At 34.0% G+C, this 72,089-nt stretch overlaps 1 protein-coding gene, 1 long non-coding RNA gene and 1 pseudogene across 2 annotated transcripts; 2 read left to right on the top strand and 1 right to left on the bottom strand.

The window, feature by feature from the left end:
- The first annotated feature begins 33,882 nt into the window (after window positions 1-33,882).
- Window positions 33,883-35,472, top strand: LOC127857933 (uncharacterized). The gene is made up of 3 exons (XR_008038686.1): window positions 33,883-33,968; window positions 34,457-34,564; window positions 34,846-35,472. It is a non-coding gene; the product is annotated as an uncharacterized LOC127857933 (long non-coding RNA).
- Window positions 35,473-35,794: 322 nt separating this feature from the next.
- On the bottom strand, window positions 35,795-39,375 carry LOC127857930 (uncharacterized). Its single transcript, XM_052394701.1, has 5 exons — window positions 39,218-39,375; window positions 38,513-38,680; window positions 37,918-38,059; window positions 37,524-37,595; window positions 35,795-37,012 (listed from the first exon to the last, which is right to left on the bottom strand). The coding sequence occupies exons 1-5, from the start codon at window positions 39,351-39,353 to the stop codon at window positions 36,895-36,897; spliced, it is 636 nt and encodes a 211-aa protein (XP_052250661.1). The 5' UTR covers window positions 39,354-39,375; the 3' UTR covers window positions 35,795-36,894.
- A 3,020-nt stretch (window positions 39,376-42,395) lies between these two features.
- LOC127857493 (5'-nucleotidase-like) lies at window positions 42,396-71,230 on the top strand (annotated as a pseudogene).
- The last annotated feature ends 859 nt before the right edge of the window (window positions 71,231-72,089 follow it).

Below are 72,089 nucleotides of genomic sequence, written 5' to 3'. Positions count from 1 at the left end.
ATTATATCTACCATGATGTTCAGATAATTAACATACAACTCTCTCAATCTGACAGAAATTAAAAGATTCATTTAAATATATCAATTGTCATATAAAGTTGTTTTATGCACACCTGCGTGACTTTCCCACTGATGGACATGTTTCTTGGCAGGTGAAGTCAACGCTGTCTTTATATGGACAAACTCAGCCAGCGGGTGGATTGAGGGGCCTCTTACCATCCTGTCCATGTTGTGGAGGAACCTGTAGGGGTGCCGACATGAGCACCTTTGACGCGCTAGTCAATATGAGGACTCTTCCCTCATTCTTGGTTATGCGAATAGTGTTGCGCAGAATCAAAGTGTTACCACCTATTTATGGTGTAAAAGTGATATTTTAATCAACAAACGGTGCATTTTGATGCAAGTTAATAATGACCCATTAAAAGTTAACATCAGTATTCATTATGCAGCTGGTCTTAAAAACTTTAAGTTCAATACCATGAAATTTTTAATTGAAACAATCCAAAAGTCCAAAACATAAAACTTAGGTTACAACATTGTTTTTATTTTGAACACAACAAAGATTGTTAAACATAAGATTTTCACTACAACTTACATGCACGTTGCAAAACTTTGCTGCGTCATAGCAGATCCCTATCGCAGAGGTGTTGCCATCACTCATGGAGAAGTGCATCACCCTTTTTTTCTCCCCATTCTTCCAGTATATTTCTGCTGGCTTCACTGGTACAATATTCACCTTTTATACCAGACTGTATGGCCCAGTGCTACGTTCAGCGTATGCCGCATCGATACAAGTCATCTATAATGATAAAACATAAATGATATTAAAAGCAATATTACATTTCAAATAATTTAACATGAGATTTCAATAAATGAAAATTACTGCATTTTTTACGCAAGAAAGATACAATTGATATGGTTGTCCCTTGCATATTGTCTTCCTTGAGTTATTTTGACGCATTTAAATCCTGGGTCCGTATCCACAAAGCCCCTTAGGTATTTTCTTATGTATTTACTTAAGTTCGATAAATCACCTAAGGCAAGATTTTTCCTAAAATTTTTATCCTCTAAATTCCTTAGGAAAAAGATTAGGTAAGTTTTTGTCTCGTGTTTATTTGTTCCTCATTGAAAAATAAATCACTTAAGGAGTGACTTAAGTCTGTTGTCAGGGAGATCCCCGGTTTCCCTGACATTAAAATAGCATCACGATGACGTCATATTACATACCACGAGATGTCATGGCACACAAAAATTGGCGGTTGTCGCTGTCTAAAAAAAAATCGGTCGAATTATTTTAAGCATTTTAACTTCCGTAGCGTGTCATACGGATGTTTTTATGGAAAACATAAAGGGTGTAACGTTTATTACATGCATGCAATGCTTGTGAATTTAAGCAGCATTAAATGTCATGTTTCATTTGTCATTCCCACTGTCGGCGTTTGTGTTTTTGGTGGGTCTTTAAACAGCACTGAAGCGAAACCGGATTTTTATAGCAGACGGCAACTGTCACAACTGCCAAAATGGAAGAAAAAAGGATACTTAATCCGAATGGCTCAATACCAGATTCCTTGTTATTGACGGAAATAATGGGGAAGACACATCCCGATTTCAAAGACATGGACATGTTTTTCTATAAAGTGGATAAAGCGAGATTCAGCAATCGTACATATCAAAATAGTGTTATCAAGCTTTAGACACCAACCAGATAATCAGCTTCGACATTAGCTTTGAAAAGTTACATGCCAGGCTGGCCAGCTACTGAATAATTAATTACATGCCTTTTAATATTGTTACATGTCCAATTTTTTAACAACAAAAAAGAAAACATTTTATTTTTACAAATATTCCTACAACACTTAGTTAAGCTCTTGCTTTGTTGGAAAGTCAGTGTTTCAACACAGTATTAGTTATCAATAATAATCTTTGCAATTAAGAAGGATCAGTTACCGATTGAACAAATTGTATGAAATATATTATGGGCCCAACAGTTTTGTACATGCCACGGGCATTTGGATGTTAATTTTGAAGACTGTGAATTGTCAGAGAGCAGAATGGTAACAATATGCGAATTGAGACATTGCATTATGTCACAAACTTGAAATGAACAATGAAATAAACAAAATGTTTGAAAATACGTGCATATTTTGTAATGTTGTTCAATTTAACATGTGTTGCTTAATGCTACACCGAATAATATGAATATAACGATCGTTAATAAATATATTTCACAAACTTTAGTAACTTGAGCATTATTCAGTGTATCCAAGTAAAAAAAATAATATATGTATGATACCAGGAATCAACAAAGTAACCAAGAAGGCACTAGAGATGCAGATTAAATTTTATGAGCGACAAGTTAAATTGTAAAATGACCCATTATTTAGTGTTTCTTCGTTAGTTTTTCAATTACCTTTATACAACATTTTTTTATCACATGCTATACCTTGTTTCCCATGTAATATAACCATGAGAAATATTTTTATATTACACAGGTAATAACTTTCGGGATTTATCACTCGTAATTTCATAACTTAATTTATTAAAAACGTCCAGGAATTTCGTTAGTTACACAAATTCTGAACTCGTTCACTAAAAGATGGTATGAAATGACACCTCGTGCCATGTCCTATACAACTAGCATACACGAGTATGACTGTTTGGAGTAAATAGTCGCCCTGGTTGCGTGTAATATATTCATTGTTATCATAGCTTGTGTGTGTTTTAAATACAAATAACGTTTAAAACGTGTGTACGCAATGTTAATGACCGTCTTCTATAAGTAACAAAAAAACATACTATAACTCATTCTTAGGCGAAATATAAAAAAGGTTTCCACTAACATCGACAAATTTGGAGGGTATGTCATCAAAGAATTGGAAGGTATGTTGGCTTATTTTTTCATTTAAATTTGTAGTCTACAATCTAAAATACTGTTCACATATAATGTCACGGAAGCGAAGTCCATCTTCTGGATCAATATGAATTCCGTCATTGCAAACAGGATCTTCCGGCATATCATCAACATCCGGTACACAATCAACCTTGCAGATGTTGTGCAAAACTGCACATGCAATGAACACCCTGTCAATAGACATTGTTTGTTTTGCAATATATACCACTTTCACAGTAAAAATATTTTTTTTATTGATATTGTTTACACATAAAATCCTACTTACACACGTACGTTTATTACAGCTTAGATTTCCTGGAACCGCAGTTCATAAACGGTTATGTTTATCAATAATCATCAACGTACATAACAATACCTGTTCAATCTGTTATGAACGTTCTCTTGTTCACACATCGTTCGATGATCTATTACGCATGGTTAGTTCACTCAAGCTCCAACATGTTGTATCTATGATAAGCTTGAGGTATTTCTGCTTGCCTAACATTTTTTCTGTCGATCTGAAAGTTGAAAGGAAAACCAAGGGAATCAGTCGAATTTACTATATGCGATATCAGTGTTATTGAACAATCTATAGTTACTTAATTACACAACCACGCGTTACAGAATAAAAATATTCAAACCTTACTTTAAAACTGCTTTGTAGAAGAAAAACCTAACCTTGTTACTTAAATTCATTCTGATAGATGAACTTGTTTTTAATTATGTAGTTTTTGTCTATTCTATGCAGTGCGAGCATGCATTATTCCTTTACAAAAACTTTTAAATGTAAGGCATACAATGATATTGTAATGGTTAAATGAATTTTAAGAGGAAATGTGTAAAGATTTTGACAAAGCTAGAAAACCAAATCACAGAAATCACCTCCGATGCTATCATAATTCACGATGCTTTCTAAATAAAATAAAACATGAGAGACTTTTGACATTTTTCAATAGTTTTAGAAATGCTTACAATGTTGGGAAGATCATTGCATAACTTGGATGAGACATCTTTCTTCATACTTGTCCACATTATTTACCGGCTTTTAGAGTCGGACCAATTTCTATGATCTCAATGACCGTGTCGGATCTTTAACTGTTAACATGTAGTGATTCAAAATTATGTACAATAACGCACGGGTATCCGTTGTAGCCCTTCAATTATAGGTGTGATATGTTCATAGTTACATGTTCGAGTGATATTAAGCGATGTCGTTTTCTGTACAATTTGCAATTTCCCTAAAGTAACGTAAGCTCTATATAACAGCAATGGTGCATGCGCACTTTAGTGTGGTTTTCTATAGATGCTTCACAAACGATTCAATTTCTTCCCAAACAATGCGTGCATGATCGGTGACATCATTTACTCTTGTCGTAATGACGCACATACTCGAAATCAACGAATATTTCGCAAAATGTTTTGTAAAATAATGTAAACCCTATAATTAGTGTTCCTTAGAGCAAAAGCCAAAATTTAAACGCTAGATGTGGTATGATAATATAGATTTAACGAGAAACAAAATGCTCATTTTTATTTTGTGAGTCACAATAAATTCCACGTGAATTTCCCACGACAATATCCGAACATTCACGAACAAACGCTATATTGGCTACGGACAGCGTCGGAAGCACGACGTAGTTCTCTTGAGCTGAACACTGATTTTGTATGGGTTAATTTTATTTTACGAAATATTTTTCGAAATACTATTTGATTTTAAGGATTTATGTGGCTTTACACAAACGGATACACTAACAGCAAAGAAATCGGAAAACGAATTATAGTGCTTAATGCAAGATTGGACTGTTAAATACGTGTCTTTGATAATGGATAGAAATTAACCACCATAACCCATATTAAAAAATTTCAACCATCAAGCCTTTCGGTAACCGGAATCCAAATCATTCTTTAGGTCTATTAATGCGCAATATAGGGGTGATTTTTGATAGTATGCATTCAAATAAAGAGTGTGGTGTAAAAATGGCGTCGACAGTGCTATCAATGCGCAGAAAAAAAGCTGTACATAAGTATTGGTTTTAATTTGCTCGATCCAATTTTCGACAAGCTTTGTAAGAACGCTAGAAAATATGCTAAGATTTATAGACCTGTGATTGTTATTTTTATTTATGTCCACTGACTAATGTTATCAGGTGATCACGGTGCCTATACCACGTGACTTTTTAAGATATGTGTTGGGAGAATAAAGCGCGACCCAGATAACATTTGTAAAATGTCGTTTTAAATATTTCACCATTTTTAATGGGTTGAAGTGGAGAGCCCGCTCATTCGTGAGAGTTTTCTATAGGTATCATGATCTTTTTAAACAAATAAATATTCTTTCAGTAAAGTGCAACCGCGCGTTTATAACATGAAGTCCCCACACTGATCCGACATTTTACTAACCGTTCAAACGCGCGGTTGCACTTTACTGAAAAAATACTTACTAGTATTTGTTTTAAAAGATCAAAATACCTATAGAAAACTCTTACGAATGAGCGGGCTCTCCACTTCATCCCATTAAAAATGGTGAAATATTTAAAAAGAGATCCTAAAAATGTTAACTGGGTCGCGCGTTATTCTCCCAACACAGATCCGAAAAAGTCACGTGGTATAGACACCGTGATGATATAACCATATAATCAATCTTTCGGAAATGACCGGTAACTTGTAAGTGTTCAAGGCAGCCAAATCATACGATATCCGGAAAGTGCCATCTTTTACCTCGCCCTTCTTTCATCAAGGGCGACATACGACACACGAAGCGATACACGATATTATGCGCGACACACACGAAGCGCCGCGCGAGAATGTACCACGAAATATCGACCTTGTGTAGGTAGCCCGAAAGGCGATATATCGTGGTAATTATCGCTTGTCGCTTTGTGTTTCGCGCAAAATATCGTGTTTAGCTTCGTGTAACATTGTATCGCTCAAAATATCGTGTGTCGCTTTGAGTATCGCGCAAAATATCGTGTCTCGCGTTCAAATGGAAACACACGAAACACGAAGCGACACACGATATTTTGCGCGACACAAGAAGCGAAACACGATATGTTTTTATATTATCTGAATCTGGTGTATTGTGGTATAATTTCAGACAGCGACACACGACACACGAAGCGATACTCGATATTTTGCGCGATACGCGAAGCGACACGCGATATTTGTACTGTTCAAATATCGCTGTAATTACATCGCCTGTCGACTCTCGCGTTTTTTAAACGGTGTTACAGTTATCTTTTTACCATGTATTATCAATATGCTTGATGCACATGCTTGACGACGTAAAAATATCCCCTTTTTTTTCTCCTCTGATTTTTTTTTGAAAACGCGAGAGTCGACAGGTGATATTATTGGGCTACCTATACAAGGGCGATATTTCGTAGTACATTCTCGCGCGTCGCTTCGTGTATCGCGCAAAATATCGTGTGTCGCTTATTGTGTCGCGCAAAATATCCTGTAACGCTTTGTGGGTCGTGTGTCGCCCTTGATGAAAAAAGGGCGAGATTATAGATGGCACTATGCGGATTCCTTAATATCATGATTATTTTGTATTCGCGCATTCACAATCAAACAAGTTTTCGTTATTCTATAAAGAACCGTTGAACTCAAGAAACTGCGAGATTATAATCCATCTAAAACTAATCCATTACTGATAAAACGTTCGAAGAATTGTGTGCGTGTAGCGATTTTAATTATTTCAAAATATACCTGTAAGCGTTCATGTTAAATGGTAAAAACGTTGAATTTGTTTACAAGTGAAAATTGATTGTCGCTATAAATTAAGTAGTTTTTACCACATGTTTGTTTAATAAAATATGTAAACGAACAGGTATCGCCGATAAAGGCCGTTAGCGATGCGAGATGTGTTGCATTGAATTTTACAATGAACAACACACGTTTCTGAAAACATGGTTTTCATCTGGACGTAGTGTTTATCGTTTGATCTTCGCCGGCGTTGCAAGTAAATTGCTCAAGGGAATTTGGACGGACATTGAAACCTGCAATTGCATGAGTGGTACTTTCAGTAGCATCCTATAAATTTACTTCTGAATTAAACGAACGGTGTACTGACGGATTTGAGTGCTTGTTTTAAGATTGGACTGAGTCTGTGTTATTAAGAGGTAATATACATTATTGAACGCTGAAAAACATTAATTTTAAGTCTAGTTTACTGTTAATTCTCTCATAGTTAAGCCATGTGTCACCCATGCTGATCTTAACCCATTTATGCATAGCGTCTAGAAAAAAAGGCCTTGGCAAACAGCGTAGACCCAGATGAGACGCCGCATGATGCAGCGTCTCATCAGGGTCTGCACTGTTTGCTGAAAAGGAATTTGTGTAAGAAATATTCTTAATATAGAAATAAATACACTATACATTCCTAATTTTGGAAATAACTTGATTCTATTTAGAAGAATAGGAGAGTACACTAGGCATAAATGGGATGATACGTAAACAAATGTATAGTGCCATCTATAATCTCGCCCTTTTTTCATCAAGGGCGACACACGACCCACAAAGCGTTACACGATATTTTGCGCAACACAAGAAGCGACACACGATATTTTGCGCGATACACGAAAATCTCACGTATCGACGATATGATTCACGGTCAAAAGTAATATAAATCATGAAAAGGAGCCCTTATCTCAATGCGCATGCATGAACAATACCTTGCGCGTGCCACATGCGTTATCAAATGTCAATTGAGTCGTAAAATAAAGTTAATAAAGTTGCGTTATGTCGACTTCAACGTTTCCAAATTAAATTGTACACTTTAACTAAAGTCCCAATATACATGCTTTACATTAAAAAAATATCAACATCGACACTTAAGAGCTCCAACATTTTAGCAAGACTTAAATTCAAGAAAATAACAAAAACAACGTTTACGCTCACATGGGCTCCAATATTTGCATTACGAAACTATCGCAGTTACCACTTCTTAAATAAACGATCCAAATTTTGAAAAAACAACAACACAAAAACAACAGAGACACTCTAAATCATCAAGTCGTTTGGCTTTTGTAACGGTTTATACTTTTATAAATGTCATATGATGCTTACTCATGAACGAACGTGTTCAGTACGAATCGATATCAATCGCGTTATTTCGTTACCTAATGCATTGTGACAAAAAGTACGAAAGTTATCATTTTGATAATCTGTGGACAAGAACATTAAAGGATTTGAAAAGCTACTTAACACAGTTGAAGAATTGAAATATTAATATGTAATTCTTTTCTAAATTGGATTGAATTGTTTCGTTGTTATTTCATATAATTAATGAAATCAAATTTATAAATTACATTAATGGAAGAAGTATTTAACATGTTTATATCATCAACGTTATAACACTGTTAAGCTCATGAATATTTATATAACGCAGTAATTTAGCCAATACTATAGTCCCTTTAAAAATGAAATGATACAACAAAGCCTAAGTTTTTTTTTAAACATCCTAGGTTTTTAGGATGACTTATTTTGTTTTTGCATGTTGTAACTCTAGGATTGGGAATATTTTTAGCAAATTTGCCAAAAAAACCCTGATATCTTGTATTGTGTTTGGCCCGATGTTCTCACCAGCAGGAAATGACTAAAAATGTATATATATGTATATTTTAATTAAATTAAGCATGAAGTAAAATCTTAAATGTATACCTTTGTGTCTATCCACTTCTTTTTAACTTCACCATCAGTACGCTGGCACATCGATATGCTGTTAATCCTATTAAAACAGCAAACAAACAAAATAAAAACACAGGAATTACACATTTTATAATTTTTCATAAAATTTAAGTGACAAAATTCATCAAACATTATAAAAATGTCGGTATCTCACAAAAAGTAAAAAATTTAAATTAGTAAAACCTACCACATTATTCAGTGATTTTTTATTAATCAACATCTATATTCACAGATACAAATCATGGAAGCTTCTTTACAATTCATTCATCATGTACAATTACAGTAAATTATCTAACCTGATATAGCATTTTGGCAGAGAAAGGAGGAAACTAATAACTAGACAGATCTAATATTAAATGTTTACCATTTGATCAGAATTAGTATTCCTTATAATTCTAACAAAATATGAATAAAGCCAGTAACATAAGGCTAGCAAGTAACATGTACATGTAATGTTAACAATTTATGGTCCCTTTATAAATGGCAATCAGACTATGAACGAGAAAACCACTATCAAAAGAAGATTTTTTTAAATTGTAATAGCAATTATGTGATTAAGAAAGGAATTGGAGTGTTCATTATAGTATTAAATCGTATTGTCATTTCTATTGTTACGATACCTTTCGGCTGTCTTTGCCAAAAAATGGCCTTATCTTTGGCCGATATTTTTGTACTGAATTTTTGGTTCATCTTCCGACCAGTCTCGCCGGTGCACTCTTTTATTAGAATTTCTCGTTCTTCTTCGGTCCATTTAATTTTCTTTTTCTTGTCTGCCATTCTTGTCTACTTTGCTCGTCTGCTTGTTATGACAGTTATTTGCATTATACCTTCATCGTGAAGAGTTTAACGATGATTCATTGCGCATGCGTGATTTCTTGACGATTCGTAACTTGTCAAGTTCGTACGATGTGTTTGATAATACAGTCGTACGGGAAATCTTCAGATGGTCGTACGCTCTTTTTTTTCACTGCGATTTTAAAAATCGTACGATCGTTGATAAGGCGGCCTCAGATGCATAGTGTTTGTTTACTTTGAAACTGTGACAAAAAGCTGAAAAATTACCATTTCAATAATCTTTGAGCAAGAACAAGGATTTGAAACGCTACTGAACGCAGTTGAAAAATTGAAATATTAATATGTACTTTTTTCTAAATTGGATTGAATTTTTCCGTTGTTATTTCATATAATTAATGAAATTATATTTATAAATTGCATTAATGGAAGAAATATCTGAATGGGACTTTTCACCGATTTTGGCATGTTTTGAAGTTTCTCATAAAATGCTTTATATTGATAAATGTAAACATTAGATATAAAAAGCTCCAGTAAAAAAAGAAGAATAAAATTAAAAACAGAAAAAAAGGTAACCCTCAGCAGGGCTCGAACCACTGAGTCCTGGAGTCCTAGGGTAAAAGTAGTAACCACTTAGACCACTCGACCATCCTTCCGGATAAACTGTTAGATGTATTTTATACTTAAGATAAGCAATCCTCGTAGTTTCACAGAATATAACGACAACAACAGAACTCTCCACATTATTAATTCGTTTCGCGTTGCAACGCTTTATAATTTTCGGGTTTTTAAATCGTCAAAAGATGCATAAAATGGTTATTTTAGTGCATGGTAAATGTTCAGTATTACTGTTTCCTCGCAAATATCATAACTAAAACGAAAATTTGCGAATGTAAAACAACTTTTTTTCAATTTTGTCAATTTACCCAAACTTGAAAAGGCCCCTTTAACATGATTGTATTAACAACGTTATAACACTTCTAAGCTCATGAATATTAATATAACGTAGTAATTTAGCTAATAATTACAATGTTCCATTAACACGCCGGTTTTGCGGATACTTTGATAACAGATGGCACTTCGATACCAGATAACAACGAAAGCCACGCGCGAGAGTTGAGTTCTTCAGCTTTTTTGCATTCATGTTCTGTTCATTTGGTTTTGAGACACGTAACATTGTTTGGTCGATTAATGGAATAGTACTTCGTATTGCGGAGCAAGAAATTCGTGAAAAAAGTGGATTATAAAAAAGAGATAAAATTTTATCGATAATCATCATGAATCCGATGATCATTACATATTTCAACAAAATAAATATACTTGGAAATAAATCAAAATGTGCCAACTAATCGAAATAAAAGATCAATATGTCCATTAATGTTACAACATGTTAAATTTTAGTTAACTAACGTATTTGAGGAAATGTTTTCAGAGTCGGATGCCAAATTTTTATGGACACTTCTTTTACCGATCATCTGAAAGACAATGACACTTCCATTCCAGATTACTCGTCACTTTTTACCAGATATAACACACTCTATTTAGTGAATCAGAAATGCAGAATTCGCTGTTGAATACTGTTATAGTAAGCAGGCAATACATAACAATGTATGTACTGACGTAAATAAAAAACAAATTACCGAAACATGTTCATATCCCTTTGGAATATGATACTAAAAGTGAAAGGGAAGTGTAAAGGGAAGTGCTTGATATAAGTAGAACTCAATATAAAGGGAGTTTTCCAACACTGTGAATGAACAAAAACTGTCACGTGACCACAAAAGTCAACGTCAGTAGTCATTTTATGACAACAAACAGCCGCGCAAGGTAAGTTTTTTTCCAATATCTTTGCTGATCATCCTCTGACTTTCATACGACCTAGTGCGAGCAATATGGCATGCAAATAGCTTTCGATCGGTATATCACGCGTTTTGTGTGTTGCTCTGGTTTTCGAGAACACTTCGGCGCAAATTTCCATTTAAGAAGCAAACGTCAGTAGTAAAATTACATAGAGTCAGTGTTCTCGAAAATTAACGATCACAGAACTGTCTATGCTTAACCGAACGAACATATATTACATATGTCTATGCATAAACAAACACAAATATTTACCAGATATTAAATAAACGTTTAAAGAGTGAAAACAAATATGGCAAACGTAAGTAGTACGTTTAGGAATGGCAAACGTCAGTAGCAAAAATATGCAAACGGCAGTAGCCGAATAAATGCAAGCGTTTAATTTAATGAAAAACATGTGAAACAATATAATTTATGCTAATTTAGATTTAAATTAGATATAACAAGTTAAGATTGATGTCATAAATTAATGCACGACATATATAAATTCTGCAACAAAAAAATGAAGTAATGTTTAAGTGATATTATGCGCATCTAACAGTTTATAGGTGTCTATCGCAACCGTTGTTTATTTTTGGTGTTTTCACTTCATATACACGTATATTCGTTAATGCAGCATCAACATATTGAAAAAACATCCCGGAAAGATAAATATAATGCTTTTGAATATCAACCGTACTTTCGTTTTGACAACTGACGACAGGAATGATTCGATTTACAATGTGAATCTAAATTGAGTTTTTTTGCAGATTCGTTCATACGACACAAAGACACTATTTTGTTTTAAGACCCCTTGCTTCCCTTATCTAGAGTCCTGCTATAAGTTCAAATGAACACAGTCGTGTTGATCCACATGATCCGTTGTATTTTCAATTCTCTTAATCTCAATTTACCACTTAAAAACAAGTTGATTACTTTGACAATGATTTTAGGTCGTCACTTGAAATATATTACTTCAGAAATAAGCATTTGAATCTTATTTAAAATTTGCGCTTATAATATTAATAAATATAAATTAATAGTAATAAGACTTTTGAAAACGAACAACGCCATTGGTTATCTTTTACATGTGTATGTAATAACGTTATGCATACATTCCCAATGTGTCGGGCTTGACAATGCAAATTGATTCGTACTTCAAAATGTTTGGTAAGAATAGCCATAATATACATAAATGCATTTCAGGTAAAAGATAAAACTCGGTTATCAGAGTGCTCAATTTGTTGAAAGTCTCAGTTCTCCAAAGTGCCTTAAATCGGGAATCAAAGTATCCGCAACTTCATAAATACCACCTAATAAAACATGCTCTATCTTCGTTTATATTTCATTGAATTCTATCAAAATGCCAGTATCTGGAGCACAGTGATTACTTTACATGCTGGAATATCAAACAATTTCTTGCAATATTTCTAAGTAGTTTTATTTTGTTAAAATGTTTACTGTTCATCCAGTTTATGCTGTTTTCCGACCGAATTTTCTATTTTTTGGGGGAAAAATCTACCATTCTTCCGTGATTTTTTTCTTTGTAAAAGAAAATGATACATAATTTATAAACTCGACCATGCGCCTTTTCTTAAAAACTAATCTTTATGATATAACTTTAAAAAAACACTGATGAACCTCTCGCGCGTGGCTTTTGTTGTTAACTGGTATCGAAGTGCCATCTGTTATCAAAGTATCCGCATACCCAGCGTGCATCAAATAATTAATTTTATATTTCTATAAAAAATTAAATTGTGTTCAGGTGTTCGGTAAGGTAATGATGTAGTATACTTAACATATCACACATACATTATCATAACTCTTTAATTTCTTTCAGATAACTAATATTTAATGAGTAATTCAATTAAAGATGTCACTTTAAAGGGTATGACATTTCAATTAGGACGTCATTTAATTTCAAGTCGAACGCTTGATTTTAGTACGTCACATTGAGTATATTAATGTTTTGTGCAAATGCATGCAGATGAGATGGAGGAGATATTTCCAGTTACAGTTCTGTGCAGGCCTGTGACTTTGTGAATTTTTCGAATGAAAGGAATTTCCATTTTAAACTTAAATCCGCTGTGAATATCGTCAATGGCAAATTAATATTTTCAACGATAAACGCTCACGTTTTAAAATAAAAATGTAGCGAATTATAACAGGTTTCGTTAAAAAGCGGCCATATGTTCCACAGGGGGGAGAATGCACTCATCACTTTGAAAAAAGAGGGGATTTTTCAGAAAGAGAGGGGCACTTATCACATTCCATTTTTATACGTTTTAGTTTCAATGTCTTATTGCTTAACCTTAAACATTATTACATACCGTTTAGTCAGTGAAATACTAGGGATACTGCTGTTAAATAAAACAGCACTGTCTATAGTATTGCACTTACTTGAAAATAAAGAAAATATGTTTTCACATGATATTTCCGTATCATTTTAAATTATAAACATAAACATTTGCTGATTTGCACGATTGCTTTCAGGGAGCGACGTTCATGATATTCAGGGATTGGCGCTCAACATAGTTGATACAACAATCTATACAACCACGATTTTCGTGCGGTTAACGTGACGTTGTGCATGCAGTTCGAGTTTCGCACACTTTTGTCGAGACAGAAGATCAACATGAAATACACGAGCATTGTTTATTTAAAGCTAGAATTTGTGAACGTCGCGTTACCATTAAAAAATTTCAAGTGTGTTTCGGATTATTTGTTTTTTAGTTATGCTCATTTGAGAGATCAACAAAACGTTTACGCTTGTGTATAATAAATTCAACGATAATTTACATATGTTTTACGGTTTGAATTAATGTTTGGTAATATTATGCACGAAATGCACAATTTCCGTGAGGATACCTACCGGTTGCCATCATTAGTTTTCTAAGTAACTGGTCACGATTTCATCGTGAAGGTGTACACCGTAGGGTCCAATCTCTTGCACGACGGTTACATTACATTCACCTCTGTGTTGGGCTCAGAACGGACTATTGTTATTCATCAATAACATCAATAATCAGCGTCTCATTCATGTCATGATCATACCAAGCGTTCATCATTGAGGTGACAGTATACTAAACAATCTCTTGCACGACGGTTACAATGCATTCACTGCATTAAAGAAAACCATCTCATACCATGATATCTTATATCAGTCTTAATTTATTATTATAAAATTGATATGTTTTTTTAATGTTAAAAAACCAACATACATACACACATCGAAGCAATTCCTAACGTCACTCAATAAACATTATGTTCAATTGTTTACATTTGTAAAGTGCGTGGAATGATTCCATCTGCGTAAATGGGCAATAAAATAGTTCCAAAGAGTTGCATTAAAACTCGCAAGTTTTTGCACGATTTATCGTACATTTAAAAGTCATATTTCTTAGTTTAATGCATGCGATCTTAAATATCCAATCAAATATACATTAAATGCGTTTGTTCGGTTTTAGCTATTTGGTAGACAAAATGGCACCCTGAGCCTTTCGCAGAGTTGTATGTGAGAGCAAGGAACGACAACTCTGCGTGGAGATTGCGTAGGGTCCGATTAGTGTCACGTGCTTATGACAATTACGTCACGCGTCGTCTGCAAGATTTTACTGCATGTATTGACTACCGATGAGTGCTTTTGCTAATTCAAAGCGTGCGCTCTCAATGGCCAATAACGATTTTCCAAAACGAAGCTCCGCCTTTAAACTGTCTTTAGATGAGTAAAGAGATACATGTAGTTGAGCTCGATTGGTCGTTATGGGCTCGGGTACTACTTAAATGTACCCGGGTACTCTTATCATACTTAATTGTACATCGGGTGCGGAAAATATACTGAAACGTACCCGGGAATTTTAACACTAAATTTGTAGTTTTCGGCTTTTTTTCAAATTAATATGTATGTTAATAATCTGTAAAATAGATTCAATATTATCGAAACAACTACTCAAAAAAGCAAGTTGAGGCAGGTTTTGTTCAAAGATAATTTTGTTTTGTTTTCATTCACGCGTTTTTCGACATCGGACTTTGGGTGGGAATAAAACTCGGGTAAAGGCTAAATTGGCCGGGTACGTGTTAGTATATTTTCCTTACCCGGGGTACATTTAAGTATACTTATGAGTACCTGGGGTATATTTAAGTAGTATCCTAGCCGACAATGACGAGCACTATGAGCGATCCATGATAAAGTTATGACTACAGTACATTTTTGACACGTTAGTTTAACATCTTTAGTTAGACGCAATGACACCCATGTGGTCTCACCATATGACATACGGATTAACAGCATAGTAAACTGTTTGAACAGCTTTTAAATCGGGAGATGAATATAATTTTCAAATAATAGAATTTCTAATACATTAATAAATATTGTGTTTACCTATGATTGTAGACATATTATGATTATTATTATTTGCCGTATCGCCGTATCGCAAAAAAACACAATGTCATTTGGAAATAAAAAAAATAGTATTTTATAAAAATGTGTACCCGCTAGTTAACAATTTTAACATAGTTTTACGGTAATATTATGATTTTTGGTACTGTTGCTCGTTTGGTCATTGTCGCCTTGGGTATTACTTACATGCGCCTCGGGTACTGTTAAGTATACCTGTATGTACCCCGGGTACGGAAAATATACTGAAACGTACCGTGGAATTCTAGCGCTACATTTTTCGTTGTTGGCTTTTTCCCAAGAAACTATGTTAATATTTTGTAAATATTCAGTAAAATGGCTTCTATGTTATCGAAACTCCTACTCAAAAAAGCATGTTGAGGCAGGTTTTCTTCAAAGAGAGTTTTGTTTAAGCTATTTATGCCTAGCATCTAGAAAAAAAAGTCTTGGCAAACAGCTTGGACCCAGATGAGACGCCGCAGGGTCTGCGCTGATTGCTTAAAGGAATTTCTGTAAGAAATATTTTAATTATAGAAATAAATAAACTAGACATCCCTAATTTTGGAAATAAATTGATCCAATTTAGAAGGATTGGAGAGTCCACTAGGCATAAATGGGTTAATATCCCGTAGCGCTTTTTACGACATCGGATTTTAGGCGGGAAAAAAATTCGGATACATTCTAAATTGTAGGTATATTTTCCGTACCCCGGGTACATTTTAGTATACTTAAGAGTACCCTGGGTACATGTAAACCGACAATGATCAATCGAGCTGTAGTCGACAGACAATCCTTAATCGGCCCTAAACGTTTGAAGTAGGGATGGTAACGATTATCCGGATATCCGGATATCCGAATACTGGTCAAGTATCCGAATTGTAAAAGAGCATCCGGATATTTGATTAAACGATATTACCCCTGTTATTATGCACACTATGTTCCGTATCGAATATTTCGACGTTAATCTGTATACCAGACATCTGTCACGTAATCGTTCATAGTTCATGGACGACACATAGTTATAACAATGTTCATTACTCTTAAATTACTGGTGTGTAGCCTATCATTCAATATCTCGTCATGCGCGTATTGCCATGATGACGAGATTTGCATTAACTACCATTTTCCCGTGTCGCGCATGGGACAAGTCCGTCCCTCTCTATTAATGTTAATTTCTCTGCATAATGTGGGATAAAATATTCAACAATACCATATATCAGTTTCTAGTCCAATTTAATGTCTAACATACTTAATATTTTCAGTTATACAAATACAGTCTGATAACTACATGATCGTATCTTTCTCGGTCCGTACGCCTCCAAGTCTAAACGCTGTCTAACTTCGTTTCCACACCAAACATCTCGTTCTATCGAACTACACATAAACATACAATAATACAATTTCTATAACATATTTGATTGGTCGATTCTACGCGCGCTTATTGCTGGTTGGTTGAATTACAACCTAGGACTGGAGAAGTCACTATTCAAGTGTGTACACGCTAATCAGCATTGTTATACAAATAAATAATGCAAATACAGCCCAAGCCTTTTGTCAACAGCATCGTTCCCTTTTTGTTGTTAAACATACACCAGATCTACATATTTAATCTTTCACTTTGTGATTGTCATGTATACTCGCCATTGATAAACTTGTCAATATTTCTTACATAAAGAAAACCCAAATATTTCACCTAATTTCTTATCATTATGTGACACATCGTTGACAAACTGACACAAATCCGTTAATTGGTTGTTGCTCAGCGAGTGGCCCAACCAGTTCCTGATCACCTTGGTGATAATGGCCGAGTTGCATAATTGTCAACTTGCGCCTTCGTGTTTTGTTTTATGGTCCTTACTTCCCGATCATTGACACCAATTGCCATCTCGCCAACTGTCAATCAGATTCTTATCTAAATATCGATCGACCAATCATCGATCGTTAAATCTCGCGCGCCGGTTGCTAACATGTAAGCCATTTTCTACACAAGCCGAATGCCTAGTTCTTATTTATTCAACGAGTTTCGTTTACTTTGTTCGAAAAATAGGAAATGAAATATAAAGAAACGGTGTAAATAAGGTTTATGTACATGTAGATAGATATAGAAAAACTGATTAGTATTTTATGCAGAAACAAAATCCATTTCGAATCATACAAGATGAAGTTTTGTTACATGCTCTACAAATCTGTTAACCAATTGTACATATCTCTCCTGTTGCATTGATGATAAATCCAATATATAACTGTCTTCATGTTGGCATGTGAGGTCTCATGTTAAGGTCTTTATGTGTGTACATAAAGAATAATATATTTTAGATGTAACCTACATGCCACCATATATTTCAATGTTCTCTGTGCTACAAATATTCAAATTTTCATTTTTATTTGAATTATTATTATGACGTGGTGTTGAAAGTGCAAAATATTTTGTTGCATATTATGGCCAGGGAATAGTCATGATAAAACTAACAATACTTTACATATTTGCATCTTTTTATTTTCTGTTAATTTTAAACACTCTAGTTTGATATGAATTGGTTTCCTGTTTAGTTACACATCAGAAAGCAAAGATATAGAGGATGTTTATTGGAGTCCCTGTGTCCGTCACTCTGCACACGATTGTTTGTGGTAATCTACTTTCACATCTCTCAAGTGATACAATTAAAAATGAAGCATGTCATCAAAACAGTTTTGATTGTTTTTCTAGATCAATATTGTAGTTGTCTGCAGACTGGCTGACATGAAATTGTGACTTGTACAATGGTAAATTACTCGTTTCAGACTAGTCGGTCATAGGAAATTTACACCCCTTAATACTACTTGTAAATAGCATTAGTTATTAGACACCATACAGTATTGCTGCAGCAAAATATAATTTTGCATTATTTCTCCCAGTTTAATTGTACCGGCCAAATGACCAGTACATATGTAGCATACACAATGGGAGTGGTGTTAATTGTTGTTGTAAATATACTTTCCTTATCCGGTGCTTATGAATAATTGGACTTTACAATGAAATATACTTTCCTTGTCAGGTGCTTATGAATAATTGGACTATACAATTAGAAAAGTAAAACAAAATGGCTTTGCACTTTTATCAAGTCGAATTAAATTCCTTACTTTCTTAGTGATAACTTCCCTCTTGTTTTTGTTCAAAGATGATTGTTCAAAATTTTAAAGCAGTATAATCAAGTGAAAAACTGTGTTGACAACTTACGCCATTTTTATACTAGGTTGAAAAATTTGAAATCACATCACAGTACATGTAGTATGAACTTTTAATTTTTGGTGAATTTTGAATCAACACATTGAATTATTACTATTCAATATAAAGTCTGTTCAGGTTTTATGCTGTTTGCTGCTCATCAGTATCTAAGGGTTGAAAACTTCAATTTAGTAAGAAAGATATTTAATTAAATGTAACTTTCTACGGGACTACAAACATGTCAAAATACGTATCTAAGTGGTGAAGGGCTAAATGTCAAATTCGACCCTATACCACAGTGGTTATTGAAGACGCCACATTGAAGGTGAAATCAGTGAACACTAACAAATAACGATGGTTGTTTGCCCCCGGGCTATATCTGTCACAATGGTACATGTACAGGTAGTTTTCCATCAACTCTGTTCTATTATACATGTATCGTACGTGCTTTTTCTTGTTATTTCAATATCCTTGAGGTTTTCATTATTTCCATCTAGTGTAATTGGTAACGGGATCTTTATTTACGTACGATACATTATTTAGTTCTTAATAATTAATTATTCTGTCCATTACGGTCTTAGTGAATGTTGTATTTGTAGTGTTTCATTTTCAGTTAGCATTAAATGTTACCATTCTTCAATTTATGCAAATTAGCGTTAAGCGCTAATATTCTATAATCCATAATAGATGTAAATTATCAAAGAAGTCGACAGTGTAAACAGCCCATTTTATTCTCTGTAATATCCAGAAAAACACTGTGGTAATTTATTAAAACAAGATAAATATTCGCATGCATAAATATCATTTATAATATATACGTACATATGCAACGATATTGATTCTTTTTATATATTAATAAATCACACAGAATATTATTCAATTTCACTAACAGTTTTCAAGCGTTAACATTGTTTTATCAAATCTTAAAATAAAGAAATTATTTATGTATGAGAAAACAGTACTATTTGTTTTACTAATATGATACTTATAAAATAGCAATTATCATAATTTATTTTGATATTATGCAGTCAAATAACTTTCGTAAATACTCTACATTGAATGTAGCTTAAACAAATTAAAGTAGTAAACAATAATTTAAGTATGTATATATTTATTTGCAGCAAACAATAATTTAGGTTTGAAAATAAATAAGTAGCAACAACTCACCTGTAATATCCAGAAAAACACTGTGGTGAGTCCCCCACAGTGTTTTCTTAAATATCCTTTCAGATGCAACTTTCTGAAACCTGATCAGACTTTTCCTAATACGTTTTTCACGTGATCCTATGTGGTCTCACGTGGTACGCTGATTCACAAACTTTTTTATATTTGTTCGGGTCAAAGTTGTTAACCCTTGGTCATGGAACTTTCTAGAAGTTTCTACTGCTTACGTTTGCGTTCTTGATTTGGTAAACAATTTAGATTGGAATGTGCTATTCTTTGTTAGCTTAGTAAGCTGTTTTCTTATAGTACATCAATATGATAGAGTTTGTAGCTCACCTGGCACAAAAAAGTATTCCGGTGTAGTTTTGTGAAAACTGGGCTTAATGCGTGATATGAACTGCACAATTCCTTAAGTATTTCTAACAATGTACAATAGTTATTCTAAACAATTTGCAATAGTTATTTTAAACAATATGCACTAGTTATTTTAAACAATATGCAATAGTTATTTTAAAATTTTGTTAATTGAAATTAATTAAAACTTTATTAATTATGATTAATTAAAATTATAAAATAAGTTAAAGTGAAAATTTAAATATTACAAATATTTCATAAGATTGTGATTTTAATTGGATTACATCTTCCCCTCCTTCTTCTTCATTAGAATTCCTATTCTAATATATGGGCTGTTTAAATTTAACTGCTGTTTAAAACAATCCCAGAACATTTAACTGTATAATATTAAAGCATGCATACATGAATCTAACAAATTTAACAACAATCGAAATAGATGAAATATATAGATAATAGAAAAAGAATTCGTAAACACACTATGCATTAATCGTAAATGAAAATACAACAACTCTAAATGTACACTCCGCCTGAAGTGTCTATAACAAAACAACAAATATAAACAGGGTTTCAAATAAACTATATTAGAGAATCAATACTAAGATCATTATTTGAAACATCAATAAGACAAAGATCAAGTACAACGTAATTGAAATGCACAATAATGACAAAGCAGTCTATATACATGTTAGTATTTGTTGGAAAACAAAAGAATTATCAAGTATTATTTATACAATTGAAAAGTTTGTAAGTTAATGTTTAGCATAGGTGACTTTAATAGTCACATTTAGTTATACATTTTTATGTTTTTTTTTTTTTTGTTTTTTTTTTAGTATGTTCATTTGGGTTCCAACATATACTATGTTATTTACAGATACATATACATGTACATGGATCAAGGTTTATTATGAAATAGTTTCCAGTTGATACATTTTACAGTATGGAGACATAATTTACACATTTTGAATCCGTTTTGTATAGTGTCATAGGAGCAGAAGATATGATAGGGTGTATGGCAACAAGGGGTTCGACTTAAGAATAAATGAGCAAGAGGATCAAGTTTTTTGAATTATGGACGACAATTTTTCAGCGAAGCATGACAAACTCGACAATATGTGTTGTCAAAATCGAAAGGGATCGATTGGCATTTAAGGAATTGTTTGTAAAAGCGAAAATGTTGAGTCATTAATTTATTGATTTGTTTAAGATCTGCATTTAAGATGTCTGTAATGGAAAAATCGTATAACGAGGGAGGTAGAAATTTTGATCGAATAAATCTTTCGTATGCTACGATGGAAATTTTGGATTCTAACCCAAACCTAAAAATTATTTATTGGCAGATTTGAAAATTTAGGGGGTGGGTTTCATAAAGTAGATGGTCGAGCATTTGAAGATAGAGTATATTTATGTCGAAGTAGTTTATAGCAAAAATTAAGCTTGAAAATGAAATGTTAGAATTATTTAACATGTGGGTAAATAGTAACTTTTTAGTGCGTCTATGGATTTTTCTTAATTTGGGAAAAGTATTTAAAAAGTATTCTATGTGATGCAGTTGATGGTCATGCAAAGGGAGGGAAATGTGTAAAATATTAGAAGAGTTGCCATTGTATTTAAACAATAACTTGAAATAATAAGAGTACAATATAAAAAATGAAATGTTAATAACAATGTCCATTTTAATGAAAATAATGAAATGTAAAATTGACAATAGGGAACCAAAAATGTAGCGATAAAATGGTATTATATGTACAATGGGGGTATCAATGAAAATACAAATCTAACAATGTTAAAATCTGCACTTTATATATAATACAATTATATATAATATAATTATAAAATACACACTATATTTATATGAATGATGTATGGTCGTGTGCGCCTGAACTGAGAACAGCGAAAGTATGTTGTTGTTTTTTTTTTTTTTTTTTTTTTTTTTTTGTTGTTTTTTATAAACATGAAGCATGTTTGTAACGAATAAAATGAAAGTATATAACGATTGACATCTACTATGAGAAAAACATGTAAAATGTAGTATTTAATAATGAAGATTAAATTAATTCATTTCAATAATCTTCAAAGTATTTATAATGGTTAAATAGAATGAAATCTAACATTGAATAATTGACATCAGAGTTGAAATCCATGCAAAATCCATGCAAAATTTGACATCAAAGTTATAACATATTCAAATATGATGATGACAAAGTGATAACTAATGCTATTCCATTTTTTTTTTTTTTTTTTTTTATAGTTGAAGTTCGTTTAAGTACGTTCCTTAATTCCGTTATGGACCAAGAATAGTTCAGTGTGATAGTTTGTGTTGAGCATTTGTCGAAGTTTGATGTACTGATAAATGCTAATTGACAGAGCAGATGGTATTTCAATTATTATATCCCCTGTAGTGTTCCGAAACGAAATTTCCGTAGTGTTAATGAGCAGTTTTGGAAACAATCCAAAGCGTATGCTGTTTACGTTCAGGGTGACAGGTAAGTCAATGAACCATTCTGATCGACAAGAAACCGAACTGGCGATGTTGATATCAATACAATTTAAACCATTTGATATATGTAAAATCAAAAGAGTGCCACGTTGTCGTTTGAATATTTGCAATTTGCGAAGGATTGTTATTAGCAAGAAAACGTGAATCATGGCCAGAAAGACAAGAAAATGTTCTTATTTCAGAGACTCATTAAGACTGTTGGTAAATTCCTGAAGTGGTGATAGTGTGGTGGGATTGTCGTATTTAAGATGTTGTGCCGCTGTTGGTTTTATTAGTGTAATTGCAGTTAATAGAATGCGAATTTTTCGTGAAAGAAATATCAACATGAGCGTGTTTCCGATTGTGAGTAATATACCTATTATTGAAATTATATCAAAAGTTGATAATCCTGATTCAATTGAGATTTCACCATTAAGCATTGCTTCTGTTAGGCTATGGTACACAATTTGGTTTTTCTTTGCTCTTTTCACAAAGGTTTGCATGTCAATTTCTAATTTGTGCGACCGAGTTAATATATCCTGTGTGTTTTGATCGAAGGTTTTAAATACCGAAATAATACATTTATTGGATCATTGTACGAAATGTTTTTCATCAATTTATCCAAAACCGTATTATTAAAAAAATGTTGGAGTAACGGTAAGTTAATTGGATATATTTGGTCGACAGTAGTATCGTTTGTCAAACATTTTGTGAATTGCTCATCAATACGTTGACTTTTTGAGACTAGTTTACATGCACATGGTACATCGATAATGCAGTACTTACAATCATCTATTGTTTTAGAACGATTTACACATTCAAATTTTAAATTTGATTGCATGTATGCAAGTACCTTAGAGCTATTTAAAATTATCAGCTCTGGTTTCAAGACGTTTCTTACTATCTTATATTCACATATATCTTTCGTTTTTGCATTGTCCCCGTGTTTCAAGAGTTCTACGAAACAATTCGTATTGAAGTCGATTTCAAATATAACGTTATGTTAACATAAAATTGCTGAACCTGCTGTCAAACAGTCTCTCAAGAATGATTCATCAAGAAATGTGAATAATAGGTTTTTCCCATTATAGATTAAATACCGCGGTTTTGATGTGAATTCATTAGCATCTTTGTTTTTTATATCATTGTCAAGAGGAATTGGAAAGAAATTTAATTCATAAATTTCGTTATCCAAACTGTTTGTCAGTGGAAACAATATCATTATGTATATCGAATTATTGTTGCGTCCATAAATAAATTCAGCATGATTGTAGTAGAATGCCAATTCAGTGCTGACCAATTTATGAGTTGGATAGTTGATTTTTAACGACGAAGCTATTTCTGTTAATGTTTGGGACATTAGTTCGGGGTTTATTATATGAATCGACAATTTACGATTGCTCAGTGATTCAATTCCTATGGCTAGCCTATCAAACTGTGACCTTATTTTGATCATTTTAGTATTTACATCTAGTATTAACTTTTCAGCAGTTGAATGTTTATTTGACATAGATTCCATTTCGTCCACAATTTTATGCCTGACTGTTGAAGCATTCGCAACGAATTCATCGAATAATTTCATATGCTCATGAACATAAGTTGCAAATGATGACATTTCGCCGAATTCGTGCGTAAATGTGTTTGTTAAGAGATTAACTCTTTGTGCCAATTTATTTGCATGATCGCGTAATCGATTAAGTTGTGACGTTGTTGCAATGTCAAAAAGAGTTGAACCTAATTGTCCTATAAAGGGAAGTAAGGGTTGTGACTCACGTGTCTTCCGTTTATCTGAGATTGTAGGAATCATGCTACGAAATTTGTGTAACAAAGATTGTATATCATGTTCCATTAAAATCCTTAGAGTGTTGAATTCGACGCTAATGGTACATCCTTTTTCGTAGAAATAAGTGTCTCTACACAATGAATAATTTCTACCGATGTCACTATCGAAATGATAGTCCGGCATATCAAATCGAAAAGTATGCGTCCATTCATTATTCACGAAGTTAATTGTTTTTGGATCTGAGAACTTAACGCCATGGTTTATCAGCAATTGTTCGCCGTGTGCTCCCACAAGTGACAGGAAAAGTATAATGAATCGTGTGACCAACATCTTGCCTAAAAGAAAAAAATAAGAGTTAATTTGTTTATCATTTTACCGTTTTCTTTTGTGATTTTTCTTTAGAGATTTGTTTATATAAAATTGTTTAATAAGTGCTTCTGATGTATCTTCGTCATTTGCCCAACTGTTCTTATACTTTTTGTTTGTCCATTTTATCAAATATTGTCTTTGATTATCTTTAATTCTGGTTTTTAAAATTTTGTCAGCTTTGTACCATTTCTTGTTTGAATTTTTTGGTGGAATATCATTTTGATGTATTGTATTTTGTTTGTCAGTTGCCGTTATATTTGGCTGTGTATTGTCGGTAACGGTTTGCGGATTGTTTTGATTTTCTGTATCGTTTTCATGGAATTTGAATGTTTGAGATAAATCACGTAAATCCTTCTCATCATGGTATCTTCTTAATCTGTTGATGTTAACCGGGACTTTTAATTCTTTGTTTGAATATCGTTCTCTCAAAATATATGTGCCATTTTGTAATATTTTGGTTATATAATATTGCTCTGAAAATTTTCGAAACAATTTTCTGGATTTATTTAAAGGTACTTTTTCTTGTTTAATAAAAACAAGATCTCCTAATTTAAATGGACGTATTGCAGTTTTGCGATTGTAAAACTTACGCATAACGTCACGTGAATTATTTATGTTTTCTTGTGTGATATTCCATATAAGTTTAAATCTTTGTTTCAATTCCTCAACATAAGTGTTTATTGAAGGGTTAGTATTAATTGGTGGAAATAATTCGGAAGTGATGGGTTTATTCATATGTCGGCCAAAAAGAATGTAGTACGGAGAGTATTGTGTCGTTTTCGGACATACTGTTGAATTATAGGCTAATTGGACACTGGGAAGCTTATCAGGCCAATCGCTTTCGTCTTTTAACGATGTACGTAGTATTGAGAGTAATGTAGAGTGTACCCGTTCTACCATTCCGTTACTCATTGGGTGATAAGATGAAGTTCGATGCCTCTTTATTTGAAAGAATTTATAAAGAACATCCATTATACCACTTAAGAAGTTTTGGCCTCGGTCAGATGTGATACGTTTGGGCGGTCCAAATATTACAAATACTTTATGATAAAGTTGTTCTGCGATTTCAATAGTGTTTTGCGTTTTTAATGGTATAAATAGTGCAAATTTTGAAAATGCGCATATAACGCTTAAAACATATTTATATTCTTTGCTCTGTTTTGCTACCGTAACAATGTCGATGTGTAACATGTCAAATGGTGCGCTTGCAATAAAAGGTTCTTGTAATGGATATGGTTTATAATTGTGATCTCTTTTAAATATTTGACAGTTTTTACAAGATTGAACATAATCTTTAACTGCTTGATACATTTTTGGAAAGTAATAAAAAGTTTTGAGGGTTGCAAACATTCTATCAACACCACAGTGACCATTTAAATCATGAAAACTGTATTTCACTTCTTAATGACTCAGGTAAAGCTAATTGTTTAATTAAAGTTTTTTCAGTTTGATGTTTCTTAGATCTTGGTTCGTAAAAATGAAACAGAACATTTTCAACTATTTCGTATTGGGTGCTTATATATGGAATTCGTTTTGCTAAGTCTTTATCATCAGGTAAATGACCGTTCTTTAAAAATGCATAAATGTCGCCGAAGTCTTTTGATGTAGCTTGTAAGTTTATAATGTCTAGTTGATTAGTTGTTAAGTGTGCGTGTTGTTGTTTGCGGTCATTGACTGTCTGGAGTTGTGAACCAGGTATGTGATCATTATCTGAGATAACACTGTTGTCAGGTGGAATGGTGCTAAGTTGATTGTCAGCAGAGATAATTGGTTGATGATTGGTGGGTGTTGTGTTGATTGTTTGTTTTCGCATTTTTCTTGTGAGAATGTTAACCTGGGAGCAATGATTATTTTGCGTTACTTGTATTGGTGCCAAGGTTTGTGTAGGTGTTAAAGGTGCGTTATCATTGGAAAGTGTATGTATGTTTTCCTCGGATTTAACGTGAATGTCTGATTTGGAATAGTTAATTCTACTAAGGTAATCGCTCGGATTTGTCTTGCCAGTTTTATAAATGATTTCATGATCATAATTTTCTAGTTCTAAAGCCCATCTGTATAGTCTGTCATTTGAGTGTTTTGCTGTATGCAAAAATGTTAAAGCTTTATTGTCTGTTATAATTTTGACATGTATATTTGATATATAGACTCTACATTCTTTCAAAGCGTAAATGATTGCTAATAATTCCAGTTCACAACTACTTTAACGTTTTTCGTTATCTTTTAAAGCACGACCCCCATATAAAATAACATGATGACGTTTTGGAGAATCTTCCTGACATAAAATGAATCCTACTGCGGAGGTACTAGCATCTGTATAAATAGTGGATTCTTGATTAAAATCTGGTAATCGTAAAATTTGTTTTGCCATTAATGCCCGTTTTAAATAATTAAAACTTTTGTCATGTTCCTCGGTCCATTTGAATATGGTATCTTTCTTAAGTAATCTATTTAACGGGGCGACAATGTGTGAGTAGTCTTTTATAAACCGTTTTAAGAAATTTGTCATGCCTAAAAAACTCTTTAATCCCTTTTGATTATTAGGAATTTGGAATTCGTTAATTATTTTCAATTTGTCAGGGTCCATTTGAATAGTGTTTCGTTCAAATACTGTGCCTAGAAATGTAATTCGTTTTTGTGCGAAATGACTCTTTTTAAGATTTATTACTAAACCAGCTTCTTTTAGTTTATGTAAAAATTGAGAAAGTTCTTTGATGTGGGTTTCAATATTGTCACTCATAAGTATACAGTCATCCAGAAAAAATAGAAGGTTTTTGAAATTGAATTCTCCTAATATTTTTGAAAGATACAATGACCAATAAAAAGGACTATTACATAACCCATAAGGAAGCACGTTAAATTGAAAACATCGTCCTGTTGGTGAATTAAATGCAGTATACTTTTTAGAATTTTCGGCTATGGGTAGATTAAGAAATGCTTGTTTTATGTCTATTTTAGTAAAGATAGTTGGCCTTTTCTCTGCGATCATATTTTGAACATCTACAATTGTAGGCATTTGATAATACATTTTCTTCAAATTTTTATTTAACAGTCGGTAATCAATGCATAACCTATATAATTGTTTATTTTCTTGTTGGTCTTCTGGTGAAATATCATCTGAATGTGTATGTTTTTTAACTAATACAATAGGACTACTCCAAATTGAAGTTGATGGTGAAATTATATTTTTATTTAGCATTTTCTGTAATTCATCTTCAATGATTTGTCTCGTTTTGGGGTTTACCGGATATGGTCTTGAACGTATAGGTATAGCATTCGGTATCAATTCAATGGAACATTCAAAATTTTTAACAGCGCCGACATCTGTTTCTGAATCGCTAAAAATATCTTGATATTGCTTTAAGAGATCGAACAGTTGCTGATTATTCGCAAATTCTTTTCCTATTTTATTATGTAATATTTGTTCTTTTTCGGTTGTCGTCTTAACGTTTCCACTTTCGTTACATTTATCTAAATTATTAATGTCATATATTTCGTTTTCATTTAAAATATGTATTGAAGCTAAAATATCATATTTATTTATCATTTTTTCTGTATCCGAGTTATTGTAAATTGGAAACTGTATAGTTTTATTTGTGTTGTCTGTTATACATAAATCAAGTTCCATGATATTTGTTTCATCCATAATATGTAAATCTTTATTCAAAAAACATTCTTTTAATTGAACAGGTATTTTCTGAAATGAATGAGCTTTAAGTCTTATCTTTTTATTAGCTTGAATACAGTGAATTTCATTTGTTATAAAATTGGTTTTGCATGTAATATTATCTTTATTTATTTCAAGAGTATTAGTCTCAAAATTTAATTTTGCCTCGTATTGCGAAAAGAAGTCTACTCCTAGTATTGCATTATTCGTTAAGCCTTGTACTATGTAAAACGGGTGCTCAAAGCGCGTGTTGCCAATTAGCATTGGGATGTTAATGACCCCTTCTACATTGTACGAATTATCAGAAATGGCGGTCTTGACATGGAGATTAGATGGTAGGCATTCGTTTCGCGAAATGTTTGTGGAGGCGAAGAATGCTTTGCTGATTACAGACATACTACTGCCCGAATCCAAAAGAATGTTTGTTGGGACATCTGCAATTGTTCCTGGTAAAGAATTATGAAAAAATGCGGATACTACCTTTAAAGCTAATATTTTACGTTTAGATTTAATACTTTGTTTTTGTTTATTTTGAGTTGTATGTGTACTTTTGTTAATTAAACCCTTTTTATTAATTTGTTCATGTTTTACTTGGAATTTTGAATAATTTGCGTTATTAAAATGGTACCTACTGCTCTGTCTTTTCCATCATTTTTTAGTTCGAAAACACATTGATTGAAAGTGATTGAATTGTTGGCAATTGTTGCATCGTTTATTGAATGCAAAACAGTTTCTACCCCCCCCCTACAAGAATCGTATCCGCATTTGGGGCAAATTTGGTTTTGTGTATTTTGTCTGTTTACTTGTAAACGTGGGTTAGATACGGATCTATCGACTATTCGCGGTCTTTGGTAGTCGAACGGTACTGACATCCTATAATTTTGGTTTTGTCGTTGTTGAAATTGTTGATAACGGCTGTAAGGAACAGATGGCATTTGATTTGGAAACATATGTTGTTGAGCGTAAGAATTTTCTACCGGTATATTTGGTATTGGGGTTGACTGTAAAGCATTAATTTCCTTAATTTTGATGTCCGCTTTTAAGGTTTTAATCTCTTCCAATAACGTTTGAAATTTTGTGTCAATAGCATTGACTGAAAATGACGTGGTCATGTCACAAAGTTTACAGTATTTGGCCAGTTCTGACAGAGATTCTGGCTGTCTTAAAATAGCATCTTCCTTAATACTGTCTCTTAATCCATTGACAAGCAAGCTTACGAGAACTTTTTCTTCTAAGCCTTGTACATCAGTAGAAATTTTTAATGCTCTCGAGATATAATCATCACATGATTCATTTTCTCTTTGTTTAATAGCAATTAGATGATAATCTAATTCTTAAGTCTGAAATCGTTTAGCAAGTGCTTTGGTGAGTTCTTGATAATTAGATTTAATATCTTCGGTCAGATTATTGTAAAAATTCTCTGCATTGTCGGACAGGTAAAATGGAAGAAAATTAGCATATTCACCCCTATCAATGTTATTCATGCTACAAAATTTCTGAAATTTTGCCAGAAACGCTGGTAAACTATCATAGTCTCTGCCTGTAAAGCATGCTAACTTAATTATGTTTGGCTTAAACATTGTACCTCTTGGGTCCGAAGTCTGTGCGGTATGGAAGTTTTTCGCCGGTCGTTCCCCGTCTGCTGGAGAGTGGCCAGGTGCGGAAGGCGTCTGCCTACGTAAGTTAATATTGTCACTATTAGCACTTTGCGATGGAAAATTAGCACTATTAACACTAGGTGATGGGGTATTTAAGAAAAAGTTAGGTCTCTGCGAAATAACACTGGAAATTGGATCCTGTAGTCGTTCGTCGGGAAGGCACTGAAAATTACCATATGGCGGTGATACTGGGTCGTACCGGAAATTGGATAATGGCTCGAGCAGCGATTCCTTCGGCGGGTCCTGTGTTAATGGTTGGAGTGTTGTTTATTGGGTTTCTTCGGTGTCTGATGCATCGGATTGTAATGGGTGACTTTGAAATGGGCTGTCATGTATTGTTACTCTTCTGATTGTTTTGATAGAATTTAATTGTTTATGAAAATCTGAACGTAATTGTTTTTTACGACGTTTTTCACTTGCAACAAAATCTTCGGGAGTTTGTAAATAAGGTTTTGACTCACTTGATGATTTTGGAGTGTCTTGTTTTGATATGGTAGTTGATGTTTGAAATGGTTGCTCCGGAACTGTCGTATCGTCAGGTGGGGATGTTGGCGGCGTCAATTGTGGCGGTAGAGTGGCTGATAGGCGAGAACGTAAATTGTAGTGAGACATCTTGAAACATTTCTTACGATTTTTGTTGTGGAAAATGTTATTGTAAAGGAATTAAACTTTAGAACCTATTCTCCACCAGATATCGTACGTGCTTTTTCTTGTTATTTCAATATCCTTGAGGTTTTCATTATTTCCATCTAGTGTAATTGGTAACGGGATCTTTATTTACGTACGATACATTATTTAGTTCTTAATAATTAATTATTCTGTCCATTACGGTCTTAGTGAATGTTGTATTTGTAGTGTTTCATTTTCAGTTAGCATTAAATGTTACCATTCTTCAATTTATGCAAATAAGCGTAAAGCGCTAATATTCTATAATCCATAATAGATGTAAATAATCAAAGAAGTCGACAGTGTAAACAGCCCATTTTATTCGCTGTAATATCCAGAAAAACACTGTGGTAAGTCCCCCACAGTTTTTTCTTAAATATCCTTTCAGATGCAACTTTCTGAAACCTGGGGCGGTATTCTGAAACTTTCTTAGACAAAATATTTACTAAGAATTCACGTTTTTTCTAAGTTTTTTGCTATAACTGTAATAGTTTCTTAGTTTTTGTCTAAGAAACGTTCTAATATCTTAGAATTTTCTAAGAGTTGCCGAATTGTACTAAGAAAGTTAGAAACCTCTACACCTGTCTCAAACTTATAGAATTTTCTTAGAGAAATTTTTTATCGGCCATTTTGTGTTGATTTATAAAATCAAAGCTCAAATTTCACGTCAAACCATCACAGGTAAGTTAAATTTAACATCGTTAAACAATGTTTACATTGTAAATGACGTTAAAGCAACTAATATGTAAATATTTAACGTAACATAAATATCCATCTCTCGTTTACAAGTGTACACACGCATTTAAAATGTGTGAACAAATTCACAACAATATATGTTTACCGTTATTATCATCCTACAATTTATTACTTTGTCGAAACCTTCACTTTCCTATTACGAAACTGTATAGTGACGAAACCTCCTTAGAGACATTTCCGTCACAACAAATATGGCGGACTTGTCCGTTTGTTTACATCTTGGGAAATTTTAAATGAACGTTTCCAATGTAAATAGAAACATAACGATTCAAAAGCACATCATCTCTTGTGCTTTCAAGTTAAATGCTCATAATTTTATCAAACTGTATGGATTTATAAATTGGTAACAATTCTTAAATTGGATAAAGTGTAAGTTTTCACATGTCAATTTACAACCATTTTCACTTTTAAAGTTTTATACTGAATTTCTTAAAAAATGTGATGTTATTGTTGTGGTTTCCATTTTTAGTTATTGTCATCCTAGCGTTGTTTATATTGTTTGTTGAACTGTTCATATTAAATTTGTAATTGGATGGCTATGCCAATATACTCAATACCTATGAAATGAACATGTGTTTAAGATGTGAACATCTAATAGACCTATAAGCACTCATACCTGACCCGACAAATGAAACCCCACCTAATAAGGAAATTAGCAACCTTTGCATCCAACTATCATGTTTTTATGATTATTTTTTCCCCAAATGTAAACGCTGATGTAAAATAAAATTTATTATTACTCTATTGTGTTACGTTGTGAGAAAACTGATATAATGCATGTGCCTAAAGAGTCGTCCCAGATTAGCCTGTGCAATTCGCACAGGCTAATCCGGGACGACACTTTCCGCCTAAACTGGATGTTCGCTAAGAAGAGACATCATTTAATGAAAAATTCCATAACGCGAAAATTGTCTTCCCTGATAAGCCTGTGCGGACTGCACAGGCTAATCTGGGATGACAATTTACTCACAAGCATTATGCCCAGTTTTCTCAGAACACTACACAATATTTCAAATATTATTATTTGTGTATTTGTTTTACAAGTACGATGATATGGATATAAACCTTTTTTATTTATTGACTTGTAGATATGAATGAAAGGCTCGATACGTATGAAAACCTCACAAACATGGAGGTTGTTCAACGATATCGTCTAGATAAGAATGGGATTGATCGGCTGAACGAGGAATACGTTGATCGCCTATCGCCAAGAACACTTGGCCAAAGAAATGTATCTGCTTTAGAGAAAATACTTGTCACCCTACGCTATTTTGCGTCAGGTGACTTTCAAATTAATGACGGAGACATTCATAAATTGTCCCAGCCATCCGTGTCAAGAGCTGTGTCACAATTCACAGAGATGCTGGCTAATAGGGAAACTATGACAAGACACATTTCATTCCCAATCAACATGCATGATGTAACGAGGGTGAAGGCGGACTTCCAAGGCATAGCCAACTTTCCCAATGTTGTTGGCGTGGTTGATGGCACGCAAGTCCAAATTCAAGCTCCGCATGTCAATGAGGAAGCTTATGTAAATAGAATGGGATATCATTCCATCAATACCCAGGTAAAAAATAGCAATTCATGAATTGTATCCATTTAATTTTACATATAGAAGTCTAACTGCCTACATTCATACATAGTTCTCCAATCTTCAATATGGCACTCATGTGTCTGTATACAGGATTTAATTGAATACCTATGAATCCAGTGTTTAACTTATTTAATAAAATGATGCATTTGACAGTGACATAATCAAACTTGTATTATGTTATATAGTCTTCAACTGTACTGTGCTATATGTGAATTACTCTCAAAACACTCTAAGTGTATGATGATTGTTTGTTATATTATTTTCTAGTTTCTTATAACTGGATAATTCCAATTGGCAGCATTTTATTATTATGATTATGTTTTAATTGTATGTTGTGATTGTATATATGCTGATGAGACTGTAATACACTAATAATAATAATACATAGAATCACTGGCAAAAAATGGATGTTCAAGACACACAAACTACCACAACTGTTTAATTTTAGGTGATATTCAATGGTCAAGACAGACTAATTGACTTAGTTGCGAGGTGGCCAGGGTAAACGCATGACAGCCGGATTTTGAGGGAGAGTGGGGTTTTTCAATTGTTTGAGCGTGGGCATGTGGCTGGTGAGAACAAATACCTGCTTGGGGACAGTGGCTATCCCTGCAAGCAGTGGTTGCTCACTCCCTATTTAAATCCAGCCAATGCCCAACAGGTGAACTACAACAGGTACATAACAAGGTGTTTTTAATTAAACAGTAAGATGATTCATATTCATTGTTCACAATATTTATTAGAAACACGAAAACATATTTCAAATATATTGTGAAATAAAACAATAACAGGTAATGGTGAGTGATTTTGTATGTATGTTTAAAACTTAATCCATTGCAATAAATAAGATTTTCATGTAATGAGGTGTTATAATACAAGCAATAATAAATTAAGTCTTTATATAGTGCAATAATATTACACAATGATTGTAATTAAAAAAGTATAATCAGAAAAATAATTTTGCTGAGTGATTTTGTATGTATGTTTAAAACTTAATCCATTGCAATAAATAAGATTTTCATGTAATGAGGTGTTATAATACAAGCAATAATAAATTAAGTCTTTATATAGTGCAATAATATTACACAATGATTGTAATTTAAAAAGTATAATCAGAAAAATAATTTTGCTGGATTTTAATAAATGTATATTTGACATCACAGAGCTCACAAAATAACAAGATCAAAAGTCGAAAGAGGAATAGGCCAACTGAAAAGAAGATGGGGAGTGCTGCATGGCGAAATTCGTTTGAAACCTGAAAAGGCTTGCCAGTAAGTAATTAATTTATTGCAAAAAAACCAACAACAACATTGAATAATGTAAACAAATGATATAGTTAAAACAAACATTATTTAGTTATGTATACCTAAATCCATAAATATAGCATGGTTCAATATGCAGTGTTATCTATGAGGTGTGATATTTTGGTTATTACAAATTAACAATGATAAAAATGATGATTTAACATAAAAATCACATTTAGTTGAAATAAAATGACAACATAGTCATAGTACACTGTTATATGTAGTGTTAATTAATGTCATTTTTACAGGGTTATCATGGCATGTGGAGTGTTGCATAACATATGCAAAGACATGAACATTCCAATGATTGGGGATGATATACCAGACAACATGCATCAGGAAGTACCTTACCATGGCATACAGAATGGGCTTCGATATAGGGATTTTGTATCGCAAACATATTTTAACTAAGTCATGGACATAGACAAAACAAGTCTTAAAAATGTGTGTTCATTTACATTTGATAAAGACAAAACAAGTCTATAAAATGTGTGTTCATTTACTTCCGATAAAGACAAAACAAGTCTTAAAAATGTGTGTCCATTTACATCTGATAAAGACAAAACAAGTCTTAAAAATGTGTGTCCATTTACATCTGATAAAGACAAAACAAGTCTTAAAAATGTGTGTACATTTACACCTGATAAAGACAAAACAAGTCTTTAAAATGTGTGTTAATTTAAAGTGCTGTGCCTCCGAACACAAATGACACACGGATTTTTAAACTTTAAATGGGAGGAGAAGCTGATATTAGCCGAACCTAGCGACAATGAGTCAGGTGGCGTCCGATGATACCCCTGCCACAGAGCAGCTAATACGAGTTATATCTCGGGGGACTAGGTGCCTGAGCTACTTTCAGCGATACAGGGATATTGAAGCACTAACATATTTTAACTAAGGTATGGGAAAACAAATTAAATTAATGACTTAACAATTTCAATATGGACATAAGAGTGAATATCAATATACACATTAGAGTGAACAACCCATGTACATTGTTTACAAACATCTAAATGTATAAGATTTATTTGATGTTAATTATCATTTAGGTTAACAGTAAAAAATATCATAAGCGTGTTACCAATTTTTGGTAATACAATATAACTATCAAACTGTAAAAGTATGTATCTTTCAACAAGAAAGAACAGTAACTATGAATGTATAAATGAAGACCATTTTATCGTACTTCTAAATTATTAAACTGAATTAAACTTGTCAGTAATACTGACACAACTGTACAAAATATACAAATGAAAATGAAGACCATACATTTGTTTAAAAATTTGATTTTTAGAAGAGTCTATATATTATTGTATACTGTAAAAGTTTTTTCAAACATAATAAATATTTACGCATTTCATGCTTTCAAACTTGTTTTCTGTATACAAAATGTATTATATTTTTATGAAAACAAATGCTATTTTAAAAAGTATTTAATTCTTTTATGGACTAAGAATTTTGAAGGATGACCTTGACCTTGTGAAGGATGACCTTGGCATTGACCTTTCACCACTCAAAATGTGCAGCTCCATGAGATACACATGCATGCCAAATATCAAGTTGCTATGTTCAATATTGCAAAAGAATTCATAAAATAAGCGATTTGGGCCACATATATTTGACCTCTGACATTGAAGGATGACCTTGACCTTTCACCACTCAAAATGTGCAGATCCATGAGATGCACATGCATGCCAAATATCAAGTTGCTATCTTCAATATTGCAAAAGTATTTATAAAATAAGCGATTTGGGCCACATATATTTGACCTCTGACATTGAAGGATGACCTTGACCTTTCACCACTCAAAATGTGCAGATCCATGAGATGCACATGCATGCCAAATATCAAGTTGCTATCTTCAATATTGCAAAAGTATTTATAAAATAAGCGATTTGGGCCACATATATTTGACCTCTGACCTTGAAGGATGACCTTGACCTTGAGCTTTCACCACTCAAAATCTGCATCTCCAACAGATACACATGCATGCCAAATATCAAGTTGCTATCTTCAATATTGCAAAAGTATTCATAAAATTAGCGATTTTGGCCACATATATTTGACCTCTGACCTTGAAGGATGACCTTGACCTTGACCTTTTACCACTCAAAATGTGCAGCTTCATGAGATACATATGCATGCCAAATATGAAGTTGCTATCTTCAATATAGCAAAAGTTATTGCAAAATGTTAAAGTTGGCGCAAACAGACAGACAGACCAACGGACCAACAGACAGACAGGGCAAAAACAATATGTCCCCCACTACTATAGTGGGGGACATAAAAAAACACATTTATTGTGACTGCAGCCTTTGCGTTAACAGCTTAATTTCCAGAATGATCTTTTTTCTTTTCAGTTGCTCCATAGACATCTCCTGTAATTGGTCATTTCTGTGACAGCTGCAGTGACATCTGACAAAGAGAATTCATTAGTCATACTTTGACATATGTACTAGACTGAACAAATAAATGTGATTAGGATTAATTTATATACTTAATTAAGTATCAACAAGCGGAAACTTGCAGTTATTTTTTATATTGAATATAGCAATTGTTAAACCTAATAAAACATTGATGAGTTTTCTGATATTTATTTGTCAACAAACAGGTGTTCCCCAACACTCTCAATTGTCTCCCTTACATTCACACAAGACTGGAGGAGTATTTCCCCTTACATTAGCAATAAGATAAAAGAGTATTTGCCCTATATTTTGTACAAAATAAAATTGGTATTTTTTTAAATAAGTTATTCTTTAGTTTGATTAAAATTATGTTTGTTAATTATAATACTAATCACATGTTGAAAGGCATTGTCAAAAAATACTTGACTGCAAATGATAATTCGTATACACCAAACATATGATGATGTTATGTACTTATCTGTTTTATTTTCTTTTATTATGAAAATATATTTTTGTTATACCTGCTACCATAATCCACTGTTTGACTTGGCCCTGAAACCACTTCCATGTATTGTTCATGGGAAGGTATTGCTCTGAAAATAGTTTGTTTCACAAAGCGTATATGTAAGCGCACAAATAATTTTGCTCATAAAAAATCAATGAAACATTTTAGAAAATTGTTGGTATGCAGTTTTGTATGATTTTTTTTTTGCACTTGTTTTTGTATGATGTTTTTAAGCAGGAAATAGATAAAACTGAACTTGTTTTATGATTGTGCATGTGTTTCTGTAGTTTGTCTTGAATATTACATTAATAAGTATGAACATTAAATGCCTAATCATATATAAAAAAGATAAAACAGTAGTATACTGTTTATCTGCATTTTACTTAAAAGATTATAAATAAGTGTCTTACACAGCTGATAAAGTCTCCAACTGACTGAAGCTGGAGTCAAGTGCCACACCTGCAGCACCAGCGATTGAAGGCGACTCAATGCCTATCACGTTCATGATCGCCTCTGTCACGATGTCCAGATTTTTTTGCAAACAACCTCCTCCTTAAATTAAAAAAATCATTCAAGTATTTATGGATGTGTGGTTAAAATTATATTATACCATTTATGAATTTATTCCAAACTTAAATGAGAGTTTTTCTCTTGTATAATTTTAAACTTGCTACTATCAGTATACGGTAATGACTTAATTCAAACAACTGAATTTTTGAAGGTGTATTGAAACATCATTACCAACAGGTTTTTACTTGACAGCAAAATTAAACAGTGGCTACATTGTTAAAAATGACATGATTAATTCTCAATTTTGTTGATACAAGTACTTTACATGAATAGGACTTTCATTTTCAAAGTGATATATAAGACAAACATGTATATGAACAAAATACTGGTTACTCATTTCAGAGGTAAAGCATTACAAAGCATTACAATTTATAATATTCTTTTCCTTGTTATATAAATATTTAATTTCTCATTTTGCAATTAATTGATGACTACCAGTCAGTGCACGGTCTCTCACGTAATCCGTGTAGATTATTCGATGCTTGGCCACTAGGTTGAGCCACTGTTTTTCAAGCTTGTCAGCTGATCTTGTCTTGCTCGCTTTTACATTATACATGTCCGACACTCTTGCCCACATCTTCTTTTTTGTCTGGCTTGTTATTCCTGTTATTATTATTATTATTATTCCTGTATATATTTATTTCATTCATAAAACAATTAACATGCTATAAGCACTGATTCCATTGTTTAAAATGTAGCAAATAAATTGGTATGAAGATTTATTATTATCTTCCATTTTTAAGTTCATGAGATTAGAGAATAGGAATGTGCACCAAACTATACTTTTGATTATTGCAACTACTTTAAGCTAGGTTGAAATATTTGTATAAAGTTACTCGTTTAATAATGTACAGCAACAACTGTATGTTCAATGGTGCAATTGCAAAATCTGCTAGAAACATTTAATTATAATTTCAGGGCCAAAAAAAATCTTCACAAGAGGCATTTTTCTTCCACTTAACCAAAAAGTCCCTTTCCCATACAGAAATTTCTTTAAAATCATGCCTTTTTCTCTCTAAATTTACAATTTACCTTCAGTATTTTTCATTCCCCAAAACCAGAAAAGTGTGTCTTTTTTCCCTGAAAAAAAGGCTGTGGCCCTTTTCCCTAAGTTGGTGTTTTGGCCCTGAATTTGGTTACCTTCAGTAAATCGGTGTTTTAAAAGCTCATGGTTGCTTAATCCGTTCAATCCACAGTCTTCTGCCATCAAATTGCAGAGGATAATACAATCATCCAAGGAAAATTTCTGCTCCCTTTCCTTTTTACTAGTCGCCATTGTTTTCGCTGATGACAGTTGTCGTCTGTTTACATTCAGTGTCAAATATTCTATTTTTAGAAACGGGAATTCCTATTCGTGACGAAGTCGAATGGTTACACAATGACATAATTATGAAATAAATATAGAATCACATTATTACAAACATACCATTATGCAACCATCCGTTTTCTTTTCAGACTTGACACCTTTATTGCTTTCGATTGAAGATTTTTTAGACACATAACATTCTAACAATCGTTCCGCATTCGCGCGAATAAAATTCGATGCACATTATGACTGTTACTCTACTCTGAACGTTTGAGCGATCTCATTATTATCGGCTTTAACACACAGCAGATGGAATCGCGTCCTATATACAATTAAAATAATGTGTTTTAAGCCTTAAAACACATTACACTCGCGTATTGGAATGACACACATTGTTCGTCGAAGTTGCCATATTGTTTTGCCTTGCAGTAGTAATCGCGCATGCGCACGGCGGCCCCATGCGCACAACTGCAAAAAGCGCTGAATCTGACAATAATACAAATTTTTTACGAACGAAAATAGTTTTATTTTCTAAGAACGTTTTTTCTCTAAGAATGGTCTTAGAAAAATTCTAAGATGAAAATCTTAGACAAAAAACTTTCTTAGTGAAAAAAAATAAGAATTAGAAAATTCTATGGAAAATATCTAAGAAAGTTTCAGAATACCGCCCCAGATCAGACTTTTCCTAATACGTTTCTCACGTGATCCTATGTGGTCTCACGTGGTACGCTGATTCACCTACTTTTTTATATTTGTTCGGGTCAAAGTTGTTAACCCTTGGTCATGGAACTTTCTAGAAGTTTCTACTGCTTACGTTTGCGTTCTTGATTTGGTAAACAATTTAGATTGGAATGTGCTATTCTTTGTTAGCTTAGTAAGCTGTTTTCTTATAGTACATCAATATGATAGAGTTTGTAGCTCACCTGGCACAAAAAAGTATTCCGGTGTAGTTTTGTGAAAACTGGGCTTAATACGTGATATGAACTGCACAATTCCTTAAGTATTTCTAACAATGTACAATAGTTATTCTAAACAATATGCAATAGTTATTTTAAACAATATGCACTAGTTATTTTAAACAATATACAATAGTTATTTTAAAATTTTGTTAATTGAAATTAATTAAAACTTTATTAATTATGATTAATTAAAATTATTAAATAAGTTAAATTGAAAATTTAAATATTACAAATATTTCATAAGATTGTGATTTTAATTGGATTACACATGTATGTATGTGACATTTTTACTGCAAAATAATCAATTCAGGGTCAGTTTTTGGTTTCAGTTATTGAACATGAAGTTATAATATAATATAGCGAACAATTAGAAAAAGGAATATACAAAGATGAACTGCTTCTTTAATACACAACATGTCGGTTATCATCTTTCTCCAAAAATAAAGACTTCTGAAAAAATAAATGTAACAGGTGTAATGGTGTCAGTTATGGATTTATCATCAATTAAAATAGATAATTATAAAGCTTTTCTAAAGCTTTTCATTGCAAATATGTCTATTTCTAACATAGTGGTACATGCTATGTACACTAATAAGGAATATTGGTATTTGCGTAACTTAACGAAATCAACGTTATAAAGCGCTTTTTATGTCAGAAACAAGCGCAAACTATTTTATGTTACTATTTTAATAAAAACGTATCGATGCCACCGTTTGTTGGCCTGCAGTTTTATACATAATACATCGGGGATTTCGGTACCCGCTCGGTGTCACAAAGCGTGTAAACAAAACTCCAGTTATAAAGCGCAATTCTTGTCAAATACATGTAGACACAATGTTTCGTTAGTATTTTCGCAAAACAATGGGTAAACGCCAGTGTAAAGGTATTAATTTATTACTAATACCACCATTACACGTAATAACCGGTTGGATTCTGGTTAGGGCGCAAGAATTTGGGAGCGTGTTTAAAGTACCGAAACATCCGTTATACACAGCTTATGTTCTTTATAGACTTACATTGTTTTGCATTTGCATAATAAATATGTGAGACAAATCTCTTTTACCAGTGAGCCACGTGACTAAGTGGGTGGGGCGATCATCGTCCAGGCGAGATGTCAATTGGCTTCAATCGACGGGTGCAACAGTAAGGAAAAATTATTTCTGCCCAATCAAATAAAAGTATTGGTCAATCAATGTTTATCTGTTAAAAAAGAGTATACGAATTGCAATTTCCTAATCTGGCATATGTCGCCCGAAGTATTCTGGCAATTCCGGCAACATCGGGTCCGTCTGAGCGCGTGTTTTCGTCGGACGGCTTGGTACTGACCAAGCTAAGGAACAGACCTAATAGCGACTTAGTCGATGCAATTATTTTCATAAACAAGAACCTTAGTTAAGTGCATCTTAGCAAATACAAATGAAATTAAACTGAATTTATTAAATGTATGTAGAATGTACAGTATATATCGTAGTTGTTTTGTTTTAGTTTTACGATGTGTGTGTGTGTGTGTGTGTGTGTGTGTTTTTAAAGGACATTACGTATTTTGCGACATTTATATTGTTTGTTTTATAAAATAAATGAAATAAAGAAATTATATAAATGCGTTATATTGTGTTTTTTTATTCTGTAAACAGTGCACATTAAGTATTCACAGTGTTGTGATGATGGTAACAGCCTTATGTAGTTTACTTACAAAAGAATACGGATAGCCGGATATATTCGGATAGCGGATGCGGTTATCCGGATACCGATTTCGGATACGATTCCCATCCCTAGTTTGAAGTCAATATCGCTGTGATCTTAACAATTTCTCATGGATACCGAGCGCGCAAATTTTCTCGCACACATGCGATCAACCTAAACATTATTAAATCGTTAAAAAATGGTTATTTTATATAATGAGTCAAAAGTATCAGGTAATTGATTAATTATTGCAAGTTAAACAACTAATTATAATCTAAGTCAATATTGTTTGCACATATTTGTAACGGAAACGAACAATAATGCTAGTTTATTCTCTTTTGTAGGGGACATGATGCAACTTATGATAAAAATGGCGAGGCAGGACGCCATCTTAGTTGTTTGTTTGGTTACCATGGTAACGACAAGTTTGGCATTTGACCTAACCATTCTTCACACAAACGACGTGTACGCGAGATTCGAACAGTTCAACAAATACGGTTCGGATTGTAGCGAGAAAGAGGCAGGAAGTAGCCAGTGTTATGGAGGCGTTGCTCGGCGACTGACGAAGCTCAACGAGATACGTCTTAGTCATAGCAATTTGTTACTTTTAGACGCTGGTGACCAGTTTATGGGTACACTGTGGTTCTTCGTCTATAAGGGGATGGCCGCTGCTAGTTTTATGAATAAACTTGGATATGACGTCACGGTAAGTGATGACGAAATGAACATATGTTTTACGTATTTAAATCTGTAAACGACGTTCGAATATTATCATTATATATTACCAATAAAGCGTAAAATGGTTTGATTAACATGTTCATTGAAGATGCATAGCTTGGTCACGTATTAACAGATTTTGGCATGTATTGACGTTTGTCATTAAATTCTTTATGTTGAAAGATGTAAACAATGGATCTAAAAAGCTCCAGTAAAAAACAAGAGTACAATATAAAAAAAAGTAACCCTCAACTGGTCTCAAACCACTGACCCCTGGAGTAAAAGTCTTAAGCTTAGACCAATCGGCAATCCGTGCTCTTTTAATGTGTGATGTATTTTACACTTTATTTAAGTAATCGTCGTGGTAGCACAAAATATAACGATGGCAACAGAAATCTGCATTCAATTCAATCGTTTCACGTTGCAACGTTTTATAATTTTCGGGTTTTTAAATCGTCAAAAGATGTATATAATGGATAATTTATAGCATGGTTAATGGTCAGTATTACTGTTTCCTCACAAATATCACAACTGCAACGAAAAAGTCCGAACCTGAAACATTTTTTTAAATTTTAACAATTTACCAAAACGTGAAAAGGCCCCTTTTACATGAGCAGATGTACAAAATCTACTCATGGTAATAAAGTGCATTTCAATATCGCTATTATGCTAAAACACGGTTTAAAAAAACTAATACATTCAATTGTTCAATGTAATCCAATAAAATCGAAAAAAGTTCATTAAGCAACAGCTTTAAGGCATGTAACCTATTCATTGCAATCTTCCTTTAATGGGACCTTTTCACGTGTTGGTGAATTGACAAAATATTAAAAAAATGTTTCAGATTCGCAAATTTCGTTTAAAATATATGTGAGGAAACAGTGATACTGAAAATTTACATGCTCTAAAATATCCATTATATTCATCTTTTGACGATTTAAAAACCAGAAATTATAAAGCGTTTCAACGCGATACAATTTGATAATTTGGAGAGTTCTGTTGTTGTCGTTATATATTGGGTCACCTCGAGGATTGCTGATATAAAGTATTAAATACATCTCACATCAAAAGAGCACGGATGGCCGAGTGGTCTTAGCGTTAGACTTTTACTCCAGGGGTCAGTGGTTCGAGCCCCGTGGAGGGTTACTTTTTTTTTTCTTTAATTTTACTCTTGTTTATTTACTGGAGCTTTTTAGATCCTATGTTTATATTTATCAATATAAAGTATTTAATGACAAACTTCAATACATGCCAACATCTGTAAAAAGTTCCCTTTAAATGTATCTTCATATCTTTTATGCTGAACTTCATATCCTGTTTGAAAATAAAGCTTCTACCGATTATGCTGAAGTAAATGTTCGGAGAATTTCGTTTTATACATAGATATTACATAGGATTACGTCCCAATTTTTCCCGACAAAACACTTACGCGCTTGTATCACTGGGGGCTGACGAGGTCAAAGCGTAGTTCGTTTGTCTACGACGTCGGGTATATGTTTTGCTACGAAACATTGTGTCAATACACTACTTAATCAGGCGAGTTTCATCTTTACTGGTATTTATGGATTAGAAAACGGAATATCCAATAATGATAGGTACTTATTTTCAATAACAAACGAATAACAAATGCGCTTACTTGCAACCTTAAGATTGATTTTGAGCTAAAATTGAATTATATTGATTTGAAGTAATGCATAAGAACCGTATTCTGTTTAAATAGCCAATTACAGTTTTTTAACTAAAATGAGTTACTTTGATACATTAAACATTTTTAAAGTACAAAACATGTTACGAACGTATATGTTAATCATTCAAATGCTTTATTTCGGAGCAAATTACACGTCGCGTTATGTATAGGTTTTGCACAGAGTATGTATTGGTTGTTCAGCGAACTACGCATATAATGTATAGGTTATTCAACGACGTGCACCAATCTGTACACCAACCTGTATTTCGATGGCATGTTTGTTGACTCAATGTTTCCATAATAAAACACATACCCGACGTCGTAGACAAACGGACTACGCTTTGACCTCGTCAGCCACCAGTGTGTATACATGTATTAATGCGACTATCTGAAGGCGCTTGAATCATGAGTTTGATCTGGGTGTCGAGCGGCTTGCACGATTTCTGGTAACGTAACTCATGACGTCATCAGCAGCAACATTGACGTCACAAGGGAGCCTCGCCTGCAGGGGAAGTTCAGTAAAAGCGTGATCAAGACTGGGAGGACACCAAATAGGCAGTATAGGATACACAACACAAGAAACCGTGTTTATTTCCAGTACAGTTTGGTTTTTATTTTAAAAATTAGCCTAGAATAATTTATTTAAAGCAGGGATTGTTATAAAACATACAAACGGACTGACGAGCGCAGGTACGGACGAATGCACGCATACACACACGTACATGATTTTAAAATTTAACTATACGAAAAAAGTACAGGGATAAACAAATTAAAAAACCAATAGATTAAATGTTTAATGACGGTTTGATATAATTAACTACGATGGTTGGTAGAACAACAACAGCGGAAACAACAACACATGTCTTAATTAAGTATTTCGACATAATTCTCTCACCAGGCCCGACGTTGACCTTCAATGACGAAATAGCCAGCATCCGGTACGAGGTGACTGTTCTGCAGGCCGCCGGCGTCAACAAGATTATCGCCCTCGGTCACGCCGGTCACACGATGGACAAGGAGATCGCGAACATTGACGGCATTGACGTCGTCGTCGGCGGTCACACTGACACATTCCTATACACATGTAACACGGGACATCGCATGTAAATAATCAATGTTTATAACGGCCTATAATATCTGACGCCATCTTATTTTGGAGTTGCAATGACATATACGAACCAAAGTCCCATTCGATTTGGCGCTAATGACTGGACATGTAAAACCTCTAAACAACACCATTTCTGAAAGTACGTAGGCTTTATATAGTTTGAGCCTATTATGCCTTTCAACAAAATAGCGCGGTTAATTTGCTGTTTATTCATCCATCATTGAAGCGAGATATACAATCGCAACGCATTTCGAAACGTGCTGAACAAGTTGTGACATAATGGATGTTTAGCCAGATTATCCCCATTATAAATGCGTTGCTTTCTTCAACATCGGGTCATTGGAACTACCTTGGAAGGTCACGTGAACAGCAAGAAATTATGCAAATGACAAAACGTTTTTGTACGTATTAGTTACATGCATTAACATATATAAAAAGTTATTAATTACAACAGAAACTCACCAAAAAATGAATGCAGCACAATGCATTTCTGGATAGAATTGAAAATGGTTGTTTGTTTCAACTAATCGGACCTTCTATTTATGGGTATTCCACGTTGAGTTTGTGATTATATCTAACGTCTTGATCGTATCCCATCCTTCAAAATTGGATCAATTTTTTTCCCAAATTAGGGATGTCTAGTATATTTATTTCTATAATTTTTATTTAGAATATTTCTTACAGACATTCCTTTAAGCAAGCAGCGCAGACCCTGATGAGATGCCGCATCATGCATATCAAAGTGTGACTTTCATAGACAAGATTTTACATTTTAAGTCATTTATAACCTTTTGCTCTCACTTATGTTTGTCACTGTTTTTTTATTATTTTCGAGAAAAAAAACCATATACACGAGATTTTAAATACATTTTAGAATTTATATTTATAGATCCCGGTTTGCTCACGGAAGTGGCCACCTGGCGTTTGGATGTGGACGCACTTAAAACTAACGTCATCGGTGAAACTTTAGTGACGTTGGATGGTCGACGCGAAATATGTCGACTGCGAGAATGCAACTTTGGTAATCCACCATTATAATAACCTCTATGACTTAACATACCGCCCTTGAAACACATCGCTGTCTGAACAGTTTGCTTGGTCCGTCAGACAGACTAGTAATTGGACTTACTTTATCTATATATAACTTATTATTATATATATATATTATTGGAATCGATTACTGTGATTTTATAAGATAAATTCGAGCATGAATTCGAGCTATGCTTTAAACCAGTCAAAAATCTGCGTGGAGATTCACTGACTATCGAACCAGAAGTCTACGCTTTGACGGTTGTTTTTATTTTTAATTGAGCCATGTTCTGTGAAAAGAGGGTTTAATTTATGTGCGTAAAGTGTCGCCCCAGATTAGCCTATGCAGTCCGCATAGGCTAATCAGGGACGACACTTTCCGCCTGAACTAGATTTTTTGCATTTAAGAAACTTTCTCGAAACGAAAAATATCATAAAAGCGGAAAGTGTCGTCCCTGATAAGCTTGTGCGGACTGCATCGGCTAATCTGGGACGATATTTTACGCACATGCTTTTAACCCCCTTTTCAAAGAGCTCGACTCAATAAGATTTACCCTGTTTTCACTCATAACATGGCGGTCAGTTAACCAAATGTTCTTCTGTCTTTTTTATTTTAACATTACTGAGTGTCCCGGTACTAAGCCGGTATCTTACAAGTGCCAGATTCAAGTCATAGTATTCGTGCGAGTATGACGGATTTCTTGGACAGTCCCACCAATGTTATGTGGCCGAAAATCGATTTTGTAGTCAAGCTTGTAGTCCCGTTTCCCGTAGACTCTATCACATTTGTAAATAGACTTTTAAAATATGTCGCTACAGGCCTTTACTGCAAATAGGAACTCGCTGTATTTATAAAGAACTGTCACATTATGGTTAGAAATTGTAGGTGGAATATGTGGGTTTACCTCATGTAAGAAATATTGAAAATTTTATCAAAAGGGCTAGTAAACATGAAAGTCACAAAGTGCACATATGTTCAAATAAGCTTATCGATGAGGGAGAGATTAAAGAATAGTATAGTTGACACAAGGCCGGGAATGTTTGTATTGGTCAGGCAAAAGTGTTTATTCAGTTAAATCTCTCATCAAAAGGTTGGATAAAGCTTGTAAATATTTAGGTGGGTTGTTTATCCCGTTCCCAGGGCTTCATTTATTCAGTATCTTAAGTAATATATCCAATCAGAAATAAGAACGCATAGAACACTGACCAATGGGATTCTTAGTAATCCAGCCAACCGGCTTATTTAGAATACTGACCAATTGGATTCATAACTGAGATTCACGGGGCTAATGTTAGAGGGCAATAGTCAGTTAGCGTTTAGACCTGGAGGTGTACAGTTGGAAAAAGACACAATCATGTAGCAATCACAACGTATTTGTATAACTGAAATATTAGTTAAGTCAGACATTAAATTGGACTAGAAACTGATATATGGTGTTGTTGAATATTTTATCCTATATTATGCAGAGAAACCAACATAATTGAGAGAAACCGACTTGTTCCATGCGTGACACGAGAAAATGGTAGTTAATGCAAATCTCGTCATCTTGGCAATACGCGCATGACGAGATATCGAATGATAGGCACACACCAGTAATTTAAGAGTAATGAACATTGCTAGTAATTATGTGTCGTCCATGAACTATGAACGATTACGTGACACAGGACGTTAAATGGTGCTCGTGAACCAAGGATTCGAACAAAGAAATACTTCCACTTACGATTACGAAACCATTAAAAACAACGCGAAGAAACTCCGTTTCTGCAACTTCTGTAACCAGTAGCAACGACCGTTAGCCGGGAACAACGACATCAGACCGCACATATTCTGCAACTTCCGGTGAGTGACTGTTTTATTTCCTAACGCTTGAATCAAAATGGCAAATCAAATAATCCCTCATTTTTTCAAAATTTGAATGAACAAATTAAAGTTGTTAAAACGGCCATAAGCACTCAGACTATTTCAGAGGTTGTACAATCATTTGATGGAAATTCAAAAGAATTTAAAAATTGGATTAAAAATGTAGAAAAATATGGAACGCTTACCAATTTAGATGACAATAAATTAACATTTGTTGCTTATCAATCTAGTAAAGGGCTTGTTAGTGATTACATACACCGCTTTTTGACTGGCGATACGACAGGGACATGGTCAGATTTAAAAGAACAACTTTAATTTAGATTTGCGGAAATTCAAGACCCACAATACGCTTTCTCATTATTAAAGACGACTAAACAAAAGACCGACGAAAATGTTCAAATATACGCTGAGCGACTTTTATCTCTTGCGACTGATGTATACGAAAATATTGAAGGAAATTTAGACTATATAGAAAAACAGTTAGTATAAATTTTTATCGACGGATTATCGCACGATTATTTGAGACTTAAATTAATGCGCGAAAATCATGCAACCCTATCAAATGTCGTTAAAAGCGCAAAACAGGAACAAAGTATCAGAGCTAGATTTGAGTTACGATCGCAAATAAATGGACTTGATAGCATTACGACCGATAATATTCAAACAGATATCGATTATATTAACATCTATTGTTTGCACATATTGCAAGAAACACGGTCATTCTATTGAAATCTGTCGCCGTAGGCAACGCGAGATAAGCGCATATACAGTAGGACGGAACGGTCATACGATAGGTCAAAGTGGTAACGGGCGCAAGAACGAATATTACAAAAATTAAAAAAAGATAAAATTGATTATTGGAATTGTGGTAAATTAAGACACTTTAGTAGAGAATGTACTCGAAGAAAAACGTACATTAATCGAAAAAACTAGGAAATTCTTACCAAAAAGGGGTCTATGGTAAGAATGAAAAAGTCGAGACATATAATATCGCTTTGTGTGGTAGTCCAAATTCTTGTGTTATTACAACAGGTGGTTTTCAATTTAGAAGTCTTGTTGATTCTGGAGCAGAGGTATCCTTGATAAACAAACGTACTTATGATATGTTAAAACATAAACCCGCACTGATAATTAAAAAAGTAAATCTAAAGTCGGTAAACGGAAATTCATTAAATGTCCACGGATGTGTAAAATTGAGATTCAAAATAGGGAGCATATATAAAGAGCACATGTTTTTTGTAGTAAGTAACATCAATTGAAATGTTATTTTAGGAAGAGACTTTTTACAAGATAATGGTGTCCGTTTATACTTTGATTTAGGATGTTTGAGGATTGATAACTGTTATGTACCTCTAGAAGAAGATGTACATCTTTTAACGATAGCGAGATTAACTAGACATACTGTGTTAAAACCACAAACTGCATATATACTCTTTGCACAAGCTATAAGGAACTGCATACGTTCAAATACAAATTATGAATTCAATGGAATAAGCAATTCTTTCTTTGATAATGAACCTGGTTTAACAATTGTTAATTCAGTAGTCAAGACAACGCGTGATAATTTCCCATTTTAATTATAAACAATACGCACAAAACAATTAGGCTTAGACGACACTGTGCCATAGGGCGAATAAAATTCGTAAATCATAATGAAATATGCTTAGTACAAGAAGTTACCAAAAATAATCAGCCGAAATCAGGCTTATCTAAAGATGAAATCTTATCGGATTTACGTGTAGATGAAGATCAAAAAGAAAATATTCTCCCGGTACTCTTAAAACACAGAACTCTCTTCGCAAGAAATAATTTAGAATTAACACAAACTTCAGCGATAGAATTTAACATAGATACAGGGGATCATCCGCCCATTAAATTAAAACCGTATCGAACACCATTAAACAATAAGGAATTCATAGATAAAGCCATCGACGAAATGCTAGCGGCAAACATAATAAGCCCATCAAAAAGTCCGTGGAGCTTCCCTATTGTTTTAGTAGATAAAAAGAAAAATAACCATGATTCAAATAAAGATAATAAAGACGAGAAAAGGTTTTGCGTTGATTTTAGACAATTAAACAAAATTACAAAACCAATTGCCTTTCCATTACCATTAATAGATGATATATTGACGTTATTAGGTAAAAGTAAATATTTCACCAGTTTAGATTTGATATCGGGGTATTGGCAAATACCTATAAAGGAAGAGGACAGAGAAAAAACGGCTTTTGCTTCGGGATTCTGGGGTCTATTTCAATTTAACGTTATGCCCTTTGGTGTCTCCTCTGCCGGTGCTATATTTCAAGAATTAGCTAATAAAGTACTCAAAGGTTGTGAGGGCTTCGCTGTGGCGTATCTAGACGATATTCTAATATTCTCACCTGACTTGCAATCTCACTTAGCACACGTAAATACAGTACTACAGAGTCTCAGTAAACATAATCTAAAGCTTAAACTATCAAAACGTCAATTCTTACAAAGAGAAACTAGATAGATAAGGCTTCATCATACATCAAAACGGTATAAGGCCGGATCCGTTAAAAGTGGAAGCGATCCGACAATTCCCTAGGTCAAAGTGCGTGCGCGATGTACGATCTATCTTAGGTGCTGCAGGTTTTTTTAGGAGGTTTTGTCCATCGTATTCAGAAGTAGTCGAGCCTCTCATTAATCTCACGAGAAAGAATGTCACGTTTAAATGGTTAAAACAATGTGAAGATAGTTTCATACAATTAAAAGATTCATTTACGCAAATCACTTATCTTTCATACCCTGATCCAAAAAAAGGTTACATACTGTATACTGATGCATCTGATAAATGCGTCGGAGCCTGTTTGACTCAAAAATGCGACAATAACGAAACCGGGGATTATGTGGGCGAAAAACCGAAATTTTTCATATCGCACAGATTAAGCCCCACGCAATGCAAATATAGTACCATTGAAAAAGAATGTTACAGCATATTTTACAGTCTAAGTAAATTACACCATTATTTACACAACGCCGAATTTGTTATCAAGACTGATCATAGGCCGTTGAAATTTCTACTGGAAAGTCCGATGCAAAACAAGAAAATACAATTATGGGCCTTAAGTATAGCGGGTTACAACTGCAAAATTGAATATATACCGGGAAAAAAGAATATTATTGCCGACTTTCTAAGCCGACCTCCAAAAACCAAAATAAAGAACCATTAATGCGATCAAACAGAACTAGAATTAGATATTAACGATAAACATTTTACGATTAATTCGCAAATAAATAAACAAGACCAAACACGCGAAATTAATGTAATCGACTCCACAAACATTGACCACAAGCAAATAATTGATAATATTATTACCCCGCAGCCACTCCCAGCCGACAACACAGCGTCGAACGATAACATATCAGGGCTTAATATGCCAATAGAACAAGAAAAAGACCCTCATATATCTGAGATTAAAGCGAGATTAAGATTAGGGAAACAGAACAAGAGTGAATATGATAGATATATAACGGTTGATGGGATATTGTACTCCATATCAAACGTAGATGAGGAACCTACTCTCAGGCTTTTTGTACCTAAACACCTGACTGGTACAGTTGTCAAGCAATATCATGATGAAAACGGGCATCCTGGGTCTCAAAGGCTTTTTCAGACACTAAAAGAGAAATATTACTGGCCTAAAATGTTCAAAGAATTTAATGATTATGTATCTAAGTGCATTATATGTCAAAGTAGAAACTTAAAAGCAATTAACGCCCCCATATTGTCGGATACCTCAATACCGCCGTTTCCGTTTTCAGTTGTTTCAATAGATATTTGCGGGCCATATCCGAAAACGCTTTCCGGCAATAGATATATAATATGTTTCGTGATCAATACTCAGGATACATAGAAGCATTTCCATCACCAGACAAATCTTCCGATAGCTAAATACACCTGTTAATGAACGAGATTTATTGCCGTCATAGTTGTCCTTTAAGAATTATAACTGATAACGGAAAAGAATTCACTAGTACGGCATTCACTGAAACATTAAAATCAATGAACATTGACCACGTAAAGACGACAATATATCATCCCGCAGCTAATGGCATGAACGAACGTTCACATGGGACTATGAACAATATACTGTCCAAACGGGTTCAAGAAAATGTACAACAATGGGACTTACATTTAAACATGTCTTTAGCGACAATGAGATTTAGTGCATCCGAGACTTTGAAGCACACACCGTTCTTCTTACTTTTTAATAGAGACCCTATTCTTCCAATAGACAACTTGTTAAAGCCTAGACGTAAATATCACGGTGAAGATTATCATAAAATAATATTAGAAGAACAACACAAATCATTTAAAAAGGTATGTGCCCAAATTCAAAAATCGAAACGTAGACAAGCTGATTTTGCCAATAAAAATACGAAAGATATTAAATTCGAAATCAATGACCCCGTTTACTACAAAAACTTTCAACGTACAAATAAATTAGACAGTAAATGAAGGCCATATTATCGTATAATCGAACAAAAGTCGCCGTTAACATACGTAATAAAGAATCAGTTAGACAACTCAACTATTAAAGTTCACGCTGATCAAATAAGGCACGCAAATATCGATGAATGGCCAATTATAGATAAACCACTAGCGCGCCCGATTACAAAAGCGAATTTAGCCTTTGCAGACAAGACATTATCTTCTGATAGCGATTCAAATACGTCAGTACATGGGTTACCTGTTATTACTCAACAGACCCGACAGATTAGAGATAATACGGACGACGAAGAAAACATTCCGCTTGCCGAATTGCAAAAACATTGGAGAAATAAACATTCGCGGATAAACAGTCAAGTTCCAGTGAATCAGATACGATGCATTACGATAACAGTAATTCGCAAAACTCACCTGTACGTAGGTTTGAAAATGATTCTTCAGATGATCAGATGCAAATTGACGCAGAAGCGTTAAAACACAAAAAACGAAAATTTACAAAAAAGACTTCACGTTCAAATAACGCCATGAAGAAAGCAATTTTCACGTGCCTTCAGACAATGGCTGAACACATGTGAATGGACTACAAATACAGCGAAATAGATGTCGAGACTTTAAAACCCCCAGATTTTTGTATATAGAGAAATATGTTTTGAATGTATACGTATTACATATGTAAATAGAGGATTATAGAGGACGCTATCGTCCGATTTTGATGATGTATCGTCATTAGCATTGATTTCCGGGTTTAGAATGAAATAAAAATGTCATATTTTAGTATACGGATTAAATGCCAATTATCCGTGCGCAAAAGCAACCAGCTCTGAAGCGTAATAAAACTTTTAGGAGATATTTACATAAACTAAGACCCGATTTAAGATTTATTTCAAGTATGAACACGAATACGTTTACACCCAGGGTGGGTTAAATAAATTGAAAAGTTAAATACCATATGTTAAGATTAGGAAATTGAAGGATTATACAACTGACAGACATTTGATTAACGGAACAGGTCAACCTATTGACATATAGGATTGTTATTACCTCATTTATCGTGGTAACGGTACATATGAAGGGAGTCAACAGAAAATCTTATTTGTACAGGCCATATAAAGTTTTATGTCACACCGAATAATGAAGTTTGAATAATTTATTATGCAAATATGGTTTCCTTCCCCAATGTAGTTCAATTATCGGGAAAACGTGTTGATTTGTATTAGTCCTTGATTAACAATTTAGTTTGTATTACTTCAAACCAATACAAAACGAGTCCCATTCCAGGTATGGTATATAATGAAATTTAAATAATTGATTAGATAAGTGTAATTCCAATTTTCGAAGGTACATAACGATACAAGTCGGATCGAATGTATATTGGGGTCTGCATAATTGATTATAAAAGTGTTAGGTATCATATAACCTCGATCATGTACAAACACGACAAAAACGACCACACCTGTCGCAAAGGACGGTAAATACCCAATTCGTATATCGATCTAATCCTATTGACCGACGCTTTTGTAGACCAGCTTATGATAACACACTTGACAATGACATTAACTAACGCTAGCTTATGCCCTACAGCGCTTAAGTAAACACCATTTTCCGCGTAGGTAACATTTTAATACAGTTGGTAAATATCCTTAAAAGCAACGCAGTCCTTTTATTAGTATAATGTAAAAGATACACCTATATTGCTATGATTCATTAAAATTTTGATACTGATCATATATATATAGTGTTTTTTTTCGTTCTTTACAACAATGACTACATTAAGACAAGGGATTTTGTTTGTAAATTTTTGTTCTCTAAGTAAATAAAACATAATAAAGCACAATGCATTTTATTGAATAGACAAATGCGTATAGTTTAAATAAAACATAATAAATTTGTATCATGAGAATCGCGTTTCTTTAGCACATTAATTTTATTTGGGTATATCTTATCATAGGTGTGATAAGTAATCTGAGTTCTAATATAGCAAATTCCATTAATATGTAAATAGAAGGCCCGTTTATCATTTCATGTAATTAACCCTATAAGATTTGCCAATGCGATACAAGTTAAGGAGAAAAACAGCGCTCCTGACATCGTTGGCGTGGTTTGCCTGCAGCAACATGCGTTCATAACGCATTTGAGATCGTGATCAGATCTTAACGCCCCGACAAAGAAGAAGAATATGTCATCGACATACAGATATCTTCGACGACGATGTATCCGTCGAGGATCAGATGACGTAACAGACGACTTCAATTAGGATCCAACATTGTCGACATTGATCCAAATTGTGAACCAGCATCAGTACCATACAACGAGTGGACTGTTAATGGACATTTCACGCGTCGTCGAAAATGATTTTTAAAGATACGATGATATGAATGGACTTGATGATGAAAAATCGCGCGTACTTTGTACATATATTAGGTGTACATTTTTATCGTCTATGAACCTATATATATTTATATATATATATATGTGTGTGTTACCTTAATTACGTGTACATAAACAATAATTATAATACTACAGTCATGAATGCAGACATTCTTCAGAACTATATATAATAAACGTTTGAAGTATTCTAAATCGTGCGACAACCGAGGACCAACAGCTTCTCCGACTGACAATCATCGTCTTCATTCGGAAGCCGCCGTCTTCAATCGACTGCATGTTACCATCTACAACCAAATGTCACATACTCTCCAACCGGACGTCTCATCTCTTCACCCAGACGCCATATCGCCTCCAGCAAAGATGTCACAAATGGACACTATTCGTATTGGAATTTCCAAATCAGTGACGTATTCCTCTTCATTGTGATTGACATTGACTATTTAAATATTCCGACGTTTTATTATTTCAGCAGAAACATTCGTTAAAAATTTCATTAATAATTTGCAGATTGTCATCATATATATGTTTTAGTCACTGATGTTTTCATGTTTGCGTGGTTGATTTTTTCTTCGTATGTGTTAATAATGTTTTCGTTTACTTCCATACTTAAATTCTTGAAGATTTTTATGTATCCTAAAATACATAAAACTCAAATTGAAAGGATATGCTGTGTCACATTATGGTTAGAAATTGTAGGTGGAATATGTGGGTTTACCTCATGTAAAAAATATTGAAAATTTTATCAAAAGGGCTAGTAAACATGACAGTCACAAAGTGCACATATGTTCGAATAAGCTTATCGATGAGGGAGAGATTAAAGAATAGTATAGTTGACACAATGCCGGGAATGTTTGTATTGGTCAGGCAAAAGTGTTTATTCAGTTAAATCTCTCATCAAAAGGTTGGATAAAGCTTGTGAATATTTAGGTGGGTTGTTTATCCCGTTCCCAGGGCTTCATTTATTCAGTATCTTAAGTTATATATATCCAATCAGAAAAAAGAACGCATAGAACACTGACCAATGGGATTCTTAGTAATCCAGCCAACCGGCTTATTTAGAATACTGACCAATGGGATTCATAACTGAGATTCACGGGGCTAATGTTAGAGGGAAATAGTCAGTTAGCGTTTAGACCTGGAGGTGTACAGTTGGAAAAAGACACAATCATGTAGCAATCACAACGTATTTGTATAACTGAAATATTAGTTAAGTCAGACATTAAATTGGACTAGAAACTGATATAGGGTGTTGTTGAATATTTTATCCTATATTATGCAGAGAAACCAACATAATAGAGAGGAACCAACTTGTCCCATGCGTGACACGAGAAAAAGGTAGTTAATGCAAATCTCGTCATCTTGGCAATACGCGCATGACGAGATATCGAATGAGAGGGCACACACCAGTAATTTAAGAGTAATGAACATTGCTAGTTATTATGTGTCGTCCATGAACTATGAACGATTACGTGACAGAACACATATTATATTATGCTAACACAAAAAATGACAAACAATGGACTTACCATGAATTAAAAAGGGTCGACCACTCATTTACTTTTGGTGTGGTCTGATAAATAAGTAAGCATAAAATCGTAACCATGTGACAGGTAACCTGATGGCGGACGCTATGGCGGACTATTACGTTAAAGGCTTCAACCACGCCAATGCCACGTGGACCCTGTCCGCTATTGCCATGTTGAACGGCGGCGGCTTCCGGGCTTCTATCCAGAAAGGTTTGTCAAACATTATATGTGTATCAGATACAGACCAACTGACTGAAGATTATGTTTATGTTTTTTTCTTGAACTATAAACTCAGTGACAACAAGACCCCATGTAAACTGCTGCTTCTTCAGATAGTGCTGCTACCACTTCCACTACCTCTGATACCATACACCCAACACTATAAGAACTAACACCAGCAATACAAACTCAAACAATCGTGAATTCAATTAAAGATAATTGATTTATGAAATTACACCGCAACCAATTAATATATCTTCTTCCCATTCATCATCAAGGTAACATCACCACTGGGAACACACACACCGTTCAGCCGTTCCAGAACGAGGTGGACCTGATCAGGGTGACGGGCGCAAATCTCCGCGAACCGCTCGAGTGGAGCGTAGGGGAGTACAACCCCGTGGATGCGCACGGCAGGTTCATGCAGTTTTCAGGTAACCACCTGATGGTCTTTTAAATACTATTTGCTAGTATGGCTTCACAAAAATTATCGAAATATGTTCTCATTTAGCACATTATAGTACAAACTTCGAGCAGACAGGATTCCTCTTCGCAGTTGACCGCAAACTGAATATATTATGATTCACAGTAAAAAGCCACTAGATTGCGTTTCAAAACGGATTGCGATCATCACAAAACTTGAGAGGACATATGAATAATTCAATTGTAATGTGAAAAGTGTAATGTATAAATTTTCTCAACCTACACAAAACATGTAGCTGGTTTCAGAAATATATACACGTTTTTAACAAATGACATGAGAAACTTTTTATGCTTCATTGGACTTAATCGCGCTCATGTTTGGATATTTCAGTATTTCATAATTTACAAGAAAAACGAGTATTGTAATCTACGTTTATGACCAAAATAATCGATTACCATAAACGATGTATTAACTACATATTTCAGGTTTACATGTAACATATAACCTCCTAAAGCCCTCTATGCATCGTGTGGTCGACGTACAGGTGCGTTGCCTCGAGTGTGGTATACCGAATTACTCCCCTTTGAAAGAGGACGCCATTTACACAATTCTTCTACCTGCATTCATCATCTGTGTCGGAGACGGCGGCTTTAATTTCCAGCCCATAGAGCATCTGCTATTAAGTAAGAACGCGATTGTACGGGAATGTCCCTCCTCCCTGTTAAACTTTTTTAATTTAGAAATTGTCATTTGATATATGTAATCAATAGTCTATGCACTTAATTTGTTCTTGATGTTATACCAGGGTGCAGGATCACGTGATATTGTGGGGTTCCCAATTAAATGTTTATGGATGTTAACACACTGGTAAGTGGTGCTTTTTTTTCCAACTAACTTTTTAAAACAATTTTTCTTAAGAATAACACGTTAAACATTAAATACACATTTTTATGCTGATTGTGGCAATGTGAAATACATCAGAATTACTTTATTTTATAAGCCTGTGTTACCAGGGGGGGGGGGACATGCGTATACGGGATCTTACCGGATTTAAGTGAGGTTAGTTGGAACCAAGCTTCCAAAATGGCGTCGTTTTCGTGTTTTTCGTGAAGGTGTAGCGGATATTTTCACCCGGTAAGCCAGTTTATATTTATATTTCTTTTAAATGAAACAGCCCTTTCGGCTCTACAGCGTTCGTGCTTCCCTCGGTTTTTTGTTTCAATACCGTTGACGTCTGAATAAATAAGTTATTGAAGCAAAACCGTCGACAAATGTGTTGTTTAATTTCTTGACCTTCGAGATGTTGGATGTTCGAATATCATTTTCTCTCATAATAAACAATATTTGTGAATGTTTACAGTAACATATAACATAAATCACGATTAAACTATTATCTCGACGCGTTTTTATGTCTATTAATTCATTTAATGCCGAATTATAACGAGTAAACCTCCCTTTTTGGAACTAACTTCATTTTAAGCACAGTTTAGGACCTGACTTCCAAAAGACAAACAGCTCTTTCATATGTGAAAGAGATTGACACGAAATACCTGCCCATCTATAATAAAGTTCATATATGTACTTCAATATTATAGTTTTATAGCATTTTATGTGGTGCAATATAAGTGTTTTCATAATCATTTTACTGTAGATTTATAAAAATGCTGTACCCAAAACTGCCGACCAACTGATTCAATTTACCTATTTTTAAGACGATGGGTTGTGGGGTGGCTGATGTGCGAGATAATATATTGTTTATCGGTCCTTTCAGTAATATTTTAATTAATTAAATGTTTTTTATGACGTGTCGACCTTATTCTGATATGAAATTTTCTTTAACCATTCTTTTACTGTCTTTTCAGATGCTGAAGGTTAAAGGGCGATAATAAGTGCATCTTTCGTTGCAGTATATGCAATTAGGAATTTTAATTAGCGGAGGACTGGGATACCATGCCCATTTCATTGATCACATGAGTTTAAATGTAGAATATGCAAGAAACAGTCCTTCAACAGTGCCGGACTAAAACAGCAAATAAAACAAACGAAAAAATAAAATGTACAGCTGATGTATTTAGTGTTTTTTTGGTTTGTTTTATTTTATTATTTCTACATAGACAAGTCTGACATATAGTTGCTTTGAGTGCTACTTAATTACTTGTTTTGTTCCGTATATATCATGATGCTAGTTTCTCACTTTTTATGCCATCGGTAGGGTGGCATATAGCCGTTGAACTGTCAGTCCGTGATCGGTCCGAATACTTTAACATTGGCCATAACGTTTGCAATATTGAAGATAGCAACTTGATATTTGACATGCATGTGTATATCATGGATCTCGCGATTTGAGTGGTGAAAGGTCAAGGTCAATGTCATCATTCAAGGTCAAAGGTCACAAAAACCAATACAAGGGAAGTAATAAGCTTTAAAGGGAGATAATTATCTGTACCTTCCAAATGATAAAAAAATTAAAGCGGCGCAGTAGGGGGTATTGTGTTTCTGACAAACACATCTCTTATTTTTTTATGAAAATAAACCATTATCTGTGTTACGTCATTTCTTCCTACGATGTCTATGCATACATTTTCAGTTGTATTCAGCACTTAAATACAGGATAAAAAAAGATTTGGGTTGGAGTGAATCGGTTTTGCATTTGGCATATTAACATTACTTTGGATTAAAAGGCAATGTTAGGGACAAACGAAAAAATCATTCTAAGTGAACCAATACTTTATTCCCTCAATACAACAGTTTAAAGAATATGTACATGTATTCACATAGGTATAAAAGAGAAAAAATGCATGTATATATTGATCACTTCTACTGAAATCATATCGTGTATTGCATTTGCACAAATCTTTCTATCCACTACAAATTCACTTTTTTCGATTATAACATAGTGACCAACTCAGAACTGGTTTAAAAGACGGTCGTCCAAAATGTGTCACATCAAAGTCACATACATGTATCAGTATCGTTATTGTAAAACGCGTCAAATGTCAAGATATTAAAGGGGCCTTTTTACGTTTCGGTAAATTGACAAAATAAAAAAAAATGTTTCAGATTCGCAAATTTTAGTTTTATTTATGATATTTGTGAGGAAAAAGTAATACTGAACATTTGCCATGCTCTAAAATATCCACAATATGCATCTTTTGACGATTTAAAAACCTGAAAATTATAAAGCGTTGCAACGCAAAACGTTTTTTTGATTTGGAGAGTTTTGTTGTTGTCGTTACATTTTGTGATACCACGAAAATTGCCTGTATATAGTATAAAAGTCATCACGCATTTTGTAAGCGCCGATGGCCTAGTGGTATAGGCGATACACTTTTGCTTCAGGGGTCAGTGGTTTTAGTCAAGTTGGGGGTTACTTTTTTTCTTTCTCAAACTGTATATTTGTTTTTTACTGGAGCTTTTTAGATACAATGTTTACATTTATCAATATAAAGCATTTAATGACAAATTTCAAAAAATGCAAAAATCTGTGAAAAGGCCCCTTTAAATTAACAATTAATATTTAAGTTTGCATTAAAAAACATCCACCGATATGCATCTTCTAAGCAGGTGTCAGGTATTCCAAATTGCTTCATGTATTCCGAATCGCAATAATGGTAGTATTTTGGTTACATCAACCTTATACTAGTATCGAACCGGCTTTACCCTTTTCTGTTTTTCATAACACTTATATTGCACGTATATGTGATTGTTTTGTGTGTTTAACTGGCTAGGTACTTCGACGTAATCTTTTGTGTTTGATTGGTTGGTTTTCATTAACCTTTCGCTTTCTAGAGCGGTACACACTTCGTTACGCCGTCTTTTTTAATCGTGACATCCTCAACATATATAACTGGCGTCTTGATATCTGAAAATAGTAAGCATAGTATTCCGTTTAGTAAGCACAGTATTCCGTTTGAGGCATATTCAAACATAAGTATGTTCATATGTCTTAAAATAAAAAGGTAAGAATTACACTCTAATAATAATACCGTCGAACGTCTTATATTACACACACTAAATGTAAGCGTTAAGTATGTGAGAAAACATATAATACTAAAAATTAACAATATAACAGTTAATAAAAAAAGAGATAAATCTTGATTTCCTCAAGAGAAAATGTTTTCCAAAACATTCGCACCAATGCGGAATTCATTCACGACAGTTATTTCGCATAAGACCTTCTAACATAGGAAAGATCGAGCTTTTTATCATTTGGAAGTCAGGTCCAAAAATGTGCTTAAAAGAAAGTTAGTTCCAAAAAGGGGGGTTAACCCGTTATAATTCGTCATTTAATGAATCAATAGACATAAAAACGCGTCGAGATAATAGTTTAATTGTGATTTATGTTATATTTTACTGCAAATATGCACAAATACTGTTTATTATGCGATAAAATGATAATCGAGCATCCAACATCTCGAAGGTCAAGAAATTAAACAACAAATTTGTCGACGGTTTTTCTGGAATCACTTTTTTATTCCGACGTCTACGGTATTGAAACAAAAACCGAGGGGAGTACAAACACCGTAAAGCCAAAAGGGCTTATTCATTTAAAAGAACTACAAATATTAACTGGCTTACCGGGTGTAAATATCCGCTTCTCCTTTACGCAAAACACGAAACCGACGCCATCATGGAAGTTTAGTTCTAACTAACCTCACTTAAACCCGGTAAGCTCCCGTATACGCATGTCCCCCTGGTTACTGTGAAAAAATCCCTTGTCTATTGCATGGTTATGCTTCATGCAACGCGAAATTTTGTCACCGATTTCAGATATATTCAAGGATTTATTCTTATTTCTTAAGATATCGGCACAAACTCCAAGAAAAACTGTCTTTTATGCACTTAAGATTTTTGGAAATGTATTTCAATAACCTTGACATATTTGAAAAAAAAATCTTAGCGGTGCGTTTGCATTCTGTCCAGCACGTGTGTAAACCCCTTCGATTTTGCACCCTGGATACGCATAGCAACATTATGTTTGCAAGGAGAAAAGAATCGCAGCAGTACCATAACAGGAGAAAAGCATACCAATATTAACCTTAAACTGTAGCTCGCATCTCAGCATTAATCCTGCAAGGTAACATACATGCCAATATTAACTTTGTATTGCACAGGTATCGCAACATGTATCTTGCAAGGTGACCACGCAAGAAATTAATCACGTAAGATTACGCTTGCACAGTGACTATATCTTAAAAACGTCCTTGCATGGTGATCCACGTAACATCTTTGACCTCGTTACGAGACACATATCGAAACATTAACCTTCCAATGTGACCTCTGCGCATTGCAACATTAATTTTGCAATAGGACACGCATTGCAATATTAACCATTCAAGGAGACATACACGCAACATGAACCTTGTGATTTGTCACTCATCGCAACATTAACCTTCCAATTTGACATCAAGTATTGCCTTATTAACTTTGCAATAGGACACGTATTGCAACAATAACCATTCAAGGAGACACACGCACAACTTGAGCCTTGCAAAGTGACACTTATAGCAACATTTACTTTACAAATCTGCTCGCAGTGGTTACTTCCAGGCGATACCCTCAGCAACGCCAGATAGCAGAGACTGATTTAAGGAACAATTGTTTTTACATTGATATTCTTGTGCAGATAGTAGTTATGAAATTTGATTTGAACAAAGGGAAATTTTCGTATTGTTTAAGTTTACCAGGTCACATATTCGTACATTAATGCATTTAGTACACAACAATTAAATATAATAATCTAATATCATATCGTGTATTTAAATACATGTTGTAACACGATTTGCTCTTTTATTTTTTTTTATTCAGACACGTTGGATGTTGAAGTTACCATGGCATACCTAGCGAAACACGCTCTAGTATACCCAAGTGAGGAGGGCCGTATACAATTCAAGACCCCAAGCGGTCCGACGACTTCCGGTACTGACGGATCTGTTAGTGGAATGGCGCCTATGGCGATGCTTTTATCATTATGTTCATATTTGCTTTCTTGATTCTGTTTTAAGTGATGAAGTTAGTTAAATATGTTCCGTTGCCTTACATTTTAAGCAGTTTCTGTTTGTCGTGTACTCGTATTGTACAATCGATTTAATTCCGGTTTCTGACTTCGTAATTGACATGGGTCCTTGTATTTTTTAATACTTACATCTTGTTGTGTTTTTTTCTTTGAAATCTATGTATGATGTGTATAGATTTAGTTATACGTATTTTTCGTTGAAAAATAAAAAATCATTTGAAAACATTTTCAATCAAATTTAAGTCATGTTATTATTGTGATACGATTGCCAAATCATATGTCGTGTTTTCGAGCTCCTCCTTTCCTTAACGTAACCTTTTTGGCATTGGCTCAGTCTCTTTTGGAGAATGTTAAGTATCTATTTGATCAACTAGAAGCCAATGTTTTTGTTTATGCAATAACTTATATATGTTGAAAGCTATCATATGATTACGTTAACGTTTACATTTGTTGGAAATTTGTTCGTCAATCAGGCAACATGCATCGAGTTGCTTAAAAATACCACAATGCCGCAATTCTTAAAGGCCTTACGTTTTTAAAAAGGTTGTAATTGTATGTTTCCGTCAATTTGTTGAATCGCACTACACTGCCCGACTTTTATACTAATGCTATTTGATTTTGAAATAAAAAACAACATATAAAGCTTGCTAACCACGTAGATTTACCCATATATTTTTAAGAAAAAAAATGCCCGTCATAAGCGCTTCCTGGGGAGTATTATTGTCTTGTATATCAATGCATCTCGAAAGGGAGGTGGCGCGAGAGAATACCGCGCACCAATCATGGCATTCATCAATCATCTGGGCATACAAAAATCATCCTTTATACACTCCATAACTATTAAAGTGAGATACGCAGTATACAAATTAATATGTGGTTCGTGGGGACTGTTAAATTACGTACATGTTTGCTAAGGTGTTTAGCATGTGTTTGTGACCTTTAATAATCGGAAATTTATCCTCAAATTATATTAAAATATATGAGTTTTGATATTTCGGATTTATTTGAATGTATATGTATACGAATATTTCATTTATTATTTTTCGTTACAAAACACACATACTCGAATGTATCTTCGATGAATCTTTGAAGAAGTAAGATAAAGCAATACACTTTACTAAAATAAATAAAGATATATTATGATGATGTATTATGTTCGATTAATATACTTACAGTTGTCGAGAATCATGATTTTCGTGTATACCGATAGTTATCGTTTTTGTGTGTGTGTAACTGTGAACTGTATGATATAGAAATCTTGTAAATAGTTTCATAATATCAACTTTGTGAATACTGAGTTGAAAATATCATTTTACCTGTACACAGTTTATATTATAGGCATAAGATTTTTGTTCTGAAAATATAAGAGAACATAATTGTTACTTTATTATTATTTACCTACGTAAGATTCAACATATGGTCACGTCTGGTATATCCCACACACGTGTTAAGATGTTGTTTACGGTTTCTTGTCAGACAAGTGTTCAAACTTAACGTCATAGACGATTATTCTAAACAATATATTTATAGCAATTCTCTCACTTAAATATGAAGCTGAAAATGTTGCCACAAGGCGTTTCAGATGCTTATAGTATTTTCTGCGCATTGAAAGTAATAGAAATAAAAACAAACTTGGTGAAATATTGACAGCTGCAATCTGGTACTGCTTAAATACAATTTGTTGTGAACAAATCATGCTTGCAAACTAATTTTAGTTTTGTTTTATTACACGGTTTAAAACAACAACAAGATTGTTCATACATACATTCATACAGTTGATGAAAACGGAAATTTATTTATTGCATTAGTTTTTTACGAGTACAGCATTGTTATGCCCCCGGTAGGGTGGCATATAGCAGTTGAACTGTCCGTCAGTATGTCAGTCTGTCCGTCCGTCCGAAAAAAAAACAACATTGGCCGTAACTTTTTAAATATTGAAGACAGCAACTTGATATTTGACATCAATGTGAATCTCATGGAGCTGCACATTGTGAGTGGTAAAATTTTAAGGTGAACATCATCCTTCAAGATCTAGGGTCGAAAAAAACAAATCCAAGGGAAGTAATAAGCTTTAAATGGACATAATTATCTGACCTGCCAATTTATATATATTTTTTAAATAAATCAAAGCGGCGCAGTAGGCGGCATTGTGTTTCTGGCCAACACATCGTTGTAAAAGGTCATCCTTCAAGGTCTAAGGTCAAAAATAAAAATCCAAGGGAAGTAATAAGCTGTAAAGGGATCTAATTATTCAATATTGAAGATAGCAACTTGATATTTGGCATGCATGTGTATCTCATGAAGCTTAACATTTTGAGCGGTGAAAGGTGACAGGCATACAAGTATCTTAGGTACGTTAAGGTTACCTGTGAATCTACAGTCACGGTAGTTGCTTATAATTATTTGCTACTAAAAATAGAGATTTGTTAGCGACAATTGTTTTCAAGGGAAGTAGTTTATATAATTATAAATCTCAGATTATATATTTTCTAACCAACAATTTAAGTTCTTTTCACAGTTACTGTACATATTTTTTATCTTGATTATTTATAACCTAAATGATTGATTTGTCAAAGGTTCTTTTTAATGATATAATTATCATTTCTTTCCTGTACTAATTTGTGAATGGTAGGGTTCATTACATACCTGTGGACTTATGTCCATAGATACATGATGAACTCTGGCTATGATCTCTTTGATAAACCACAGGCCTTGGTTGTCAGTGATGTCTGACTTGGTCATTTTTTGACTGTCTGCAGACCCCCCCCCCGCGGTTGGATTGGACAAAATCCAAGGGAAGTTATAAGCTTTAAAGGGAGATTATTTCTATACCTGCCAAATGATAAATATACATTTTATTTCAAAGCGGCGCAGTAGGGGGCATTGTGTTTCTGACGAACACATCTCTTGTTTTTATTCATACGTCGAACACGAATGCGACTAAATGTATATGAAGTGCATGCGCATCTCTAACACAATATTTAGAAGGTTTAGAAGGTATTTTGATTTAAATGTGATCAGCCCCTGTGAAAACAGGACTTATTGGAGTCAGCAGAGTGGTATCTGGCACGACATTTTCTGCCTGGACAGGATTTTTGAAAATAAAAAAAAACTTCATTTAAACGGAAAATACATTATTAGTGGACTGTGTCGTACTTTATTAGGCTGTGCGGACTGCACATGCATTAATCCCCGTTTTCATAGAATAAGGCAAATTGTAACTGTTGTATTTTCTTTGGTTGTATTGCACGACATGATTACCTGATTTTGTATTTCAAAAAGCCAAAGGTTGACTGCAATTCAATGACAATAAACGAATTAAAACAACTCATCATCTCACCACAGTATTGTTATACTACATTTAATGTTTACCTTTTTACGATTAAACAACGCGTATAGCATTGGAATAAACGAGTATACGTTAATAAATACATCGTATAACGTACTTGTTTATTGCGCGTGTCAACAGAGAGAAACGTTGTTCACAATACCGCTCGAAACGTTACGGATATTAACGATAAGTAACACATAAAAGTAATATTTTTCCCGTCATTTGAAACGGTTACGTTTTTTACAATAAACAATATGAAATTTTGATTTCTTCTTCTGTATTTTATACCGACAATAATATCAGTATTTTTCTCGGTATCAAATACGTATATAACACAAAAATTTATTCAATACTTAGGAAATAACGTGTAGATGTTTTATATTATATTAAATATTTAAACTATCATATTGGGTACTTACGAGTATCCACCAATTATACCAAAATACGTTCATGTTCAATTCCTTTATACGTGAATTGCGTGGCCTTAAACTTTTACCGATTTCAAACATTGACAAGGGTCATGTTTCATTACAGACCAGTCACCATTTGAAATAAGTAATATACATCCAGTATTCGTATGAAAGTTAGTGAACGGTAAGCGAGCGTAACGTACACGCACCCTACAAAGAAGAACAACTGTGAATAAAATATACGTTTTTAGACTTTAACCTCAAATATTTAGGTGCATACACTCTACGGCAGCACAAACCGGAAATGATTAGTATACTAATATGTACGTATGTATATAATACAAATTAATCAACAAGTATTTCAATTTTAAAAATAGACAAGTGCAATAAATGTCTTTTCACGCACCGTAGTAGCATAAATGAGCATACATGAGTTTGACGTGTAATATATATGGGCCTTGCCCTGTGAAAAGGTGGTTTAATGCATGTGCGTAAAGTGTAGTCCCAGAATAGAATCTGCAGTCCGCACAGGATATTCAAGGACGACACTTTTCGCTTTTATGATATTTTTCGTTTAAAGAAAGTCTAATGTGAGCAAAAATCCAGTTAAAGCGGACATGCATTTAACCCCCTGTTCACAGAGCACAACCCATATACTTATCATAAAACTCCAGATACGTTATTAGGTTATTGAATTATTTCAGCAACTCCTGCATGTAAGGCAAATGATCAAATGCGTTAACAACACAAGAGGATACAAACAATAAGACAAACATTGATTTACTATTTTAGGCTGGGGTAATCGCATTGGAATAATTTATTTTAGTTCTGTTCATAATATTGGCTGTTAAGCCATCAACGTCCTGCCACATTTTCGATTCAGAAATATTGAAATTATGTGAAAAACATACACAGTTTGCACTTTCATTTTACGAACAAAACCCGAAAAATCTGAAAACTTATATAACTTGACAAGTGTACATCTCCGTTCAAATGAGGCCTCATTATTTTAATAAAATAACTAACAAATGTGTTCAATCGTGACAATAATCTAAAACAAAACTAATTGACACTTTAATGGACGTTTGATGTTTTACAATTATATGTTAAATTCATCGTTGACTTATACCTTAACAATATAAAAGTACACGAATGCCAAGAAGCGCTTGGTGAAAGGTGTTTTTAAAATTTCTGCTGTTGCTTTAATCCAGGATTTGTTATCGACATGTCTAAATTAGACCTCAAAACGGTTGATGAGATTCAAATTCGAGTAATAACGAATCGAAAAAATATCATCAAAATAGCATTAGGAACCAATTCTGATATATCAACTGATCAATTGAGCCGCGTTCTGAGAAAACTGGGCTTAATGCACGTACGTTAAGTGTCGTCCAAGATTAGCCTGTACAGCACAGACTAATAAAGGACGACCCTTTCCGCCTAAATTGGATTTTTGCTAAGAAGAGACTTCATTTAAATAAAAAATGTTATAAAAGCTGAAAGTGTAGTCCCTGATTAGCCTGTGCGGACTGCACAGGTTAATCTGGGATGACACTTTACGCACATGCATTAAACCCCTTTTACACAAAGCACGGCTCAATTTGTATTCTTAATCCTCTAAAGTCAATTATTAGAATTGGTTTGTATTGGTAATGTATCAAATTTGTGACAAACTTAGTTAGCTATCATGGTTTCTATTTGTATACGAACATCATGTAAAATGCACATGGTCGCCCCCGTGGTACAATGCACATGTTTATTGATAATGTACGTGATTCAAGCAAACAAAACTTTACTTAGGTGTAATTTTTGTTTTTCTAATTACAGTATATATAAATAATCATGATAACCCTGTTGCTGTTTAATTTACGTTAAATCATATTGTAAAACATCCTCACAGTCTCCAATAATACTCCTCGTGTACATCACTCACCGATGCAAACGGATTAGTCTACACATTCAGTCAAAGCGTGTCTGTCCGAAACAAGGCCGTAAAACCCGTATGTAAACAACTGAAACTGTACAGGCGCGTGGCCACAACTTGTGCGCTGTTCTTTAATATAACGTGTTTTGCTTTGTTGTTGTTTGCTATGTCTTGTTTATTTTATTAGCCATAAGTTCATCCTCTTTCATTATTTGTTATTTTATGTTATATGTTACTCATAGTTGAGCCCGAATGCCGATTCAATGTACTTGTTATTGCGTAATTCACTTAAATTTTGTACAAGCCCTGAAAATGCTGTACTAATCAATGTTTTCTAAATGACTTCCCCCTATCCCACTAACTTAACTAACCGCTTAATACTCATATTAATAATATTCATTAACAAATTGTTGTTTAATATTGAGACCGGAATCTTACATATGTCTTTCAATTACGTATGTTTATCTGTAAGTCCGTATGTCTGTTCGCCGGCCCGACAAGGAGACCGAAAACCCGTCCGCACAAACCATGCCTACCGGTCAGTCCGCTTGCTTGTATGCCTACCTTCCGCATGCTTCTCAATGTATGTGTTTATATTGTCTGTCTTGTCACTCATGTGTGACTTGTCGAACAATTGAGTTTGTTGGTCGGTTTGTTCCAATTCCTTACGTCCGTTATTCCGCCATTCCTTATGCCTTTCTATCTATATCTCTGTCGGTTAGTCCATCCGTCTGATACAATTGTGTGTTTTGAATATATTCAGTATAAACATAATTAATACACTAAATGTTGAATATATACCTCCATATTTGTTTCAAGTGCTTGATCCCACCTTATATTCGACAGCTTTGATGTAGTGAACTAAATGCACAATCTTCTGACACGAACACAGCTCTCCTATTTTGTTGCAGAATAAGCAGTAGTTAGTTTATTGTAGCAATGCGAAAATAAGCGCTTGTAATAGCAAAATAACAAATACTATATGTATAATTGCTATGATTCGTCGAGAACAAACAAGTACAAACCTTGTTATGTATCCCTGATTTCCGGAGCGAAGCTGGGCTTTAACTTGTACGTGTCCTCGTCTTGCTTATAACACCTTATACTTCTGAAAAAAAAAAGAAGATGATGCTAATCATTTGCGAAAATCGAGAATGTGTAATATGTTTAGTTGCACAAGCGCTCTCCACCAAAAGCATGATTGAAACTGATCGCCGTTAGATGCCTTGAAGGGAACACGTGTCTTCGATTGGCTGTTCAAAATACACTGAACATCATCTCTTAGCCGACACATATAATAATATAATCATTATATTCTCCAATCACTATTTAAAACAAAACACATAAGGCAGCCTTTAATTTATAATAGACTACCATTTCGTGAGCACTTCCGCATGTATTTAACATGATTATTTAATAACAAAGAAACCTTCGCTAAATGATGTTTGTCCGCAAAAGTGCAAAAGCAAATTAAAGCAAGGTTTCTTAAAAATTTTATAAACGACATTGAAATGTGAATATCTTTTTTTATGTTTCTTTGTTTCCAAATGCTCAAACAACTAAAAATGGAATATATGTTTTCGCGAATTATCAAACATATGTTACGAACTAAACTCCCACAAGGCACAAGGACCAGCCGGCCTGCCACCAAGATTCCTCAATGAATTTGCCAATAAGATTTCTCCTGCACTAACCCACGTGTTTCAGGCCTCCCTCACGTAAGGTCGAGGACCCGAGGACTGGAAGCACGCTATGGTCACTCCAATTTTCAAGAAGGGCTATCGCACAGCTGCTGTAAACTACAGGACGATATCCCTTACCACAGTCTGTTGCAAGACCATGGAGCTTGCCATCAACAGTCAGGTTATAAAACACATGGAGCACCATGGTATACTCACTGACAGTCAGCATGGTTTCAGGAAAAGACGTTCCTGCGAAAGCCAGATTGTACTTACGATACAAGACATTGCATCATGCTTGAACGACGGTGACCAGATTGGTGCTGTACTACTTGATTTTAGCAAATCGTTCGACAATGTACCCCACAAGCGACTCTCCATCAAGCTGGACCACCATGAGATCTACAATTAAGTGCTGAACTGGATCAAGAGATTCCGTTGCAACAGAAGCCAGGAAGTCCTTGTCGAAGATCACACATCATCGTCTGCACCTGTCACATCAGGGGTCTCCACGGGCTCTGTCCTCGGTCACCTACTCTTTCTACTGTACATAAATGACATCCCAAGAAGAAAAGCCTCCAACTAACGGCTCTTTGCAGATGACAATATATTGTATCGAAAGATCAGAACAACTAAAGATGTAGACATCCTGCAAGAGGATCTGAAAAAAATTGGAACAGTGGAAGAACGTCTGGCAAATGCAATTTAACCCATCCGATTGTGAAACCAACTATTTCACCAAATACGGCATACAATCAAGAGGACCTACGAGCTTCACGGCCACCAACTCGCCAATGTCACAGTCAAGTGGGAAGTACCTAGGGGTCACATTGCATGAAAAACTGCTCTGGAACAGTCATGCTGATGAGGTCTCAAAAATGCCAATAACTCCCATTCCTTCCTGAGACAAAATATCAGCAATTATCCGACTGATTCGAAGGCGCAATGCTACAAGGCCCCATGGCTCCCACTCCTGGAATACGCATCTACAGAATGGGACACATATACAGCGGAAAATATATCTCAGCTAGAAGCATTACATCGAAGAGCTGCCAGATTCTTCAAGGGAGACGACAGGACGACAAGCAGAGCAAGCCAAATGATCGCCTTCCTGGGATAGCAATCCCTGCAAACCCGGCGTACTAAATTCCAGACTGGTACTAATATACAGGATAATCCACTACCTGGTAGAAATACCAGAAAACCTGTATCCCTACTGAGAAGGAGAAATATATGCGACCTCGTCCCATTCTGCCGAACAGACCTTTACA

This window comes from Dreissena polymorpha, chromosome 14 (genome assembly GCF_020536995.1).
Source record: "Dreissena polymorpha isolate Duluth1 chromosome 14, UMN_Dpol_1.0, whole genome shotgun sequence".
NCBI lineage: Eukaryota > Metazoa > Mollusca > Bivalvia > Myida > Dreissenidae > Dreissena > Dreissena polymorpha.
This window is presented reverse-complemented; position numbering and strand designations above follow the sequence as displayed.

Bases quoted from the DNA above. Each gene is read 5' to 3' on its own strand.
- LOC127857930 (XM_052394701.1), bottom strand. From the start codon at position 39,353: ATGGCGACTAGTAAAAAGGAAAGGGAGCAGAAATTTTCCTTGGATGAT. The intron at 38,060-38,512 runs GTAGTCATCAAT...TTTTAATTTAAG, and splicing joins GAGAGACCGTGCACTGACTG to GAGGAGGTTGTTTGCAAAAA. The intron at 37,596-37,917 runs GTAAGACACTTA...AACTATTTTCAG, and splicing joins TTGGAGACTTTATCAGCTGT to AGCAATACCTTCCCATGAAC.